Below are 71,681 nucleotides of genomic sequence, written 5' to 3' on the forward strand. Positions count from 1 at the left end.
GCCAGCCAATCGCAGGCCACAAACAAACAAACAACCATTCGCACTCGCATTCACACCTACGGGCAGTTTAGAGTCTCCAATTAATGCATGTTTTTGGGATGTGGGAGGAAACCGGAGTGCCCGGTGAAAACCCACACAGGCACGGGTAGAACATGCAAACTCCACACAGGCGGGACCGGGGATTGAACCCGGCTCCTCACAACTGTGGAGCTGACGCTCTAACCAGTCGTCCACCGTGCCGCCTAGTTTTTCAGTTATCTTAAGAAATAATGTTTTTTACAATTTTCTTTCAGTTTGTGCAAATAGTACATTTGAAAATTCATGGATAATATAATTATATTTTAGCATTAGAACTCTCACATGATGTCCAAGTATTTGCTGCCATCACACGCAACAGAAGTTCAACCTGCCAAATCTTTCGAGCCAACTTTTTCCCCCAGAAAATTTTTGTTGCATTCCAAACTCTAACCTGTAACTGTACTGATTACAACTCTTTTGTCATAACGGGAGACTAACATTCCTGTTGACAATAACATGGGAAAAAAATCTCAAGAACTCTCTGCTATACTAGACACATTTGACCTCTCTCAACATATTAAGAGTCCAACCCACACTCAAGGTCACATCTTAGACCTGGTCATCTCTAAGAATGTTGAAATTCTATCAATTGACATTAAGGATATGGCTATTTCTGATCATTTTTGTGTATTCTTTGAATTACAGATTCTTCCAAAAATTAAGAAAAGGTACATAAATGAGAGCACCGCCACTAAGTTTATGGCGACCATTGCTGTGCCACAAACTGTTAATGTTGATAAACTTTTGGATAATTTCATCTGTAAAATCTCAAATGTCATGAATCCTGCCACTCCTATTAATACTAAGACAATCTTGAGGCGACCTAAAACACCGTGGAGGAGCACAATGATGGTAAAAACCTCTAAATCAAAGTGTAGGAAAGCAGAACATAAGTGGAGAAAAACTAAACTCCAAATTGACTATGACAAAGTCTTTGTAATTTTAACCAAGCGTTAGTCAGGGCTACACAGCAACACTTTTCTGAAATCATCAGTAAGAACTTCAACAATACTCGCACTCTGTTTGCTGTGGTTGATAAGCTCACAAACCCCCCACCCCCCCACCCCCCTTAATCAAATAGCTCCAGAACTCCTAACAGCAGATAAATGCAATGAATTTGCTTATTTCAGTGGAAAAATACAATCCATCAGGTTAAATATTAGCACAAATCAGCAAAATGAGAAAATGATACTACATCTGAAACCAAATGGGGAAAAACACTATTACATGTCAGAATTAGATACAATTGACCAAAAAACTGCAGAGAAAAAGGTTCAGCAGCTGAAACCATCAACGAGCTGTCTTGACTCAATACCATCTGACTTTTTCAAAGCTATTGCGAAGTCTGTGCTAGCTGATTTGCAGCAAATAATCAATTGCTCACTTCAGTCAGGCGAATTTCCTAAAGCTCTTAAAGTAGCTGTCATTAAGCCTCTGCTAAAAAAAAAAAAAATAGAGCGCTGGACGCTTCCATGTTAGCAAGCTATAGACACAACTCAAATCTCCCCTTCATAGCCAAGATTGTTGAGAAAGTTATTTTTAATCAACTCAGCAATTTCTTGTACTTAAATTGACTTTTTGACAAATTGAAATCAGGGTTCCTAAACTCATCACAGTACAGAATCTGCTCTTATCAACGTGCTAACTAATATAAGGTTGAATACTGACTCGGGAAAGGTGTCAATTCTGGTCCTGTTGGACCTCACTGGTGAACAGGTTGGAAACGTGGGTAGGACTAAATGGAACAGTCCTTAAATGGTTCAGGTCCTACCTGGAGGAAAGGAGTTATTTTGTAACCATTGCAAGTGTTCAATCTCATCGAATGGAAATGACATATGGGGTCCCTCAAGGGTCAGTTCTTGGACCCCTCCTGTTCAGCCTGTAGATGCTACCCTTGGGTCAAATTCATCAGAACTTTAATCTTGACTATCATATCTATGCAGATGACACACAGTTATATCTAGCAGTGTCTCCAGATGACGGCAGTTCTAATGAGGTGTTGTGTCACTGTCTGAAACAGATAAATATCTGGATGAGCCACCATTTTCTTCAATTAAACCACAACAAAACTGAGATAATTGTTTTTGCCAATAAAGAAAAGGGAATTGCTGTTAGTAAATACCTGGAGTCACTCTCTTTAAAAACCAAGACCAAGTCCGAAACCTTGGTGTTCTGATAGATTCCGACCTGACTTTCAATAGTCATATCAAATCAATTTCTAAAACTGCCTTATACCTTCTGAAGAACATATCCAAAGTTAAGGCTTGCATCGGACAAGCAGACCAGGAGAAGCTCATCCATGCTTTTATCTCAAGTAGACTTGACTATTGGAATGGTCTTCTGACTGGACTCCCTAAAAAGAGCATTAAATAGCTGCAGCTTGGGTTCTGACCAGAACAAAGAGGTCAGAGCATATCACTCATATCAATTCTAAAGTCTTTACACTGGCTTCCAGTCAGCTTTAGAATAGATTTTAAAGTTCTGCTACTGGTCTATAAATCACTAAACGGTTTTATACATGAATGAAATGCTAGTGGAATATAAACCCAGTAGGGCTCTGAGATCGACAGACTCAGGTCAAATAGTGGAGCACAAAGTCCAAAGCAATCATGGTGAAGCAGCATTTAGCTATTATGCTGCACACAAATGGAATAAGTTGCCAACAGAAGTGACGTCAGCCCCAAGTGTGCAATTTTTTAAGTCCAGGTTAAAAACGCTTCTTTTTTCCCATGCTTTTTAGAGCATTTCCACTTTTAAATGATATTTCTTGCACTGTATGCTGTTTTAATTGTATTTTTAGTTTTTTTTCTCTCTCATTGTTTTAAATGTTTATAAGCTGTATTTCATACATAAATGTTGTTTGTGCTGTGCCTCCTCTCTCTCTCCTCTTACTCCTCGACCACCTTACTCTTACTCTGCCTCTGTCTCTCTGATTGTCTCTATCAATAGTGAAACCAACAACCGGTGCTCACTGAACCGGCTTATATTGGTCTCTCCACATCATTACCCACAAGTGTGATACGTTTTGAGTTACTGTGTTTATTTTGAGACACCTGTGCTTTGAATTTCACTTTTGCTACCTGTGCTCACCATTATGCATAGTGTAAAATGTGTTTACTTGGTGAAAAAAAAAATTTGCAACTTAGATCTAACTTACTAGGTGAAAAGGGCTTAAGGTTCTACTAAAAGGGTGACCAATTATATAAGTGGGTTCAGCGCACTGAGCATTTGGTTCAGACAATACGGTTCTGTGTTTTAGCAACTGAGAAATACTGTAACATTTCTCATTAAATAACACAAAAAACAACAAAAATCAGGGATATATATATATATATATATATATATAGGTGTTCAGTTGGCCTTGGTGGGGGCAGCATGGTAGTGTGTGGTTAGCACATTTTACTCACAGCTTTGAGGTTTGTGGTTCGAAACCTTCCTGTGTGGAGTTTGAATGTTCTCTTGTGCCTGCATGGGTTTTCTCCTGGGTACTTGGCTTCTTCCCAGATTCCAAAAACTTGACAAAAACAAGACTCAAACAAGTCCATAGCTGTGAATGTGAATTTGAATGGTTGTTTATCTTCTTTGTATACGTGCCCTGCAATTGGCTGGCTCAAAGTCAGCTGACACAGGCTCCATCTCACCTGCGAACCTAATGAGGACAAGCGCTGTAAAAAATGGATGGATGAATGGGCCTTGGCACGGTCTTTTTGTCATAGTGCATTAACATCGTGCCTCCCAAGATGTCAATTCTAATTGTCCCCCCACCACTATTTTCTCCTTCTCCTAAATCTTCCATGTTTTAAAATTTGATGTTGAATGTTGCCTATGAGCGTAGATATGCTAATTGTTCTCAACCTGTGTATCTTCTCTTTTGTATGCGAGCGGCTAGGCAGCGAGAGCAGGCATTGCCCATAAATTGCTTTGGAAAGGACAGAGGGAGAGAGAGAGAGAATGAGAGCGGGCACCAGGGCAGATGCACATGCAAGAGGTTTGTCTCCCCCCTGCTGTCTCTTTTGTAGTGTGCACAGATAAAAATCTGATCAACGTGAGCAAGGACCGCCAGCACCTCGCAGTTAGCTTCTCCTTGGAGCCAGCGAATCCAGTTGTGCTGCAGGATTACGGTCGAGTAACTGGGGGCTTTGAGGGGAGGAAAAAAAGAGGAGGTGCTCTGGTGAGCTGGTGGGCTTCCTCTGCCTTACAGACACATTTTATTGACTTGCTAATTGGATGAGGCACTCGGAGGAGAGGATGCAGTGACCGAGAGGAGCTGTTCTCTGGAGGACCGATCCAGACACAAGGAAGCATTTCAGAATTTCTTCCATTTTTGGGGTACATAACAACAAAAAGGGTTTTCCCCCAGCAGCCGTCATGCTGTGAGTACCTGCTTTTATGCATGACATTGTCAAATGGAGGCTCCAGCTGCAAGACGCATCGTGACAAGTGAATGAGTTCCATTTTTTTCCCAGCAGGCTCCCTTTCACCTATTTCTATTTCCCTCTTGGATCGATCAGCTTTTCCTCGTCAACGCCATCTGATGTCCTGTTTGATACTAATTGATCGCCAAAGGAATCCTTCATTTTTTGCATAAGGACCAGTGTAACTGATGTGCGACAGAATGACGGTATGAGCACAATTCAAGAAAAAAAAAGCTGCAGAAATGTGAAATTTTTATCATTTCATGTATCAGTGCAGCGATAGCTAAATTGAATTCATAATTCCGTCTTCGAATCCCATGTCGTCTTCTATCCATCTGTGCGTCTACCTGTCAGATTTGTACAGAAGAGTTCAGGATATAAAGCAAGGAAGGGCTCATGAATGAATATGAGGTAGAAACAAGTAGTAGCAGTGCGCATGGATGGGGATTATTTAAGGCAAAAAAAGTAGTCTAGACTGGGTAAGGCCTTTAAATATATTCTAAAATTGTGTGATGATCGTAGAATCTCTTCTTTGTTCCAGTTCACTCCTGCTCCCATGACTGAGGTTTGCATGCGGGGCCTGGTCGGAGAAAAGGTGCCACTGTGCTGAGGTGTTCTGTCCCAATGAGCCAAGCAGACAACCCACAGAGACGAACCACCTACCTCATCTCCCTCACTCTGGTGAAGGTTGAGGCTTTGGCAGAGGATGTAGCCGGGAACCAAGCGGAGCAGGAGGGGGAAGGGAGCCCAAAGGAGAGGGAGGAGGTGAGACATGCCTCCAAAGAGGGGGAAGGATGTGTTGGCCCACAAGTGTCGGACAAAGCAAACACACAAGTGGAAGAACAAGGGGAGCAGGTGCGTGTCAAGTATGACAGCCCGATTGAGAAATGGGGGAAAGCTGAGAGGAGAGACCAAAAAGACCTTGTCCCAGTCGCTAAAAGCAAGGAGACTTCTGTTGTCCACCCCCCGTTGAGGCAAATGGTGAAGGTGTACAGCGGAAGCAGCTTTGAGGCCACCGTACGCAGAGAGGGGCCTCGCAACGACGCCTCGCGGCCCAAGACGGAGCTCTACCGAGAGCCTCCTAGGCTCTTCCTAAAGGGGGAAAACGGAGCTGAGCTCAACAACCGCTCGCGTTGCAGCCTCCCGTTTTCGGTGCCGCCTCAGGTCAGCCAGCGCCCCGAAGTCCTGATGAGGTCGCATACAGGAGCTAACTCCGCATGCTGGAGGGAAGCCAGAGAAGCCAACACCAGCTTGTATCACTCTGCTAAGACTCTGGAGCGGAGGGAAAACCGTATCGGGGACCAGTCCCCCTTAATGGCAACTTCAACTCTGGGGCCTTATAGGGCGTCTTGGGCCGACAGCGACGGCAGAGGAACGCTCATTCGTCCTGCAGCTCCGCTCAGTGGAGGCTATTCTGGAATAATGAACAGGGAGACCTCTCAAGAGGACAGATTTAAGGTTTCCTTGGGTACACCTGTTACCTGCGACGTGAACAGACCTCAAAGAAAAGCCACCAGTCGCACCCTAGATAACAGTGACCTGCATTGCCTATCTGAGGACAGCAGGAGAGGGAAAGAGGGCCAAGGAGGAACAATCCAGAGAGCCCCCGCCCGTGACCGCAAGATGCTCAAGTTCATTAGTGGGATTTTCTCCAAAAGTGCAGCTGTGCCCCCAAATGTCAGCACTGCATCCGTCCTCTATCCCGCTGTGGAGAGGGGCTCCAGCGAGGAGGAGGGTAAGTTCGTCATTGATTCATCTCTCTGAGAGCATGACAGAGATCTATGGTGGGCTCTCTATACTTTTAAGATCCACGTTAACCTTCTAATTGGCCCACTATTTCACGCAGTTTGGCTTTCTTCCACAGTCAATGACACAATGGTGCTACAGAGACATGATTCCATTTCCTCAGTAAAACTGTGATAGCAGAAACACATATTGATCACCTCTCACCTCTCTAAATGTAAATAAGGAAGCAGTCATTCCATTTAAAGTGATTACATACAGTATTACCAACTCCTTCTCGATTCTCAGTAATGCTCCGACTGTTAAGCTCATTTTTTAAATACTGGCATACCCCGTTATAAATAGTATAGCTGATTAAAATCTTTAGATTATGCTAGACGTTACAATGCTGCAAAAGATTGCCAGATAAGATCAGAGATATGAAGAATTTCTAAATATAAAAAACATGGAAAATGGCAAACATGTTTCATTAATAACTCTTATGCAAAGCATAGTCTGAAAGCATAGTTTTTTGCCACTGTTTTGTCATTTATAGTTGGAAGATACCCAACATATGAAAACTATAACTTAAAATCTGACCAGGCGCTGAATCTTTTTCTGGCTATACACTTTCCTGATACCAGTTAGCATTCACAGAAAAATGTTAATAATGAAATGGTTGTGATTTAAGATGGGGTTGCTTAGTCTGATGCTGAATGTCTATCATGTTTAAACACTTGCCTGTTACCCTTTCGTATATTTGCACAGTGGCAAAAATACACTACAGCTGCACTTAAAATGCACTCATTCATATCTTCAATTCGATGGAGGGTTACATAGTGGATTTAAAAGGTTTACACACCCCTGTTCAAATGCCAGTCTTTTATTCAAACTCATGTTAAATGAAAGTCAGCACACACCTGCAACCATTTAAAGGTCCTCTGGTTAACACCAAATACATTTCAGCTCTTCTAGTAGGCTTTTTCCCCCCTTCTTATTATCCCCACTTTGACGAAGGCCCCAGTTCCAGCTCAAGAAAAAGAGCCCCAAAGCAGGATGCTGCCACCACCAGGCTTGACTGTTAGTATGGTGTTGTTTTTTTGATGAGCAGTGTTGCGTTGACACCAAACATACCTTTCGGAGTTATGGGCAAAAAGCTCAACCTTGGTTTCAAAGTTTTTGCAAGACGACAGTTGAAATGTTTCAAAGCATGTCGGAAAATGTGTTATGGTCCAATGAAACCAAGGTTGAACTTTTTGATTATAATTCTAAAAGGTGTGTTTGGCGCAAACACAACACAAAAGAACACCATACCTACAGTCAAGCATGGTGATAGCAGCATCATGCTTGGGGCAGCTGTTTTTCTCCAGCTGGAACTAGGGCTTTAGTCAAGGTGGAGGGAATTATGACCACTTTGAAATATCAGTGTTAGCTCAAAATCCTCAGGGTTCTGCTAGAAAGCAAAGTAAATTCAGGAAAACGTAGTCGAACACCTCAAATACATTTGGGGTTCATCAGAGGCGCTTTAAATGGTGGCAGGTGTGTAATGACTGATCAGTTTGAGTGTGCTCAGTTAATTCTGAACACAGCCATGTCCCCACTTGTAAGAGTTTGTGCACATCAGCATTAAAATTATCTAATTTTTACTTCCCCTCTCAAAAAGAATGTTTTTTTTTCAGGGCTTGTCAACTGACTGAAGGGTTGGCAATTCGACTGGCCACTGTTGAAGTGTCCTTGGGCACGACACTGAACCCTAAATTGCCTCCAGGTCGGCATTGTAAATGTGAAATGCTTCTCAATTGCCTTACCTGTTTAAACCAAGGAAATAATTATTATTTTACAGTTTATAGATAACATTGAAAAGGTTTAAATAATATAATATCTAAAAATATATTTATATATAAAAATATATGTCACAAAACCTGGCATTTAACCAGGGGTATTTTGACATTTATATGCCACTGTAGCATGGAAAATAGGAAAACATAATTTGAAAAATATTTCAGGCAAGAGGTGATTTGTTTAGCAAATTGTTCCTATAACATAGAGTTGTTAACATCTCTCCTTATAATGCCAATGTTTTTATTTTATTTTCTTTAAATGGCATTCATTATTAATGTCCTCCTGGTAGTGATTAACTCTGACATTTAAAAAATCTCAGCATAAGACAATGTGTCAAGCTTGTTAAATTAATTATCGTTGAATAACTCCTGGGGCCTCAAGTGCAACTTTTTAAACAAACACTGCTTCACATAGGATTGAAAACAAACAGGAAAATGGTTCTAGTCAAAAACAAACAGCGACATAAAATATTGATATTTTCAATTGGAATAACTTGCACCGTTTTATCAAGCCTTAAGCTGGAGGACGTTGTCTATGACGGTGATTGTGGGATCGAAGGAAGCGCTGAATAATTTGTCAGGAGTAAGGGGACATGAATAATTAAGGTCGGGGAGACACAGAGCTGTGTTCATGCACTTCCTGCTCTGTGTGGCCTGGTCATCAGCATTCACTGTGACGACATGTTGACTCTTAGTGAGTAACATCGTCTATGCTTAACCTGTAATCTTTAGCATATTGTATATATTGTTGTAAATAACACAAAATGGTATAAACTCTAGTTTACACACAGTGACACATACACACACAGTCTTGTGCTGTGCGGGCAGAGGTGGACACAACCTCTTTATGCCTCTCACATGTCGCCGCATCCGAGAGAGACCATTCATTGTATAGAGGCTTCTGGAAAAAGGAGTTGCCATGGCAACAGCCAGCTGTGAGAATTGTTATTTGGTTGGTGGTGTGACGCTGATGGAGGGGAGTGTGGGAATTGCCCAAAGATGGTGGATTAGGGCAAGCGGTGGGAGGGGGACAGTCGTCAAATGGATTTAAACGTAGAACGTTTCCCCAGTGTGGCAGACGACACAGTGGGTGCATTTTGCACATCACAAAAAGACCTTCTGCTCGTGTGTGGGTGTGCATGCATGTGCGTGTGTGTGGGTGTGTGTGCGTGTGCGTGTGCATGTGCATGTGCGTGTGTGTGTGTGTGTGTGTGTGTGTGTGTGTGTGTGTGTGCAAACAGACTGAGTCATGCAGGCTGACAATGGTTTCCATGGCCACATAAATGTTCATCCATCCCTTAAGCAGAATCATCCAGGGTGCTTTAACATTATATAGTGAAAAACCTATTAAAGTGCTTGGTCTTTGCCATTTTTTACTGCCCTTATAACTGTACTTTTATTCTCAGGGTATTGAATCGATCACAACTGGACTGTTCTTATTGTCTTAGAAGAGGTTTCTCCTCTCATCCGAAGCAGGCTTCATCAGTTCATGCGACAAGGTGGCTTACAACACCACCTATCCCCCACTTACAATACCGTCCTTTCAGCAATTCTAAAGAAACTAAATAAGTCTGCTTCCAACAAATAACGCAAAAACACAGCCTCCATGGCCGTTAGGCAGCTCCACTACCACTTTACAACTGAATGTGATATTAATGAGGGTGTTTCCACATAGCGACTTTTGTGGATGGACATTGGTCTCTCTGCCAAGCATCTTAACTTTCCTTTTTTTGCATTCCAAAAGAATGATACCATCCGTGGTTTTGGGATGTGTCTCGAACTTGGAGCATAAATAGTTTTCGTTTCTCCACACCAATTCAGGCTAGTGAGTCCTTACTAAGCCTTGTTGCATAAACTGTTGCATGAACTAACTTGAGTGTCCCATCTTACGAGTGAAGTTCAGACACAGCGCCGCTGGAGTGAAGTGAAAAAGAAAATGTCACGATTAAGTTACTGTACTGTAATCCCCTCACATACAGTATGGGCAAGGAGAGCCACAATCACTGATGCACTTGTAGACATGTATTGAACAGGACAGTCAAACACATATACAAAATGAGAACCCTCGTAGGGAGCTGCTGTATTCCACAACTCACACCCTGATGCTCACACTGAAACATCACCAGCCAGCTTGATTCCAGGCCTAGAGGCACACTTTCAAATTAAAAAATACGACAGTATGTATAATTACACTATATTTTTTTTACATTACCTTTTATTTTTGTTATATTTTTGTCCACTAAAATGCTATTTTTCCTTGTTTAAACGTAGAAAAAAATGTCTGTGTGTTTCCTGGGGGCTGGAACATATTCATGGAGTTTCAGTTCATTTCAATGGAGAAAATGTATTTGATATACAAGTAAAATGAATGACAAATGAAACTAATAATTAAAAGTACCACCGTATATATATTTTAATCCTGCTAAGCTTACAAAGCTACAAGTCAAAATGAGTCACTTTTTAGTTCCTACTGAAAGAGAACGCCTATATCTTTGTTTAACAAGGGCCAATAGTAAAAGGATTTAAATCAAATGTTGAGACAGAACTGTGAGGCAGACGCTCTAACCAGTTGGCCGCCGGGACAATTTTCTTCTGTTTTATTTTTGTTGTTAAAAATGTGAATGTGGGAGTATTGAGGTTTGTTTTGTAATGAATTTCCTTGTTTGGGTTTGTCTTTTTGTGTCTTAATGGACACAACAGTGTAGCATGCACCAGAACAACCTTAATAACTTGAATATGGCATTTAGAGAGTGCATATTGGAGGATGGGGAGTCGGGGAGGCTGTTTCACGTTCACTGAGAGGAAGCTTACTGGCTCACGCTTCGAGAACCTCTGTGATAGATGACAGCTCGAAACTCAAGGACAAGTCAGAAATCAACTCCACAGAAATAAAAGACATTCCGTCGTCATGATGTCTCTCTCATGAGAAGCCAAGGAGCCAAGACCAAAAAGACTTTTAAAACGTGGCTTCAGTTTCTTGCCCACCAAACCACTAACTGCGATATTACATTAAAGGCAGTATTTTACATGTATTTATTAACCAAATTCTCCTTTTGGGTTTAGCGACATGCACCAGCAGTCAGGAATGGACCATCACTCAAACTGTACAAGAACTTCACCTGGTAAGATTGTCTTCTTTCATAATCAGAGCTTTGATATTAAAATACATTCTTAGTGCCTTCATTCATGTGTGTGTTTCAGGCTGTGCTGGGAGGGCTATGCAGTGGGAAGTCTGCACTGGTCCATAGACACTTGACAGGAAGTTACCTGTCGCTGGAGAATGCAGAGGGTAGGTTTCACCTTTAATTAGCTACACATTTATTCATGACAGACTGACTCATATGCTCGCTGGCCACAACATTAGGTACACAACCACAATAATACCATCCATCCACGTATTTTTTATAGCGCTTATCTTCATTGGGGTCGTAGGTGAGCCAGAGCCTATCCCAGTAGACCCTGAGCAAGCGGTATTGAAAATAGATGTATGGAGTGGATTGCACAATTATACCTAATGTTGTGGCTGGTTAGTGTAAAACTCATTTTTTGATTTTCATTTTCATTTAATTTTGGTGGACTTCCATTCTTGCATGTCTCATCTAGTATGAGAATTAAATATACACAGTTAACATTTATGTGGTTTCCTTGTTTTCTATAGTAAGTCTTAATCATTATTTGCATTATCCAGGGCGTCAGTACATTAAGGATGTCTTGATTGATGGACAGAGCCACTTGTTGATCATCAGAGAAGAAACTGAACTCCCAGGAGCCCAGGTGTGTTGGGAACCGACTTTAGCTTGGATATACTGTATATAAGTCAGTCCTTCTCTTGTGTATTGTGAGCGTCTGTTCCTTGTCTGCCTCGTTTCAGTTTGCAAGCTGGCTAGACGCAGTTATACTGGTCTTCAGTTTGGAAAACGAGGCCAGTTTCCAGGAAGTGTACAAGATCTACCACCAGCTTGCTGTGCACCGGCCTGTCACTGAGATACCTTTCGTAGTCGTGGGCACACAGGGTGAGACGGTCATGAACGTAGCGTTTTGGAGTCTTGTTCTATTGGGAGGCATTGGTAAGCCAGTTATTACATTTTAGGTTGCACCAGCTATAATCAATTAAAGGTTAAAGAGGTCCAGTCCAGAAAAATTTCTTCAAGTCAAGGTCCTGAACATTATAATGTATTAAATGCATTATAATTCAGTCACAACTACCGTAATTTCTCGTGTATAACACGCATTTCCCCCCCCCCCCCCGAAAAAGTCAATAGTGCGCATTATACATAGGTATAGGGGCAAATGGAAAAAGCTTTCACATTTTATAAATGTATGCCGCCATCTAGTGGTTAAAAAAAAGGTGTAACCTACACTTTCATTCCAATATGACAGGGCTACGCCTGCAAAATATGTACAGTTGTGCTCAGTTTACATACCCTGGCACAATTTGTGAAATACTGTTTTTTTTTTTTTTTAATATGACTGATGACTGAAAAACAACCATCATTAATTTTTTTGTGGTTATGTTTTGTTTAATGATAATGCTTTTCTGAAATGCTTGACCGTTTAATTTGAATTCCGTTTAAATAAAATAAAATGTGTTTCGCCTGGTCCTTCATGTTGTCTTTAAAGAATTGTACCCATCTTACAAATTCTTCCTGGGTAATCAAACATATGAGCACAACTGTGTGTTTTCTAATATACTAAATAAAAGTAGGGCTGTGAATTTCAAAATAAGAGCAAGTAAATTAAAAAAAAAAGGATTAAGTGTTCAAACCAAGTGCTTAACTTCAAAATAATTATTTGGAAAAAAAAAACCTAACAAAATACAGATAATACTTCATGTTTTGATCATATGGGTAGAAGCAAAATTATGCATTGTAAAAATGCATTATACACAGGTAGAAGGGTTTTCCAGAATTCTGAGGTCAACTTTGAGTCGTGCGTATTATATATGGGTGCGCATTATACACGAGAAATTACGGTATTTATATTTCTTTTTTTTTATGTAGGCACGTACAGTCAAATAACATTTAAAAGTATTTATTGTTAATTTTTAACAAAAAAAATTTGAGTTAAAATGTGTCTTTTAAATTAAGTGATTTTAAACTTAATTGAGGACCTGAAAATTTAAACATTCAGATTTGCAAAATTTGTAAACAATTGGAACTAATATTAGCAACTAAACAGCTTTTAGGAACAAAACAGCTTTTAATCCTTTTACCTGATTTTCTGTTTACCCTATACCTACTTCATCGCTTATCTAGCTCACACACACCCACTCCCTCCACTCGCAAATCTGCTCTGAATAAACGATTTGACTATCTGAGTCGTGCCACGTAGGAGGTAATAAAATGCATGCATTGGGTCTTTGTATTTTCTGTGTGCATTCATTTTCGACCACAAAGACCAGAAAAGCTCCAAGAAAGTTGTGTAGGTTTAAATTTAAATGCCCCAAAAAATTCCTTGGTTAAGTTATAAGCATTTGTCAAAATAAAAGTGAACCATTTCTGATCTGCTAAAACCTTACATAACCACCTAACACCGTAGAAGTGCTTCAGAATCAAATCCCCACGAGCAACCTTTTGTGGCAGGGTGAAGGAAATGCTCCCATCTATAGAGGAAACCTTGAACAGAAGCAAGTCTCTTTATGGAGTGACCCTCTGCCTCGAGCGCTTTGAGTGAGACAAAGACACAGCAAATAGAAGCAGTGGATGTGAATACAACTGCTGTTTCCTCATTTTCCATTGAGGGGGGTAGGCCAGTGAGGTCTTTAAGATGCGATAGTTTAGAGTTCTAAAGGAGATATGTTTGGAGTGGACTCCCTACTTTCCAGCAGGGATTTAGTATTTGTGTCTTCTCCAGATAAGATCAGCAACAGCAACCCCAGGGTCATCGATGACGCTCGGGCCAGGCAGCTCTGCTCGGATGTGCGCCGTTGCACCTACTACGAAACATGCGCCACGTATGGACTCAACGTTAACAGGGTTTTTACTGATGGTATGTCACAGCCACAACAACTACTAATGTATGACCAAATACGGGAAACCTGTCTTTTTTTGGTGAAAATTTGTTTGTCATTATTTTGTTCCAGCGGCTCAGAAGATCATGGCGGCCAAGAAGCAAGCCGCTTTACTGGCTTCCTGTAAATCTCTTCCCAACTCTCCTAGTCACTCTGGAGGCTCCACCCCAGTCTCTGGTGTCTTTACAGGACAGGTAAACCATCGAAAAAAATATGTCACATTACTTTGACTGTGGTCACTGATGGTGTAGTGGTACACTCACCTGACTTTGGTGCGGGCAGCGTGGGTTCAGTTCCCACTCAGTGGCCGTGTGAATGTGAGTGCGACTGGTCTATACAGTGTGTGCCCTGCGACTGACTGGTGACCAGTTCAGGGTGTAGTTTGCCTTTCGCCTAAAGTCAGCTGGGATAGGCTCCAGCGACCTTGATGGGATAAGTGGTGTTGAGAATGGATGGATGCATTACTTTGACTGTTGTCTACTGGGTTTAATGCCAGTGTCAGTTTGCTTTGAGTGTTCATTTGCATTGTGAAAGGAGAATAAACAACAAGTCTGTGTTTGAATGTTAAAAAGAAATGCACATTTACACCACCATTTGACCTCTTAACATGTTTCTATTGACACACTAAGACACTAATGTTAACTTCGTTTACCATATTTCCTCAAATAGTCACCTCCTATCAATAAATGTGACACTCTCAATGGGTGCATTGTCTGCTTGAAACATATAAGCACCTCTCCCCAAATAAACACCCTCTTGTTTCCCCTCAAGAAAAAACAAACTGGTAATCACTGTAACTCAGCATAGACGCTATTGTCTACATGCAATTGACACCCGCGCATTTGAACTCAGTGCCTAACTCCATTGCTAACCAAAACAGCAGCACTTACTGAGGCATATAGACAGCCTCCCATATGAATTAGTAATACAAGAGTCCATATCGCATACTCTTCAATATAGAATTGCAACTGGGGCAAAATGGAGAGCACTAATCAACTGCTTCCATGGTGCTGTTCATTCAGTCTCAACTAGTTTGCTGTCGAGACAAAGGCAACATGACCAAATAAGGCCAACAGCCATGCATACCTCCTATCAGCAGTATTCCTCATAGTATGACAGGAGTTCAGAACATTCTCTCATCCTCAAAAACTTTTTTTTACATTGATTGATTAATCATTCGTTTTCCCTACAGTCAAATGCCCATTCTTCTCATAATTATATGATGTATTTTTCTTTTAACTTTCAAACAAAAGCCACCCAATAAAATTAAAGTACAGGAAATAATTACACTCATTGAAAAGTAATGTGGCTCATATCACCCTCCAATAAAAAATGTTATTTGTGTTAATTGCGTTTTTTTGCGGTGATGGGAAATATTTAATATGATTTCACACGTGTTGCTGTTAACTACTGCATGGACTCAAGGAAGACCTCTCTCTCTCTCTCTCTCTCTCTCTCTCTCTCTCTCTCTCTCTCTCTCTCTATCTCTCTCTCTTTCTTTTTTTCTCTCTCTCTCTCTCGCTTTCTCTTTCTTTCGTTTGCAGGCCAGTAATGGGGGTCAGAGTAGCGATTACTCCTCTTCACTTCCCTCCACCCCCGTGATTAGCCATAAAGAGATTGGCAGGTCGGCAAGAGGGGAGAAACAGGACAGTGGCACTCCTGGCTCAGTCCGCAGTGCCACCCGCAGACGCACCGCACGCTTTTCGGTAAATATATGCCAAGCACAAGGATGTAAATATGTTTAACCAGAGGTGGTTTACTCCGTTACATTTACTCAAGTAATTTTTTCCATAAACTGGACTTGTCAGAGTACTTTAAATGCACCATACTTTTTACTTTTACTTGAGTATTTATGTGAAGAAGGAACAATACTTTTACTCCGTTACAATGATCGACATGCCGTTCGCTACTTTTATTTATTCATTCTTGCGTGTGCGCGTCTATTTTTAGACTCCATCTTCAACTTCCGCATAGGGTGCCTGTTGCGCCAATCAAACGGGATCACTAATGTCATTTGACTCCAATTCACCAATCAGAGTACACAAGACAGTCACATGACCGCGCACATAGTTTTCGCGGGCCAATCAAAATGACTTATTCTGGGTTAAAAAAAAGCCACGCGACTGCTTATTTTACAGACTCAAACAACAGCTTTATCATGGAGACTTGGATATTTCAGCCCACTTCTAACTTAAGGAAACACCTTGCGATAAGTTGCAGATGTTTGTATTGTTGTTTTGGGAGTGGAAATGGCAACATTAGCCCTATCCTATGGTGTCGCACACGCACACACAATCACTATATCTGTTCGGCAAACAGCTTATTCATGAAGTCATTTAAGCGAATAAGGGCAATAATGTTTCTGTAAGGCCCAATGTATGTGTTGTTGGTTTTTGGGCAGTTAAAAATTTAAAAGGTGGCAGGTGTGTGTCGACTCCCATATATTATTATTTTTTTAAATTTGATTTGATGTTTATGCTCTGATTTTAAAAAACTAATATATATATATATATATATATATATATATAGGCGGCACGGTGGCCGACTGGTTAGAGCGTCAGCCTCACAGTTCTGAGGACCCGGGTTCAACCCGGTCCCGCCTGTGTGGAGTTTGCATGTTCTACCCGTGCCTGTGTGGGTTTTCACCGGGCACTCCGGTTTCCTCCCACATCCCAAAAACATGCATTAATTGGAGACTCTAAATTGCCCGTAGGTGTGAATGTGAGTGCGAATGATTGTTTGTTTCTCTGTGCCCTGCGATTGGCTGGCAACCAGTTCAGGGTGTACCCCGCCTTCTGCCCGATGACAGCTGGGATAGGCTCCAGCACGCCCGCGACCCTAGTGAGGAGAAGCGGCTCAGAAAATGGATGGATGGATATATATATATATATCTATATCAGACGTTACTCACAAGTTACTCTTTACTTGAGTAGTTTTCCATTGAGTACTTTCTTACTCAAGTAAATATTTGGATGACTACTTTTTACTTTTACTTGAGTCATATTATTATAAAGTACTCTTATATCTGTACTCTTACTTGAGTACAATATTTGGCTGCTCTATCCACCTCTGTGTTTAACCAATTGAAAAATTACGTCGTAAAACAGCGACACTGGCTTTATCTATGATTAAATACGAGGCTTTACACGATCAGGATTTTTGGAGCCAATCACCAATCAGCGAGTTTAAAAAAACGATAACCGATCACCGATCTGATCACAAGATGGAGCAATGTGTCTATTTAAATGACATATTCATTTACTGTATATACTTGTTTACTTAATTGCTCAAAAAATTATATTTACAATAAATAATGTGTCTTTGTTCATCTATTTATGCCAGTGAGGCATAGTGACAGACAAAACAAAAGAATGGTCTTCTATTAGAAGGCACGAAGTTAATACAGTAATTAATGTCTCCACCTTTTGTGACATTTTTGTTTGCTGGTGTGCTGTGAGATTTTTCACTTGTAAAATATGTTCCTTGGCTCCATAAAGGTTGGAAAACACTGATCTAGTCACATCGTGTATTCTAATCAGTCAGGTCAAACCAACATTACAACATGACAGAAATAATGTGTGCTAACTTACTGTAATTAAATTACTTCACCCACACCAAAACTAGAGAGCATGATTTGATAGAACGCCGGTACAACCGTTAGTGCTAGCAGTAGCTTGCTAGGCTACATAACGTTTTGTTGCCTGCTTGCGAGCCGTATCGTATTAAAAGTACGTGAACATACCTCAACCAAGTCTTAGAAGAACATCTTTTCCTGTCCTGAGCACCGGTGACCACCAACACAAGTTTTTCCCCATTTTGTTCTTATAATACAGTCGGAGCAATCCACTCTTGTTGTCCTCGCCATGGTAATGAGTGTATCCAGTCGCATTTGAGTTGACAAGATAAAGACCAATGATCGTAAAAAACGGGTTACGGTGGTATCGGAATACAAGATTTTATTTCAGTAGTATGGCATAGTGCTATCGTGAAAGAGCAAATTTGTCTTATCCAGGCATTACGTGTTGTCTGTCTCAGACATGTTGTCTGTCCCACACCGCCGATATGTTTTTTTTTTTTCGGCGAATTATGACATTAAAGCCGATCAGCCCATCAGCATAAAATGCTAAATATCGGCGGATACCGATAAGGCCGATCAGACCGGTGTAACGTCTATTAAATACATTAGCTGAGTCACGCTCAACCACAAAGGTTCCATTTAATTGGCCTGTACGGAGTATGCATGTTCTAATCCCTTTGTTTCTCTGGGGGAGGGGGGGGGGGGGGGGGGGGGGGCTCCCTTCAATTAAAAGCGTTTAGCAAGTTAAGTCTAATTTGCCAGCTGGTGTAACTATAATGGAGGTATCATTTCTGTAATGTGTCAGCCATGCAAATGACTTATGACCTGCTCATTATGTAGCTTGCTTCTCTCCCACTGCCAGCATCCTTCCCTTTCCAGTCGATTTTATTTAGGAGGATGTGCAAAAACAGATGACATTGTAGTCATCATTTCTTGTGGCACAAGAACTTCAGCCATTGTAGGGCAGTAGTATTTGCTTGCTGAAGGTCTTGATTGGAACAGTGTGGACCCAATTTGGATTCTTGAAGTATATGGTTCATTGCTTGTGGTTCTCGACATGGACTTTCAGGGATAGTTTGAGTGTGTGTGTGTGTGCTCGTGTGTGTGTGTGTGTGTGTGTGTGTGTGTGTGTGTGTGTGTGTGTGTGTGTGTGTGTGAATAAGTTTACAACCAAAACAACCCAAAAATAAATTAGGAACAAGTAAAATAGTAATATAAAAAAAATAAATAAATAAACAATTAATATTTGCCATTTAAAAAATAGAAAACAAATTGTGTTATATTTAGATTATTTTAATACTAATTTTGCTAATCCTAATTGACCTAAAACTGGAAATCTTTTGTCTGATTTCATGTCAGACAGTCCGAGAAAAAATTACCACAGGCTGTTCCTGCTGTGTATGACTTGGCCTGTTAGGGGCAGTGTGGTGCGATGCATGCATAGAGCTACATGTTTGCAGGAAACTAAAATAAGAATAGAAGAAAAATGTTGCAAGAAAACACTAATTTAATCTGTTTTTCACGGATTAGGACCCATATATGCCTGTGAGTATTTTTATATTACCCGTGTTTATGTAGAGTGTCTTTAGAGTATAAATATTTGTTTTTTGAAGGTAAATCCACCTGTGATCTAATGCTAATTCTAGCTACCCCGTCAAAGGGCTTTTCCGTTGTCTGTTAGCATTAAGCTGGTGATTTCTAAAACGATTATGTGTGTCTTCCATTTAAATATACAATGTGTGTAATTCTGTTTGTTGGGTGTTTAGTTGTACAGTAAACTACACGCAGGGTGGGCAGAGACGTTTTTTTGTGTGTGTGAGTCACGCACGCACACACAAACGTCTGCGTGTCTCTTTAAGTCACTTATATTATACCTGTACTAAAAGTACAGCGAAAAGTCATCTAAAACAAAGCCATTACTGTGCCATTTGGCAAAATATTTGTACCTTTGGATTATTTTGCCACGTTGTGACATTTAAAATGTTAGAAAATCAATAAAACCGATCTTTTTCACCTGAACTCCATCAGTTGAAAATCACGAGATTGACACCAATTTCGATCACGTGATCGGATCGGGACATCTCTAATTTAAACTATATTAGCGATGGGACTGCTTCTTTAACTGATCGGATTTAATATTTGCTTCACACGGCCAGCTAGCTGGTACACAACAACGTCACCATTTTCCTGTCCTCTGATCAAAACTTGGTGCAGCCAAGTTCGACCAGCAAAACGCGTCGGTAGTGATCTGCACGCATTAATACATTTAATAATCAGCTTCTCTAGTGTGTATGATGTATTTTATTTAAATGTATGTTTTTATGGTATTTAACAAATATTGATACTGAACTGTTTCAGATGATGTACGGGGCACAGTTGCATTCTTTTGTATTTGTGGGTTTTATAATTCCGACGTGATAGTCTATAATTAAAATGTGGATTGTTGGCCCCACTGAAGACCCAGGTATCTGCCACTGCCTAACTTTGACCACTTCACTTTGAGTTATCTCCATGATTTGCACATGGCTGACCACTTATAAATGTAAAATAATATTTATAATTTTGTGTAATTTCCGCCATAATTAATTTGTTTCACTCTGTTTAATGTCTCTAACATCTCTAGCTTGGTATAATTTCTTATGCTGTCTTTAAGCGAATCGTTAGTTGTGAGATGGTCTATTTCATTGCCATTGCTAGCGTACCTTTATCGCCCTAACAGAAGGTTGCATGGCCTGCCCGTCGTTAGCTGTGAGACAGAGTGTTTCAGTGTCATAGACCAGCTGGGAATGATACGGTGGTGAGCCGGGAGCAGAGGAAGCAGCGAATGAGGATTGTGAGGCCTGCACATACTCCACAGGAGTTGAGAATGTTTTCTTTCTCGAGGTGGTGAAAAGAAGAACAAAATTAGTCCTGAACGGGACGTTTCACAGTTCACGAGAAACTCAAGTGCAGAACTCCTGGGGGTCCGTACATTAAATCCCCCCTTTAAATAACAACTGTCAAATACCCTTTTACGTCTAGCATATGCATATTAATCATCCGTATATGTTTGAGCTGTGAAAATATATCCCCTTAAAGCCTCCGGTGGATGGAATATATCCCACCGATTAGCCGCGAGGCTTTTCCACTCCACGATGAGAGAAGCTAGCCACTAGCTCGCACGCCGCCAAACAAAAATCCGGACTCCGCGGCGGGCTTGTTCAATATGTCACCGCCTTGCTTGGTGTTGTGTCAGTGTGTGGGTCCACAACACAGAGACATTTTAGGAAAAGTTAACCATTTATTACACACAGCGAGTGGTCTACGTAATGCAGCCTGTGGCGAACACCACATGACAGACAAACATTTGAGCACATACGTCCTGCTAGTTATAAACCCCAGAGTGCTTTGCATTTCAACATATGTTGAATAACACAGGCACGGTGGACGACTGGTTAGCACATCTGCCTCACAGTTCTGAGGACCCGGGTTCCAATCCAGCCTCGCCTGTGTGGAGTTTGCATGTTCTCCCCCGTGCCTGTGTGGGTTTTCTCTGGGTTTTCTCCCATATCCCAAAAACATGCATGGTAGCTTGATTGAAGGCTCTAAATTGCCCCTTAGGTGTGAATGTGTGCGCGAATGGTTGTTTGTTTATATGCGCCCTGCGATTGCCTGGCGACCATTTCAGGGTGTACCCCGCCTCTTGTCCGAAGATAGCTGGGATAGGCTACAACCCGCCCGCCCTAGTGAGGATAAGCTGTACGGAAAATGAATGAATAACAAAAAATGTACAATACTTGAGAATTTAAATAACACTGAAATTTTCTGTAAAATCTCTGATCGAGGGAAGATGCATTTTTAGGGTGGTGGGCATAATGTAACTACTGACGGAACAAAGGCTATCAGTTGTTATATAGTGGGGAAGGGGTGGCGCCCAAGTGTGTCACTATGCACCGTTTTAGCCACCACCACCACCCCCCCCCCCCCAAAAAAAAAGAAAGAAAATTGTAAAAACTGCAATTGTTAAAAACAGAGAAAATAAAAAATAAAAAATGGATTTGATCTTTGACAATTAGGAATTTAAAATTGTTACTAATAAAAATTGCCTGAAGGTACCATGGTGCTGGTTTGACACTGGAATAGATTGATGCAGTTTCATTTATTTCCTATAGGACATAACATTTTTGAAAGCCAAAGAATTGGAGATCAACCAACATTCCATTGCATATTGAGATTCCAATGTGCAATAGTTTCAGCATCACCACACTCTTGCCCCCCTATAAAGCACCTTCTTTGTCCCCTTCTGTTTCCTTCAGGGTCGAAGAGGCAGCGACTCAGCCAGGCGAAGTGCAGACAGCAAAGGAGATGTGGGAAGTGGGCGCTTCATTCCCATCAAACAGGTAAGACAAAGATGCAGAATCCAAATTTCTAGTCCATCCAATGAACGTCAGCAGAGGACATCACACCAGGACTACTTTCAAATGACACATAAGTCGGTGTCATTGTGTGAATGCCATCCCCCATATTGGCTAGACAAATACATTGTGGGTGTTTTTGGCCGCCACCTGCCACCAAGCTGCCTAACCGTGTGAGAGGAACACAAGATATTAACTGTGCATTTTCACTTTTTTTTTTCTGTGACCTCTACCAGGGTTTTTTGCTCAAGCGCAGCGGGAACACACTCAACAAAGAGTGGAAGAAGAAATACGTCACACTCTCCAGTGATGGCATACTGTCATACCACTCCAATGTTAATGTGAGTGTGTGTTTTGACAGAGCGCTTTCAAGGGTTTACCATGCTGCGACATCACTGTCAGCTGGTGGTTGGTGGTAATGAAGGCTGTTTGACTTGGCAGGATTACATGCTGAATACCCCCGGGAAAGAAATGGACCTGTTGCGAGTGACGGTGAAGGTGCCAGGCAAACGTCCCCCACGTGCTGTACCTACTGGCGGCCCTCCAGTCGGGCTCAACGGGAGGGTCAAAGATGGGCAGGGACCAGAGGGTGTCAGCCTGGGTGAGAAAAAAATATACTGCTCTGGGTTGCATACCTTGATTGATATTAAATGTCTGGAAAATATATTGAAATTAATCAACATTGCCAACACCAAATCCTCTTTATGTTGCTTTATGTTGCTCCACCAAGGCATAACAATCCTCATTTGGATAAATGCCAAATCTTTGGCATTCAGAGATATCCAACTCTTGCATATTACAACATTTTGGCAAATCCTATTTTGTTTATAGAGAAATTAAAGAAAATTATGAAAACTCCATCACATTTCTTGTCCTCATTAGGGCTGTGTGTGAGCTGGAGCCCATCCAGCATACTTTGGGCGAGAGGCTGGGTACACTGGACTGGTCCTCAGTCAATCACAGGGCACATATAGACAAACAAACGTTCATACCAGATTAGAGTCTTCAGTTAATCTATCATGCATGTTTTCAGAATGTTCAAGGAAGCCACAGTACCTGGAAAAACCCCACTCAAGCATGGGGGAGAACATGCAAACTCCTCAAAGGAGGGCGTGAGCCAAGATTTGAACCCAGAACCTCTTGACTTTGAGGCGGACATTCTAACCACTCGTCACCGTGCTGACATAATGATGAAAAAGTATTTAAAATCTGATTCACACTATAGGAGTCTTAATTGGAGTCTTTTACCAAATCACACCAAATTATGGAAATCAGTTAAGTAGTCTAATGCATATCGGTAATCCTGCTAACAAACAAATTAATGGCCATGAAAACATCCTATGGTGAGCAATTTATTAGCAAACAAAAACACATTGAATCAGGTGGGGGATGAATAGAATGTAGCAGTATTTGTCCAACCATTGCAAAATTCAGTTTTTTACAGCAGCAAGGGAATAGAAGCAGCAGCAGGAGCACAGATATCTATTGCATATTTACAACATAAATAGTAGCAGTGAAGTGGCAAATACTTGGCACCTGAACATGAATAAATAAATAAATAAATAAATATTATCCACTTGTGAATGGAACACAATCGAATGAAAATGTGGCAACCTTGGAGTGGCAACTGGACACGGATAAATGAATGATATTGACACTGCCGGATAGGTGGACGACTGGTTAGCACATCTGCCTCACAGTTCTGGGGACCGGGGTTCAAATCCCGGCCCCGCCTGTGTGGATTTTGCATGTTCTCCCCGTGCCTGGGTGGGTTTTCTCCGGACACTGTGGTTTCCTCCCACATCCCAAAAACATGCATGGTAGCTTGATTGAAAACTCTTGCCCGTAGGTGTGAATGTGAGTGCAAATGGTTGTTTGTTTCTATGTGCCCTGTGATTGGCTGGCGACCGGTTCGGGGTGTACCAAGCCTGAAGATAGCAGGGATAGGCTCCAGCAGCCCGCGACCCTAGTGAGGATAAGCGGTAAAGAAAATGGATGGATGGATGGATATTGACATGGAGCACTGTGTTCTGTTCTTCACGATGTAGTCTAACAGCAGCACGAACGATAGATGAATCTATGAAATCCCAAACTTTTATTGTGTTAACATTATGAGAAATTTGGGCTTTTTTATTTTTTACTCATACATTGACTCGATGCTTGTCGTAGTTCCTGTCAGTGCCAGCAGCCTCCTGCAAGTGGACGACATGGAGGGTCTGGGAGGCGGTCTCTTCCTGAGGAGTAACAGAGGCGTGCAGCGATGTTCCTCCAACGTCTCCAACCACGCTCAAAGTGTCGGTGAGGGAAAGAACCGAAATTCTTCAAAGTTTATATAAAATTGTGAGATGATCAAGTGTATGGGAATGTGTCAGCAGACTGTGCAGTTGAGGGCGTGTCCAGCTCCTCGTCCACCAAAGACGTTGGCTCCACGTCCCCGGTGGAGGACAGGAAGAAGCATCGCAGAAAGAAGAGCATGAACCAGAAAGGGGACGCCACCATTGGCCAAGCAGACGGTGATGAGCCTCTCCATATTCTAAAACTCACAAATGAATGACTTATAATTACTTCTGACCTATTCGTTAATTTAACAAAAAAAGTTATTACTGGCATTTTACACGAAATAAACCAGATACATTGCAGAATTCGTCAGCTGTTAATGAGTTCAACTGTTTTTCTTCTTTCCAGCCAAGCGCAAAATGTGGAAACTTAAAAGCTTTGGGAGCTTAAGAAACGTGAGCAAAACAGGTAATGTATAGTTACTGTATGTCCTCTTATGTCGCATCTTCTGCACTCTTGTAGTATTGCATGTGACATCCTACTGTTGTTGTGTCACAAAATATATTGCATCATATGAAGCAAGGCTACATTGCTCCTCAATATTACAAACAGACAACTGTTGTGCTTGTCCTCGCTCAAAACAGTGTTCAGTCTATCTATGCTGTCATTGACCTACATTTCAGTCAGAACTCTTGGTTGAACCGATTAGTCAATTAGTCAATGAGTTGACTTTAGTACTTCGAAATGACGTTTAATGCTTGAAGTCTACTAATCGCCAATCACTTTTTTGGCATCTCATCTTACAATCAGCCAATTTGCATTACACTTTCGACTCGTCCATCTTCCCTCGTCGCCGGACTATAACGCTCTGTGGAGCAGTGAAAAGTGCGGCCAACAAAATGTCCCAGTCGTCATACATCTGCCAGAGTTTGAAAAATAACATGGTCGTGGGAGAGCCTAGCGGTTAGCCTCGCTAGCTTCAGCTAGTCCAATCACTGCTAGTTTTAAAATATTCATGCCACCTCGGGACTGGTGGCAAGGAAGGAGGGCAAGACGACTGACGTCAGTGTACTATAGGGCTGTAAGGATGCTATAAACAAAATGAGACCCGTAGAAAGTCTATTCTCAAATACATTAAAAGCAGAAGTGAAATAGAAATAGTTCAACAGAGAAATATGAAATTTTTGGGAGACGGGATATGATGTGCCATCTTACAACTTCCTCATTGAATAGAAACCATTAATATTTACAACAACTACATCCGGTGTAATGGTGAGATGTATTTTTAACCATTGTTTTTTATTCGTTTGTTCCATCAAAATATGTCTTTACGTGAAACTTGTCCATGGCACAAAAAAGGTTGGGGGCTGCTGTACTGTGCTTAAAAAAATAAAAATAAAAAATAAATAAAAATCTATGACGTCATTGATGAAACGACTTGGAAACTTTCATCACATTATAGTCGACTACAAAATATTTTTAGTAGTTCATGTCACGGCATCATTGGACGACGACGTCGATAACAATACAGTGCCACTGATTGCTTGTGATGCCACTCAGTGTGTGGACCGTGTACATGTTGAAGTGCGTAACCATGCAAATAAATTTATTGAAGTTTTATTTCAACGATGCAATAGGCTACAAAACCAGAAAAGAAAAACATTAAATCTACAATATAAATATACTGAAACACCATGTAATGCTCGTCTGAATGATTTTGTTATATGCTGTATGTTGAATAACACATTATTTGGTCATTGTTTGGTTAAATGTCGTACTTTATAATCCCACAGTTGCTTTGGTGAAAATGACACAAAAATAATGTAGAAGTCTACAACACATTACAATTCTAAGTTAGTAATATTGTAAGATAATTAGCAATGTTTAACATAAAACGTTTTAGTGCATAGTAACAATTATGCAGGAAAATTCCTAATAAATAGGGCAAAATAAGCTGCGATTGAGAGTTTGTATGGTTGTGTGTGTATGACAGATGAAGAAAACACTGACTTCCTCATTGTGTCGAGTTCTGGCCAGACGTGGCATTTTGAAGCCCAGAGTGTGGAGGAGAGAGACTCCTGGGTGCAGGTCATCGAGAGCCAGATCCTGGCCAGTCTGCAGCTGTGTGAGAGTAGTAAGAACAAGGTCAGACACGCACATACACACTCATGCAAATTCATAGTATTTGAAAAGTCCTGCGCCTTGTATTCATTTCTGTCTGTCTGCACCGAAAAAATATAATTAAACATCTCATTCTTGATTTATGACCCTACAACACGGTCATGATGGCTTTTGTCAAAAAGATAAAGAAAGTTTAATTGATTTTCTACTGGTGAAGCCAGCATGTCGTGATTTCAAGCGTACGCACTCAATATTGTCTTGTGCTCATATTCGCACTGCTGCAAGGACACATCCTTGGATGAGTGCTTAAAAATGTAATTTCCTCCAATATCACGAGTTTATGCAATGATGCAGTTCTTTTTTTATGGAAACAATTTACGGGTCAAACCCTTTTAATATCTCTAGTCATTTTATACATTTTCTTCACATGCAGACAGTTACAGTCATTGCTCTACATAAAGAACAGTATAGCTAACATCATACACTTTATTTTTCACAGGCTCGCAAGAACAGCCAGAGCGACGCCATGGTTCTGCAGGCTATTCGCAATGCAAAAGGGAACAACTTCTGCGTCGACTGCGATGCTCCCAGTTAGTGACATCTTTCTCTATTTGAACCTTTTGTGTCTGTCGACCATGTCATATCTGACTGCTTAAAGCTATTCATGTATCAATCATCTATTGCATTCATTTAAAAATGAAAAACGCTCAACAGAACAATAGAACAAAGTCGTTCATTAGTTATAGAGTAATGTCTCACATTCTTGCACACTCAACTGATCACAGCAGGGGGAAAAAACTCTCAGGATGAGACAATGCATTACAGAAATCAGTGTTAAAATCTTGATTACAAGCTGCAAAAAACACTTTGATCTCATGTTAATTGTTCCACTGCATCAAATTGGGTCACCATGATGTGGGAGGAAGGAGACTTTTCTCTATCTTCTTCCTCAGTGACTATAGTCTTCTTTCGAGAACAAATTTGATAACATCAAATTACCGAATCATAAAAATAATTGATATGGACAATATTAGTAAGGTATAAATGTAACTTTTAACATCTTTTTTTATTGTGGTTATAATTTGCAGTGGTGCACTACATCATATTGAAAGCTGTTGTTAAAATTACCTTCGCCTATTTAATTAGTAGATGACGTGCAAAATATTGAAAGTTGAACACCACTGCAAACTAAAATAATAATCATATTGTTAAATTAATACATCTGTGATGGTGTTGATAAAAATTGAGCCTTATCATCCTCGTAAAGACAGTATCTCGGATACAGCTTTTGTATTGGATTTCATTTGACTGTTTAGCTGTGTACCCTAGGAAGTAGCTATTAAGTGTTGATTAAAGATTGATTGTGATTGTTTTTTGGGTGTTTTTTTTTTCCTTTCAAAGATCCTACGTGGGCCAGTTTGAACCTTGGCGCCCTCATATGCATCGAGTGTTCAGGGATCCACAGGAACTTGGGGACTCACGTTTCGCGCGTTCGCTCTCTGGATCTGGACGATCTGCCACGAGAGCTCACATTGGTTCTCAGTGCCATTGGCAACCATATGGTTAACTGTATATGGGAGGCTCGCACCATGGGCCACCGTAAACCCCCGCCTGATGCTACCCGGTAATGACAGTGAAAATACTATTTGTATTTATATGTTTATTTGTTTAGTGGCTATGGCCATCACAAAAAGATTGGCCAAACCAGATGTGTTACTTTAAGTGTTTTAGCACGAGTGCTATTTGACAACTTTTGTCCACAGGAGGCTTTTAGATGGTACATAAATTACAAGAAGGTAAAATACAAAAAGGAAGATAGAATACAAACAAATTAACTGGGCCATATTTCAAATCAATCTCATAGCAGGTAGTTTAAATATTAAGCATCTATATTTTCATGCAAGCAGCTTTGTCAAGACTTGAGCCATCTTTTGGTCACTGCCAAATATATTAGTATCAGTCTCCAGTCTCAACTCGTTGGGAAGCAAATTCCAGGGTCTGGCTCCTTTAGGGGAGAAACTGGACTGCAGAAGAAGTGTTAGAACTTGGTGAGAAGAGCAGCAGAATGAAATAAAGATGTGTTTAACCGTCGCAGTCAATGGCAGGCCATGCATTTGGTACCTGGGCCTTTAGTGGCGACTTAACCCGACTTAATCTACCACTATCACAAGGCAATTATAGAAACCATCAATACTAGACAAAAATGTAATATACCTGTAACTGCACACAATTGTGCCACATGAATCTTCTGGAGCAGTACAGAATCAATATTTATCTAATAATGTGACAAAAATGTCAGAAAAATGAAATACATCATACTCACCAGAGTTGCTGATTATTAAATGTCCTAAAGTGTAACGATCACTATACACTCGTTTTGCTAATCGAACATGGCTGAAACAAGTTTTACTCTGACCAGCCAATCAGTGGGCGGAAAAATGCTAACATTATTGTTGGACAATTGCTGGCTCAATGAGGTGAATTTGAAATGTGATTGGTTAAAGACACTGTCCCATTGCTGATATAGTTTTTTGTAGTTACTGTACATCGACCTGCACGATTCTGAAGGCCCTGGGCAGCTTAGGATGACATGGCAGTTCGTAGAGGCTCAAATCTGATTGGACAAAAACAATCTAACATCCACATGCACTGGAAGCAGTGCAGCCAAGAGAAATACTACAAAATGAAGAGGTCTTAGAGTCTTAGTCTGTTGTAGATAAATTGATACAATTTCATGAAACACGTATTAGAATTTAGGTTGTAAGTGTAGGTTAGTGCTTCTGTTTGTGTTTAGGACAGCAGAGTAGACATCGCTGTCCCTGACGGTCCACCACTTTATTTTCTTTTTCAGAGAGGAACGAGAGTCATGGATTCGGGCCAAATATGAGCAGAAACTCTTTGTGGCGCCATTGCCTCCTCCCACTCCCAATGAGAGTCCAGACATCACACTGTCCGGTCGTCTTCTTCTGGCGGCGATGGAGCACAACCTCCCCAAACTGCTGCTCTTCTTGGCCCACTGCACTAAGGAGGACATCAACGGCCCCGCCAGCATGTCGCTCTCCTCCCGGTCCCTCCTGGCACTGCGGCTGCCCGGTTCAGCCCTTCATGCTGCCTGTCAGCAGGCCGACGTGGTGATGACACAGCTTCTTGTTTGGGTCAGTTTATTTCCCTCTTTGTTTATCCCATTGTGGCTTTGCTGACCGGGATGTACACTCTCTGACCACCACATTATGAAATTTATAAGAGTTTTATGAAAAGTTCTGCCTTGGCAAAGATAATAATGCTCAGCTTTGATTGACACTGTCAGAGAGTTATTCAGTGTACAGTGTTATGGTTGCAGTTTGCAATGGAGTTTTTCCATATATATATATTTTTTGCCTTTAGTTACATGAGAGTGACAATTATCATCAGTGATTATATCTTGCTGATATACTGTATACTGTGTTAACGTGTCTTTTCTTCATCTGTTTAATTTTTGGTATATTTGTTAGGTTTTTGAATGGCTAAAAGAGACAGTGGGGCTTTAGTGAAGCAAATGCACTCTTTTTTGTGCATTAAAAAAAAAACTTGAAGGGATACGTTGCGATTGTCTACAATTGTTTCTGGTTATCTTTGTAAAGGCGGAATTTATGATAAAGCTCTTGTACTGGATCTAATTAGACTGTGCATCTGTACAGAATCAAGTGTCTGGGGAATTAATGGAGTAAATAATAATAATAATAATAATAATTAATAATAATATAATTTTTGTTGCGAAGGCTAGCATGAATTTCAGCCACAGAGACTCTCCACGCTTCGGTACATATGAAATTATGAATATATTAAGTATTATTGTAAAACAATATTTACACCTTGCAACAACAATAACAACCCCCAGGAGACACACCCACCAGACACATAAATAGGAGGACTCCACGCCCCAAAAAATAGAACTGAAGAAGTCTTTTGGGTTAAAGGTGAAAAGTCTTCAACAACCAAATAGAGTCCAGTTAGTTGTCCGTAGGCAGGCTGATAGTAAACATCACCTAATAATAATTTTTTTTTAAAACTAAAAAGAAAAAGTGTGAAACACCCAAGGCGTTCCAGTTATGTGTAAGAAGGTGTAAGTGATGTCACATACCATACAAGTATATTTCCTTAAAATGTGAATCATATTGTTTTATCTCTCCTTGTCATCAGTATGGATGTGACGTTCGGTACAGGGATGCTCAGGGGCAAACAGCACTGACCCTGGCTCGCATGGCGGGCAGCCAGGAGTGCGCCGACATCCTGCTGCAGTACGGATGTCCCAATGAAGGCGCCTCTTCCTTTGCCACAACTGCCGGATTCACATCCGCAGCCAACCCAGCCATCCCCGTTGCCATGACTCCGAACATGCCGGTCGCCACAACCCTCAAGATCTCGCACAGGGGTGGCGGCGCGAGCTTCAGCTACAGTACGTCAAGAAAAGCTGTGTCATAAGACTGGAGGGAATTTTTTTTTAAAGGATTGTTGTCAGATTGAGGCCTGCACATTCAGAATGAAGGAGCATGTGGCCAGATGTTGCACTCGTCCTGTGCCACAAGCGCTACTGCGCTGGTGAGAAAGAGAGAGAGAGAGAGAGAGAGAGAGAGAGCGAGAGAGAGAGAGAGTTCAACTGGCAAACTGGCACATGCAACAAAAGTCAAGAAAGTTTGTTGGGGGGGGGGGGGGGGGGGAAATCTCAAGTCCAAATGTAAAGAACTGCAATAAGCTAATAAATTGGTCTGTATGTATCAGTTTGAAATGCCATCACTTTACTGGTATTTTCAAGAGAGTGTTTATATTGTGTTGCATTCAATGCAGCCAAACAGACAGACAGTTCGTTTTAAAGTTGCGCTACAAAGGCTGCTTTTGTTTTGAACAAAATCTAGAGATATGATGATAGAATTCTATAAATCTAAAAAAAAAAGGAAAAAAAAAGTTCAGAGTTCTTAATTTCCAGAATTGTTATTGTACTTTTTGTACAGGTGGTTCTGAGTACAAAAGTGGCTGGAGAAGAGATTTACAGTTTCTTGCTTTGGTGTTCCTTTGATAATTAAATCTTGAAAGCTCAAGACTAAAATTTATATGTAATGTTTGTATCACTGTGCGCGACATAAACACTGTACATGATTTGTGCATTGTAGATCTCTTGAAAGTGAATGACTCCAAGCTGCAGGCCACCGTGGTGATGTGCATATGAACAAAGAAAATGCCTTCATTTCAACTGAATGTATTTAAAACCATCACGTCATCAGGAAGAGGTGCAGCCTTAATGGATGTTACCTGACTCTCCTCCTATGACTAATAGAGATTAAAACTATTGTTAAATAGATTGTTTTCACATGTACGTATATATACAACTGAGCATTGGAATGAATGTTGGCAAGTGGCTGATAATCAGTGTGAGGAAAAGAGGAATTTTGCCCAGATGGAGATTTAAAGAGTAGCATAAAAAGAAGTCACCCATCCGTACTCGATGTAATTTTGTGTTCATCTAATGAAAATTGCTGAGTATACATGTCTGTGCTGTAAAGAGTCTCTATTCATTTGTATTTTTTTAATTCATGCAATGATTCATAAAGCATTCATTATCAATACACAAAACCATTTTCCAGCTGTTTTCATTGCATCAAAAAGCAAACAACTATTGTTTCATGTCCGCAAGATTCAGTTCAGGTCTATTTATGTCCACCAAGATGACAGGAACATGTTACAGCTCAGCAATAATCAGCCAACAGAAATCACGTCTCACTCGTCATCTCACTGTCAGATTGTCTGCTCCTTGGCCTTGGCCTACATCTTTCTAGGTCAGATCCGTGGACTCTCTTTTATAATGGAGCTTCGACACTGCCTGCTGTAGACGCAACAAACTGAACCGGATGATTTATGATAGAAAGGATAGTCAGTTTTTAAAAACAAGATACGGATAGGGTGGCATCACAGCACATATGTTAGATCTCACTAGCATTTACAGGAGTTGATATGGTAACAACAAAAATACAACCCTATGGGGGCACACGCCAGTGCAAACTGTAGGCCGGTCCCAAGCCCGGATAAATGCAAAGGGTTGCATCAGGAAGGGAATCCGGCTTAAAACTTTGCCAAACAAATATGAGCGTTCATCTAAAGAATTCCATACCGGATCGGTCGTTGCCCGGGTTAACAACGTCCGCCACCGGCGCCGTCAACCTGCAGGGTGCCGGTAGAAATTCAGCTACCGTGGGTCGAAGTCGAAGAAGAAGAGGTGGAAAGCGGGTTCTTCGGCAGAAAGAGAGGAGGAAAGCACAGAGCCTAGAACTGAATGTGGGGACTTTGAATGTTGGGACTATGACAGGAAGATCTTGGGAGTTGATTGACATGATGATTAGGAGAAAGGTTGATATATTGTGTGTCCAGGAGACCAGGTGGAAAGGCAGTAAGGCTAGAAGTTTAGGGGCAGGGTTTATATTATTTTACCATGGTGTAGATGGGAAGAGAAATGGAGTCGAGTTTATTTTAAAAGAAGAGTTGGCTAAGAATCTCTTGGAGGTGAAAAGAGTATCAGATCGAGTGATGAGGCTGAAACTTGAAATTGATGGTGTTATGTATAATGTGATTAGTGGCTATACCCCACAGGTAGGATGTGACCTACAGGTGAAAGAGAAATTCTGGAAGGAGCTAGACGAAGTAGTTCTGAGCATCCCAGACAGAGAGAGAGTCGTGATTGGTGCAGATTGTAATGGACATGTTGGCGAAGGAAATAGGGGTGATGAAGAAGTGATGGGTAAGTACGGCATCCAGGAAAGGAACTTGGAGGCACAGATGGTGGTAGACTTTGCAAAAAGGATGCAAATGGTTGTAGTGAGCACTTTTTTCCAGAAGAGGCAGGAACATAGGGTGACCTAAAAGAGCGGAGGTAGAAGCACGCAGGTGGATTACATCTTGTGCAGACAATGTAATCTGAAGGAGGTTACCGACTGTAAGGTAGTGGTAGGGCAGAGTGTGGCTAGACAGCATAGGATGGTGGTGTGTAAGATGACTCTGGTGGCGGGGAGGAAGATTAGGAAGACAAAGGCAGAGCAGAGAACCATGTGGTGGAAGCTGAGACAGGACGAGTGTTCTGCAGCTTTTCGGGAAGAGGTGAGACAGGCTCTCGGTGGACAGGAGGAGCTTCCAGAAGACTGGACCACTGCAACCAAGGTGATCAGAGAGGCAGGCAGGTGAGTACTTGTTGTATCTTCTGGCAGGAAAGGAGAGGAGACTTGGTGGTGGAACCTCACAGTACAGGAAGTCCTACAAGGAAAAAGGTTAGCTAAGAAGAAGTGGGACACTGAGAGGACTGAGGAGAGGCGAAAGGAATACATTGAGATGCGACATAGGGCAAATGTAGAGGTGGCAAAGGCCAAACAAGAGGCATATGATGACATGTATGCCAGGTTGGACACTAAAGAAGGAGAAAAGGATCTATACAGGTTGGCATGACAGAGGGATAGAGATAGGAAGGATGTGCAGCAGGTTAGGGTGATTAAGGATAGAGACGGAAATATGTTGACTGGTGCCAGTAGTGTGCTAGATAGATGGAAAAAATACTTTGAGGAGTTGATGAATGAGGAAAATGAGAGAGAAGGGAGAGTAAAAGAGGCAAGTGTGGTGGACCAGGAAGTGGCAATGATTAGTAACGGGGAAGTTAGAAAGGCATTAAAGAGGATGAAAAATGGAAAGGCAGTTGGTCCTGATGACATTCCTGTGGAGGTATGGAAGCATCTAGGAGAGGTGGCTGTGGAGTTTTTGACCATCTTGCTCAGTAGAATTCTAGCGCGTGACAAGATGCCTGAAGAATGGAGGAAAAGTGTCCTGCTGCCCATTTTTAAGAACAAGGGTAATGTGCAGAGCTAAAATCCTAAATACAGACAATAAAAATGCTCTGAATTCATGCTCACATTTCACTTTTCAACTCTCTACTTTGAGTGAAGCAAGGCAACACTTGTAGAAAGGTTTAAATAAACCAACATTTTAAATATTGTATGCTCTTCTTGAGGTTTCTGTCAAATAATGATCTGTGCCAAGTTGCAATGTCTCTAAAGCATCAGGGCAAGAGTAAACAGCTTGTGTACACCAGAAGCAGACTGGAAATTAGGATAAAATACAACACTGGGAACAGATTTTAGTTCTGTGCTCTGGCTGAGCCATTCCAAAACGTTCATCAGCTGCAGCCATTCTTTTGTTGATTTGGATGTAAGCTTTAGGTTGTTTTCATGCTTGAATTATATTTCTAGCAGATACCTGATTGGTTTGGGGCTGATATAGTGTGCTACTTGGAACGGTTAAAGAACCAGTTCCAGCGGAAAAAATAAATAAAAAATGCCCTAAACCGTGATAATGCCACCACAGGGCCTCATTGTGTTTGTCACACCCATCTGGTAAAGAGTGTGTTGCTTCTGGGCATCATTCTGAAAGGTATGTTCACGCAGTTTTACCTGAATAAAATGTCTGAAAATTGAAGCGACCGTAAATATACGTGGCAAATGATATTTTCAGATACTCAACCCTACTGTATGATACAGGGCTGAAAACCCTTGACCATGAACATTGTTTCCAGCAGTGTCGGACATATCTTGCAGTAGACCTAAAAAAAGAAAAAAGTGCCCCCCTCAATAGTGGGACTCGTGTCCCCTGCTGTGGGTGTGGAAGTTTTTCTGGCCTTCCCTGCTGATGGGTTTTGGAAGTGTCCATAAATTAAATTATTTAAATTGTCAGGAACCCCTCAGAAGCTGGATTTCATACAATGTTTGTGCACTCAGTGCTCCATTTTGGATTTGGAAGGTTTCCTGACACTACTGGGAGATACAGTACGAGAACTTACATCGTGACCACTGGAAAAAAAATTAGAAAAATTGATTACCCTCAAAAATGGGGAATGATATAATTTTTGGGGTATACTGTACATAGGTCCTTGCTGTGAGTTTGGAAGATTTTCTGCTCCTCCTGACTGACAGAAAGTTGTAGCACTGTGATTCATGACTGTTTAGGGCAGCTTGACCTTGTCAGAGCAGAACATGATTTTGCAAAAGCAATGAATGTGAAAAAAATTCATAAAAATCATCCACAAAAGTGGGACTTTATGTTGTTTTTGTTTCTAGCTAGGGCTCATGCATATATCTATAAATACCTGTTTTTACAGAAATGATGACGACTATTTTATTCCCCCGCCAACTTAATGACCACTAGGAGTTTTTAGTCCCAGTTTGACCCAAATTTAAAGGGGACATATGGAAATGTTACTTTTATATGGCTTGTATACAAATAGGTGGGTCTCTTGAGTGCCTAACCAGTATTTTATTTTATTTTTTTTGTGAGAGGCATATTTCTGAAAATGTATGAGAAACCTATTCTGAATTTTGCCAAACTGTGGCGATGTGTCTGCAGCATGTGCTACATACAAGGATATGCATTCTAGTTATGAAAGTGTAATTCATGAGCTTGGTGATGAAGTGCCACCTCCACAAATGGAAATCTAATTCAAGATGAATGATTTTAAATGCAGCAGATGAGGGGCGTGGGGTAAGAAGTCGCTCATCTGCATGCGACAGGACTGCCCCCTAAAAACTGACTGACTTCAAAGAGGCTGGCTCGAGCACACCTTAGTGACGATAAGCGGTGCGGAAAATGGATATTCTAAAATATGGTCCCCAATACAGTTCTATAGTACCATACATAAGAGCTATATTTATTTTGATCAGCATGTCATTGAAAATGTAATAAATATAAATATAAAATGTTGATTTAATAATCATTCTCAATAAAATCTTGATGTTGATTGAAGCACATTAGCTAATGCCTCGGGTAAAGGGCAAGACAGTTACTTGTCTTGGATGATCGGTCTCCGCCCGGTCCCTGGTCTGACAGTCGATCCTGAGATCCCACTTCTGACACCAAGTTTGTTTTGGAATTGAATCAGGGAACAATCTTGCCTTTTGTCATTTTAATGAAATCTTTGCAAAGAGAGAGACAGACCAGAGAGGAACCTGCAGTTGCTTCGTGCTTCTCCCCGTCTCTGAAGAACACGGAAGAAGAAACCCACAGAACAAACTAAAACTAAAATGGGAGGGAGTGAAGGAAGAAAGGCCTATTCACACAGTTATCTTGTCCATGAGAGAACGGGGAGGCGGATAGAGACACTGAGAAGGGAGGAAAAACCAATTAAGCTACTAGGTACATTTGAAAAAGTCACACAAGAACAAAGAACTATTGAAGTCATAAAAATCACAGAAACTATGGGATAATATAATAAAAGACTATGTAGACCATATTTTGTTTCCTGATTTAATTTAAAAACTCTAACTACAAATAGTCCAAAGTGTTTTCAAAAAGAAAATATAGACAACATTCTTTGTGTGTGCTGCATTTTGAAAACATTTGAACAGCAGATTTAAGGATTAAGTTTCAATTAATTTTGGAAAATCGAATTTAAGACCTTTTTAAGGATTGCATTCTCCATCCTGTATGGGTGAAAACATAATGGCTCTTTGTTCTGCTAGGCAAATATCTTAGTGATGAACTCCCTGAAACGCGTGGCATACTGCTCTGGATGAACTGTCGAGATTTCTGCTCCTGCCTGTAAGCACACCCACGCACACACACACACAGTTTGTCAGTATGAATAAATAGTGTCAGTTGCTTTACATGACACCGATGCTCACCCCGCGTTTGACAGCCTTGGCAGCATGAGCCGCTTTCTTCTTGGTGTCGTACTGCGTAAGCACATCAATCAGACCCATGAAATACACTTCCCTCCGCGGTGCGCCTACATGGGAGTGAGGGAGGCTCAACGCTTCAGCCTTTGGTGATTGCTTTTGATCTGCACATATGAGCCTGCAGACCCAGGCCCAGTGTAACATGGTTTTAAGGTGAGCAAAGAGCGCCCTCAGGACTCACCTAAAGCGCTCTCGATAGCGTACACATCCACGTAAGGGTCGAACTCCCCAGGGCCCATGGGCTTGAAGGAGTTCATGTAGCCAGCTATGCCTTCAGGTGAGGTGGAGCCTGGAACCACAGATTGGCTGCTTTCATCTTGCTCTTCTTCGCCATCAGACAACTCCATCTCCAGTTCCTTTTCCTCCCTCTCAGCCCTCTCCACATCATGGATACCCAGCAGGAGGCTGTAGTCCATAATCCTCATACGCACCAGGAACTGCAGAAAGAGGGCACTCAAGCACAAATTGCACTGTGTTGTCATATGGGCCAAGCCTCAAACTCCAAAAGGTTCCATCCATCCAGTCATTCTCATCAGCGCTTATCCTGTTCAGGGTCACGGGGGTGCTAGAGTCTATCCCAGCTGACTTTGGGCAAAAGGCAGAGTACACCCTGAACTGCTCGCCAGTAAGTAGCAGGGAACATAGACAAGGACAACCATTCAGACTCACATTCACACTGTCACTGGGAACTGAACCCACACTGCCTGCACCAAGTCAGGTGAATGTACCAGTACAGCATTAGTGGTGGTGGGCAAAAGGTTCTAGGTTTGAATCTTAGCTTGCGACTTTCTGTGTGGAGAATATTTCAAACACATGCATGTTTGGTTAAACATTTTTTTTAATTATTATTTAAACATTTTTTTAAATTATTCTTTTTCTTTCTTTTTTTTTTTGGGGGGGGGGGGGGCGGTGTCTACAGTAGTACCTCAAATTAGGAGTGACCCGACTTCTGAATTTTTCAAGGTACAAGCATCACCCTGACAATTTTTCTGCCTTGAGATGTGATAAATAAAAATAAAAAGAGATAAAAGCACTACAAGGTGGCAGAGAACTTCACAACAAGCAGCATATATTGAACAATTCTTTAAACAACAACAACAAAATAAAAGCTTGAAGCTGTTTAGTACTGCCACTCCCAGTTAAAGTTTACTGGAAAACTGAACATCAAACAAAGAAAATTTCACCTTGTGGATTTAACCAAAGCATATCTTGTCTAACAAAAGTCAATTAGCTTAATGTTACCAAACAATGAGAAACACCATAGATGGGCTAATAACACTTATATCAATACTGTGGTAGTTATAAACCTTTAAGCAACTTCAATTTGAACACAAATGATAACATGTATTCTTTATCCTCTGTGAAAAACAACTAATATATGTACCTTAGTTGTGACAGTCTTCTATATTTCATCATCAAATATACGTGAAGTATGTCTGTATATATTACACTGCCCCTGGTGGCCAAGGCATGCACAGGAGAAGGAGCATCCATCCATCCCTCCATTACCTTTACCGCTTCTCCTCACTAGGGTCGCGGGCTGCTGGAGCCTATCCCAGCTATCTTCGGGCGGGAGGCGGGGTACACCCTGAACCGGTCACCAGCCAATCGCAGGGCACATAGAAACAAACAACCATTCGCACTCACAATCACACCTACGGACAATTTAGAGTCTCCAATCAACCTCCCACGCATGTTTTTGGGATGTGGGAGGAAACCGGAGTGCCCGGAGAAAACCCAACCAGTCACGGGGAGAACATGCAAACTCCACACAGGTGGGTCCGGGGATTGAACTCGGGTCCCCAGAACTGTGAGGCGGATGTGCTAACCAGTCAACCACCGTGCCGGCAGCAGAAGGAGCAGAAACATGGAATTATGACTCACAAACTATTCATTCAAACTATTTCTTCAATTATGTGATTACTGTATGTTTTCACAATGTACACTACTGTAGAGTGCTATTTCCCTTCTTAAAAAAAATATGTTACCAAAATTTTTGTCAGTGTTTTTGGAGGGCTGGAACAGATTAATGGCATTTCCATTCATTTCAATGGGCGAAGATGATTTGAGATTTGGGTGTCACAGAACGAATTAACCTCGTAATTTAAAGCACAATTACATGTGGCCTGCAATTGTCTGCCGACAAGTCCGGGGTCCACCTCACTCGTGACCCTAATGAGGAAATGCGCTATAGAGAATGGATGCTTGATCCTTTGACCTACAAAAAGCTGTGGTACCATAGAATTAATACATCAAGTGTTTTTTGTAAGATCATAAAAGTTGCAGACAAACAATCCACAGACAATTTGCAAGGTAAAAAAAAAAAGGTTTCTTACCTCAAGATCTCTGTTAAGTTTGTCCGTGACGTTCTCCTTCTCCTGGTCACACACGTAAATCTTTTGCATGTTGTTCATGAAGTCTATGTCCTTATAGGTGGGAAGCTCCTTGACCTGGAAAGCACACAACAAGGAGATGTTCATAACATTCAGCACTAATTTAAAAGCCATATTCTGATATAATAAGAAAGAGTTGCATAATAATGCCCCTGATGTTTATATTAAAAGCAAGACAATTGAAAATATTTTCATGAGACAACCAACTTTATCAGACCTTTACTACAGGCACATTTACTTGCTGTTTATTTGTGGGTCTTTCTGCCTTCACTTATGTCTTCAGTACAGTGAAAAGCATGCTCTATGGTGTTGTGATTGGAGCATGGACCTGACCATTGAACAATATTCAATTTCTTTGCCTTCAAAATGTCTACTTAGTAGCATGTTTATTGTTATTATCCATCTGCACTGTCAAACACCATCCTTTCAGTTTTGTAGCATTAGGCTAAATGAGAGCATAGACTAAACACCTCATAATTGACACACATAATCAGTAAACAGCTTTGAACCCATTCCTTTATCAGTTATCCATGCCCATGCAACACAGCTTTCACTATGTTTGACAAATGGTGTTGTATGCTTTGGATCATTATCTGGATACTTTTTTTAAACAACCTCATACTTTCAATTTTTAAAAAAAAGTTCACTTCACTTCATACTCACATCCAATAGTGCAGTCTGTTGTATTCAAAAGCAAGCTCACTGTAATCATAATGCTGCCATTACTAATACTACAGGATAAAACGAGTTGATCATGTATGCATGGATTTTAATGAGTTCTCACTGTGCTGACACATCCTTTCATGTGAGCTCACCTTCTCTTTAAAAGTTGCTTCTCGAGACACCAGGGAGCCCTGAGGAAAGGAAAGACCAGACAACATTTCTCATCTGAGTGGAGCTCAATAAGAGTGGAGACAAGACTCATATGTGACTTCATTGAGCTGTTAGCACATCACGGACTTAAAATTAATGATGTGCCATGTCTTGTAAAATATTATAGCAGATCTTGACACCTTGTATCAGCAGCCATAAATTTAGGCAAGTTATATTTGTACAATGATCATAAACCTGAAGTTGCGACCAATAAATATTTAATGGAACGTGTGAATGATAACGTTGACAATGATAATCGATCCCCATACACTACCACTTAAAGTCACTTTACCTTGAGGTCATACTTCCTGTGTACTTGTAGTCTGTGACTGAACATGTTCCTCATGACCAACATGTAGGTGTCCTCACTCTCCACTGTGACTCTGTACATGGCCAGGAACTGAGGGAGCAGTGTAGAACCGTGACAGGTGACAACATGCTGGATGAGAAGAAAGGAGCAGTGTAATGTATTTTTCTTTCAGGTACTGTGTATTAACATTACTTTTATTCATTTATTGGCGGGGAGAAATTGGTTATGAACACAACTATAAACGAAGGTAGGGGCGGTTGCACCTTGAGGCCCTCGTGAAGTGCAAAGTGCAAATGTCGCCCCAACAAAAACAGAAGTAGGGCTGGCACTATTGAATATTTTTAAAATTGATTATTCAAGTAATAACAAAAAATATACAGTCTATTTTTTCCCCTTGGGGTCAGCCTCCTCATGTTCTATAGTAACTGTACTCATATTGAGTGTGTGTGGCTTTAAAAGGCGGGGCCTGGCCAAGGTGAGTTACATGGGAGTCAGCAAATGAGAGTGAAGAGTTGGCTGTTGCTGGCTCAGGTTAACGGCTAGCTGTCAACTGGCTCACCGTTAGCCTGTCTGCCTGTTGAGTGCCTAGCTGTCATTTGTGGCTATGCAGGTAGTGTTTGAATGTGCTTATTTTGTTACCATTTGTGATTGAAGTTGCCCTGGCGACTGTGTCGACCCTTGACGACTTGTGGGAGGTTTACAATACGTTCTAACTAGCAGTGGTAGGCTAAATTAAATTAGCTAACAATGTTTACTTTACTGTAGTTGTGGAGTTGTGTAAGCCAGTTCTACTTTGCAATAGACACATAATTGTGTTATCTTCTTTTTTAAGTGTGAAATGATCCCAAATTTTGGACATTCTCTGTCTTTTACACACTCTTTCCTCCTGGCTTGCACTTATTGCTATGCTAGTCTGCAGTAACATTAGCCCGTGTGGAAAAATGATCACTGTGAAGCTTCGAGGCGGAGATTTTGCCTCGACCTGTTTTGTAATCGAATTATTCAAGTTATTTGAATTATCACAGCACTAGTTTCAGACAGTGTAGTGTGCCAGATCTTCACCCAGCCTAGCTGCCAAGTCATGGGTGGAAAAACTCGATGCAAGGGCAGTATTATGTAAATTAGCTGAATTGTGATGTCACAATTCATAACAGCTATCTCATAAATATTTTTTTTTGTAATAGGAAGCTTTCATAAGATCTACCTGGTTGTTTAATTTCACACTTGATGGGCGGGCAAGCACTCCAGAGGCCAAAATACAGTATTTGCATACTTGCAATTAAAAAGTACATTTCCATTATATTTGCCCTTTAAACATTACCAAATATGATTCTACAACATGAAAGGACCACATTTTGCTTGTAGTTAAAAGAATGTTTTAAGTGCGTGTGTCACCTGGTGATACTCAGAAAGGATGTTGTGCATTTCCGCCACCTCCTCACTGGAGATTTCTTTGACCACCAAAGTGCGGTCATATGACGCAAGCAGCAGGCCCTCACATGTTCCCTCTCCGTCTTTGAGCGGCGGACTGCGAGCCAGAGACACCTGTTGATGAAAACGTTTCTTTTGTACATACTGCATTTTGTACGCTCTTTAACATGCAAATCGTTTTCACTGAAATGCAAATTGCTACAAACAGGACAATTGGAAAATATATGGCACAATTGTGTATTTCCTGCAATGTTTCATCAGTAATGAGAACCCAGCGTGAATCACATCGTGTTAAGCTCAAATGTGTTGTAAGGTGCACAGAAATGCAAATTTCACACAAACACATGCAAATTTAGAGTCGGTGCTGAAAAAAAATGCAGATAATCCTGCATGATATCAGACCTGTGTGCTTGGGCCATACCTTCTTTTTTTTAACAGTACCTGGTAATCCTGGTCCTCAATGCCAAAGCGCTCACGTAGGTTCCTGAAAACTTGCGGACAATACTCTTTGAATTTAAATTGTCCTGGGAGATTCTCTCTGAGAAAAAACCCACACAGAAAAAAAAAATGTCTTTACGAACAGACCCAGAATCTATTTAAATGTCTATTTAAAATGAGAATGCTGAACACAGCAACATTAGTACACCTACCCAATCTAAGATGCCTTCCCAAAGATAATAATGCTCAGTTTTTATTGACAATTAAATGATGTCATACTGAGAGCTGTTTCTAATATTCTGGTTCACTTTTTAAAATGAGTGATCGTAGCAATCCTCTTGCAGGTGTACCTAATCAACCATCCCCACAAGAAAAGCAGAAGACATACAGTTGAAGAAAAAATATATTTGTGTAGCAATACTGAAATAAAACAACTTAGTTTTCATACAAATAAATAAACGTGGGTGTCGACGTGCAGGGGAAGTTGGAATGGTGTAACAAGGCATTGGAGGACATTTGTAAAGTTCTGAAAAAATATTTTATTTAAATAGGTCAGTTATAAAAAACTATTTCATAAATATTAAGATAAGACACATTTTGCAGGGAAAGTTAAATATTAAAGTTGCTTCAATCAAATCAAGACTCTCTGAAACTACCTACACCCACCTTGCAAAAATGCTAATGGTTTATTCCACACAGCTCATTTGTTGCAACATACAAAGTGCTCTGGGTATACACACGGGAAGAAGGAAATGAGAGACAGGAGATGTAAAGAAAGCTCAAAGTTGGCAGCTAAATGCTTACAAAGTTTTTTTGTTTCACAGAAAGGATAGATCAGCCCAAATGTTAAAGCATATTATGACTGATAAAATGCCATGGTTTTAATCAGACCTCCATATCCAAGCTACCCACAATCAATCGCCCTCAAAAGAAAGAAACAGACTTATTAATTGCTATTTGAAACTATTAACCTATTCATTATAAAACATGCTTATTTGTTATTATTGATGATATTGATTTTGATTATAATTAAAAAATGGAGTTAATGGTATATGTTTCCTGCTGCTAGGATACTTACGCCCATAACTAGATCTTTAAAAGATATTATACAGTAGCCTTAGCAATTTTTGAGGTCCCTGAATTTGGTGCTACACCCCTGCTAATAAATCCATGTTTACTTTTATTATTTAGGTAAAAATTCATAGAGAGATTTAGAACAAATCTCTCTGTAGTAACATCCATCCATCCATCCATCCATTTTCTGAGCCGCTTCTCCTCACTAGGGTCGCGGGCGTGCTGGAGCCTATCCCAGCTGTCTTCGAGCAGGAGGCGGGGTACACCCTGAACTGGTTGCCAGCCAATCGCAGGGCACATAGGAACAAACAACCATTCGCACTCACATTCATGCCTACAGGCAATTTAGAGTCTCCAATTGAGGCATGTTTTTGGGATGTGGGAGGAAACCGGAGTGCCCGGAGAAAACCCACGCAGGCACGGGGAGAACATGCAAACTCCACACAGGCGGGGCCTGGGATTGAACCCGGGTCCTCAGAACTGTGAGGCTGACGCTCTAACCATTCGGCCACCGTGCCGCCCTGTAGTAACATCACATGACAAAACACAGTTTATTGTTTTTCCCGAGACTGTTACACAACCTGGATTCCTGACTGGATTAAGGGATTATTTAAAGCTACTCATTTTTCCAGACTTGAGTTGTGTCATACTTCTCTGAAGGATTGAGAAACTATTTTCTTTATATTTTTAAAAGATGTTGAAAACTTATTTAAAGTAATGTCTCGTTTGTTGCGGGGGTAAGGTTCCGGACCACCCCTGCAATAGATGAAATCCCCCAAGTAGCAACCACCTATATATAGTTTTTAATTATTTTTACATATTTTAAAGCTGCATTAACCTCTCCAGACTCTTATTAATCTTCCCACCACTCCTATTAATCTCTACCGTACTCTTATTAACACTTTCTTTGCTTTTCAACACCTTTTAAGATCATAAACATACAGTAATACACAGTATTATAGACTATGTACATTTTATTCTTTGTAATATCTTTTAATGTTAATTTTTTTTCTTTACAGTTTTAATGGATTCGGCTTGGAAGCGTTTCTTTTACCGCAAAAATAATTACAGCATACACTCAAAATCCCGCAATATGGCAAATTATGCACAACATTAAATAAGAATTTCAAAAATCCGCAATACACAGAATCCGAAATAAGTGAACCATGATATAGTGAGGGAATAATGTCTGTCCGAATCGCAGAAATTATGTCAACGGGACTGTTTTACCAGTGAAATGCATTATGATATATCATTGGAAAACAACATTGTGTCATGCCATTTTGCCACAATGCAGTATCCTTGGAGAGAAGGGCAAAATAAACGATTCATCTGTTGAATGTTGGGAATTGATTGCAGATTAATGGTGTATGAAATAATTTAGGCAAACCGGGAGAGACAGTGTTGACTCATTGTCAACTGATTTGAAGTCTATATGAACAAGAAGGGAAATTGTGCTACATCCAAATTATGGCAAACTACTACTTCCAGCATTTTTCTACTCCGAGTGTGAGGAACCAACAGCCCACATGGGCCATATACAGTGCAAGAGAGCATTAGATCCACTCCTCAGAGGAACTGTCATAAAAAGCCCAAAACATTTAACCCATAAACGCTCATAATAATATACGTTTGCTCTATTACTACTTCTGACTTTTTTCATCAATTTAGTGTGGCCCTTTATTTAAAAAAAATAAAAAATGGCCCCTGAATGGATACATTTCTCCTCACCCCTGTTCTATAATGTATTATGATAATGATTTGATGTCTAACGATGAGATGGATGTATTTTTTTCAAAATGGCAAGTTTGTATTGTACAGAACACACATACACACTGCTAATACATGTCCCAGAATGCATTGCAGTAGCTAGTGTGTTGACAGTTCAGTCACTCGTTAGCGCTTGTGTAGCTCATTTTAATCATGTTGAAGTGATACCGTTAGTTTTATTATGCAAATCATTGGTTAACAATTCAGGTTTAGTAAAACATGTTACCACATTGACATTATTAGCTTATTAGTAGAGTACAGCCAGTACCGTGACCTCTGAGGGTCAAAATAAATTTGGTGTAGCGCTTCATTGTAAAAGTTGAACTCGAAATGAGTTAGTGGACTATCACTTATACAGTCAAATCACATTTACATGGTAGCAGAATGAGAGAAGGAATAGTGAACAAAAACATGCAATATAGAGTTACGAGATACTGTACAATTTGTTTGTTTTTAATTGCTTAAGTGTTGTCCAGCCTGACAAAATGTTTACAGTGGATAGGGTGTTAAGGACCAGGCCCGACTGCGAATAGTGAAAATCTACGAATAATTGAAGCCCTTTTTTTTTTCTTGTAACCCCCCAAAATTGATGAAAAAGCGGGGATATGTCACCAATAAACGTTTTCCACTAAAAACGGGGTGGTTTAAAAAATAAAAAATTGAAAAAGAATCTGAAAAAAAATGGAGTATATAAGTATCCACTGCATTTTTAAAAAGCTGTGATTTCCCATCCTTCCATTTTCTATAGTGCTTGTCCTCATAAGGGTCACAGGGTAGCTGCAGCCTATGTTTCGGGCAACAAAGTCCACTTTTCCTCTATCCATTTTCTGTTGCCGCTGAGCTGACATCTCTCCCAGCTGAGTTTGGGGAAGCACTGGGTACAACCTGGACTGGTGGCCAGTCAATCACGGGTATAGTACCCAGAAAAAAAACACGTAAGCACAGGGAAAACATGCAAATTCCAGGTTGGAGCCGAGATTCGAACCCTGAACGTCAGAACTGTGAGGTAGACATGCTAACCATTAGACCACTATGCTCCCAAAGTCAGTAATTATTCATTCGGAATGATTTTTTATATAATAAAATAGATCACTGACAAATTCAGTTCAATTATGTAGTTTGCATTTAACTGAATAGAGGTTTGGAAAAAAATGTCCAATATGTTTTCATGCCGTAAATTCCACTTTAAATTTTTTGAAGTGTCAGACTCATTTGACTTTCTTTTTATCAAGACATTTGTGTTATTAATAATGTACTAATTGCGAGGTGCAGGATGATTAATATTCTGATTGGGGGCTGAGCACTCCTAAAGATCACACCGTCTATTGTTCCCCCGATTTAATGATGTTAGTGAAGTGATGCATGAGGAGTGTTAGTGTTAGGACGAAAGCAGAAACATGAAGAGGAGGACAGTACTGTACTTGTTGAAGAGGTGGTGGTTGACTTTGACCTTGGTACTGGCTCGGAAGTCATCTGGAAGCAACATGACAGGCACGGGCACCTGGCTCAGGTCGTTGATCTGCACACATTCATTTAGTCAGTGGTGGGAAGTAACAAAGTACAAATGCTAAGTAGATTTTTCAGCTATCTGTACAGTACTTACGGATCTATATTTTACCATTTTTATTTGTTACTTTTAACCAGATGTCTGTCTACTCTTTACTTTTTCAAAATAGGCTTGTTACCTTTTTCAACTGCCGCAGACACGACATAAAAAAAAGATGTAACTAGAGAAAGGGGGAGTCATTGGCCTTATTTAATGCTGCAGTGCATAGCTTCTGTCGCCCCTTAAGGCTGAAATTCTGCTTTACCACAACAGAGCCGTCGCTTTGATATGACGTAGGCTATGGCTAGCCACCGCCTTCCCACCGTGTCTTTCTAGAACGTTTTTATTCTGTTCTGAAGGACAACCCCTGGGGGGAAAAAGATGAATTCTCTGGAAGTTTCTGTCTGCTACAGAAACCCAAAATAATGTCTACCTCGCTTTTTACAAATGGGAGACATGGGGCCACACTGCTGCTAAGTAAAATGCATCATTTCATCATTTCGTTTCAGGTATGTCATTTTCAGTGCGTCAGCAAGCCTGGGCATGCGAATATCGCCGGTTGACACAAAATATCAAAGATGAAATACTGAAAACTAGAGCAAGATGTTAGAGGAGCTATTGTGTCATCTCGTCTAGTAGTAGCTTGGGTGAAAATGAAAAAAAAGTTAGACACTGCAGCTTGAAGAGAATTGTTCATGTTGTCTGCGCTAAGAATTATTTGAGGCGAATAAATGATCTTGTGCCAGCCTAAAACCAACTGCTTCTGGTGGTCTAATCTGAGAAGACACATGCAAGCAAAGTGTATTTCTTTTGAGTTATCACTCGCTAATTACGCATTTTTTGGTACGTGCTTCACAATACAAGCAAAGCTGTGGGAACACATTGTTTTGGCCAGCCATCGCTAGCTAGCTTTCGTTTTTTTTTTTTTTTACATCCTTTCAATAAGGACACTACGTACTGTAAGTTAGTAAAAGAGGAAAACTATTTTGTGTGTAGAGGTATTTTTTTCCCATTGCGCCAAGGTGCCCAAACTATGTTGTACTGTGATTGACAATGTTTTCCACATGCTGCACACATATACAGTACAACGTCGATAAAATGGACCCTGATATAAAGGATGTCGGATAATTGTGTCCAAAAATAGTTTCCATTTGTCACTTAAAATGCTGTTGACAAAGTCTGTTAGTTCCAGAACTGGGCGCTGTTGTTTAGTGGCACTGTGGCGCAATGCAGGCAGAGAACGGGACTGACGTATTTCTGGGTCACAGATATGCAATAATACAAAATCCTCCCGTGCCTATCTAGCGGCCATGTCGATTGTTTGTCATTGACGTGGCGGCCGTGTGACGATGGTTACAGCTATTGTCTACTGTACATAGAGCAGAGAGAGAGCGGCATGGCTGCGACGTTAACTCTGCGGAGTACAAAACGCAAGTCTTTGGAGTCTGGAACATGCTATTTTTGGTACAGTAGCAGTTTTTTTGTCAAGCCGTTCACATTTGGCAACAGATTTGGAACTAGGAAGCTCACTAATTCCTCACGGCTCATGAAAACGACTCGCCAATGATGAGTACTGTATGTCAACAATGTCACCATGACCAAGCACACCGGCGTGGTAAGTTTGGATAAATGGTGAAACTTTCAAACATTTTCTAGCGTTTTTAAAAAATATATATTTCTTTACAATAACTGGACTGTACTGGATGTTTTAGGCCAAGACTAAAACCCTACAAAACAATAATTTTGTACTGTACAGTAATATGGGTGCATATAGCCTCAAAACATTTTAAAAAATGTAACGGACAATCAGCTGTATCGGACCCCCCACTCCTATTAGTCCGTTCCATCAAGGTTTCACTGTATATGTATGTGTAATGCAACAAACATTTGTTATTATGTATTTACATTTCATCATGTTTTGTTATGACTTTATTATTTGTGTAAAAACCCAAATAATTGGTTAAATATTTGGTTAATGATTTTAATCCACTTTTTTTTTTGGAGGAAACATCCGAGGGTGCTGGTGATGCACTCATTCAAAATAAAGAAAATGAGGTAAGCGAAACGTAATCAAATGTAAATTCGTTTTTTTTTTGAAGTAGCCAAATTGAAATAGGTCCACTTTCAACAGGCTAACTTGCAAATGTAATTAACTACATTCTCTACAACACTCCCTGGAGCCTCCTTCTACTTTAGTACAGAAAGTGAGTCCTTAAACCACTTCTGCTGCACGCACACAAACAAGCATTTCTCAGTCACATACCCACCGAGTGATTGACTCCCCACATGAGCACACTCGACACGGGCTCCCCGGCGCGGAACACCTCCACTTTCTGCTGCACGAAGTGCTTCATCTTGGTCTTCCTCTTGTGTGGGACGCGTGCTGCGCTCGGAGAGGACATTGGAGCACTTTGGCGCCACGCAAAACTTTTAGGACTCTGTGGGTGCGCAGTGGTCACCTCGCGACGTCGTTGTGTCTTTGGAAAAGTGGGATGGATGATGATGATGATGATGATGATGATGAGGCTGCGGTTGGATCAACTTTCTGCTGCAGGTTGGTGGCGCTGTGACGCAACAGCCACCTGGTCCAAACTTTTCAAACCGTTTTTTTAGTCACCACATGAGACGGTTTTGTGGCTGACATGCTCGATATTTAAGTACTAATAAAGTTAATGAATTTTCCTTTAAACACATCCATAGATCTCCATCTGCTATTTACAAAAAAAACTTCCAGATATATCAAAACAAGATTTAATAAGGGTTCCTATTTGATTCCTATTTATTGTGGCGTTGCCCTGTTGTAAAAATTATTCTGAATTGGTTTCTGGTACCGCCTACTGTTGTTAACTTTGTTTTAATATGCAGAAATGTATCGATTGGTCTCTCGAAAATTATGCTTAGACACACACATAGATAATCGTATTTCTTTAATCAACAAGTTACATATATATACATTGTCTTCTGACATAGATAATACATTAATTATCAAAAGCCAAAACATTTAGAACTGTGATCCTCTTATTTCATGTAACTCCCAGTATTGCTGACTTCTTCTATTATATGGGCCTTTTCTTTCATTAAAAAATTTACTTTCCTTAATAAAAAAATATATATGCTCCTATAATTTGATGTCAAAGGTGCAGAACCACTCAAATCTATAGACCCTTCACTCAAATAAACAAATAATAAAGAAAAGTCAATGCAGTGTATAGTTTTCCCTGCCCTTTCTGACACATTTTTTAAATCTATTTTTAAATCTATACCTATGTTTTTCCTTTTGTTTGAATGCAAAACAAAAATACATTAGAAAAATATATTTCATTTTATTCATTTTACAAAACAACCGCAGATTTCTTGAGAATATTTCACTTCAGTTTGTCATCTACCATGTGTGCATAATAACTGACCGCAGTGCTTGTATTTGAAGGCATAAATTAAGTGATTGTGGTCACTTAATTTCTAGATGCACTCAGAAAAAAAAAAAAAAGTCCTTTAATTTTGTCAGACCAGGACTACACACAGGACTCAGAGATCACTAGTGAGAGCAGGTTTTATTGTAAACACCGATTACATCTGGACAGACTGACAAAACGATCAGCTCCAAAATTACTAGAGATGTCTGGAAGGAGAACCTGGCTCTGCAAGAAAGAGCGCTCTATACTCACAGTGAACAAAAAACATTCTGGCACGAGACAAGGAAGATTATTTAAGCACACGGAAGGTAATGGGGAACAGGTGGAGACAATCAGGAATCAGGGCTGACACACAGGTGACACATGAGGAAGAGCAAGTGCTCTAAAATGAGAGAGGACAGTTAGACTTTCAAAATAAAATAGGAAATGACAAGACAAAAAAAACACAACAACAACAAAGACCAGACAAACCTCACCACGGTGTGACAGATTTGATTTAATTCAGACATATACATTGGTTGCACACGATTCAAATGTGGTAAACTGGCCTATATTATTTATTATTTGCAAGGAGAAGAGAGAAAAATGACATCATCACATGAACCGATGCACATGATGAAATTAAAGGCCCAGGTAAATTCGTCCTGTAAATTTGACTCACCACAGAGAAGAGTATTGCTAACAAGCCAAACAAATTGGAATTTTAGTGTGAAATCAGGGTTCAAAATGGTCATTTTTTTCAGCTTCCAGACGCTGTGGGCATGCCGCTGAATGCTCTGAAAACCCACATCCAAACTGCACGCAGGGAGGCCAGATTGAAACCCCCAACCTGAGTACTGTGAGGCAGTTGTGCTAACCATTCGGAAACAGTGCCGGAGATTTGGTTGCATTGTACTAATCCAAATCTTTATTGAAGAAACTATTGTTCGCTGAAAACAAGATTAAAGCTTTCTTGTGTCATTTTTATGTGATAAATCATACAAAAAAATGATCCATATACATGTACATTGATTATGTCACACAATACCTAACACAACATGCATGTTCAAAGTGCCATCACTACATTTTTTTTTCCATAACTTTAATAGACCCATGACGTTCAATTAGGGAAATAAAGTCTCTAAATAAGACTTGCATAACATTTTACAATGAAATGTTGTAAAAATATGGAATGTCAAAAAAACACTTAACAATAATAGAGTAATATTTTGCACAAGGATGTATAGTGTCTTACCAATGTCTCTTCTCAAATAGGGATGCATTCAGATTGTATTGTTATACCTCAAAGTACAAGCTTAACTAATGGCTAGGTTATGTTCCCCAAATGTTTAGTATAGTATTATATCAACATTATTGTACTAATGTATAAGGTCATGTTACAAGAGTACAAAAGATTTTTAACTTTGAGGGTACCAACCCATTGTCAAGCTATACAGGTATATTCCTAATGATACAATCAAACTTTTTTTGCTTGTTGTTATTTAATAAGGTAAAAATAAAAGTAAAATATCCCCATTTAATTCAGCTTCCACACTATATGTTGTTATTTTTATTGTGACTACTAATTAGCATTGGGTAATACTTAAATTATTATTAATTATTCTATGGCCATAAATATTGGTGTTAAAAACATAAATAAGATGACAAGTAGATACTATATACAATAGGTACATTGTTACAATAGCAATGGTGTAAAAAATACTGATCTTGTATAAAAAATGTTTTGGAAAATGATATGTACTGACAAAAATAATAATAATAATAATAATAATAATACAATAATAATTGTTAAATGACAAACAGACTGTTTAACATGGAACAATTGGCAGAATATGCAAACACACACCACAAACTTTATTAGGTACACCTACACCATCTAATACAAGAGCTGTATCCCAAAAAATGCGTCTTTGCAAATAATGCGCAGTTTCAGTAAGAGTAATATATCTCCCAAGTGATTACTTCTGTGGTCGTGTTGAAACTATTTAGGGTAATTTTGGGTGAACTCCTCAAAATTTACTAGAAACTTTCCAGAGGAATTTTAGTAAACACACACACACACACAAAACTCTACATTTTAAGTCAAACTGTTCCACACAATTGCATTTTTAAGTTTAAAACAACAATATTGCATTGATCCACTAGTAATTTAATATGTTGTTGTGTTGGACAAACAAAATACAATTGTGCAGAACTGCGTGACATAAAAATATGAAGTAAAGTCAGGTTGTTGGTTTTCGAATGAAGGAATTTGGGAAATATTTAGATGGAAACGTTTTATGGGAATTAATAGGGAGTTATGGCACTGAACTGGAGATATTGGTGTCATTTTGACCAGTTGCAACATAAAAGTAAAAAAAAAAAAAAAAGTTAACTTTTGATACAACTCTTGTATTGGATCTTATTAGTTTATGCAGGCGTAACTAATGTGTCAGGTGTTAGCCAGTGCAGACATTATGGCGTCTGATTAGAACAGTTCACTAGGTGTTCGCTAGAGGGCACCAATGGTCAAAGTTACACCTTAAACAGCTTGCGGCTCATGGAATGAGAAGAGAGGCACAGGGTTGGAATTCCTAAAATGTCTGTGAGGAAATCCTTTATCTTCGTCCTATGTTGGCCGCCAAGCGTTTTTCTCCTTTCTTTAATCCGACATTTGACACTCTTTTTCAACAAGTCAAGCCTTTGTGTTTATGTGACGTCACTGGCATGCCGCTCACATCCACACACCAGCACCGACCGCGTTGTTTACCTCGAGAGGACCAACACTGTACACAAATAAATAACATACTGTAGCCCAAATGTCGGTATGCAAACATTCATTTTAATTATTTTTTCTTACAAGACCATCTATCTAGCTCTATCGGATTTTCCTGCACAATGCGCAAGTGTGGTGTGCGTCCATTTTAATGTTCCGGGGAGAAACGCAAACGCACATTTAACCTTTTCCGCCCAGTTTTTCTTTTGTCTCTCCTCGATTACTGGTACCATAATAGTAATGTTTATTTCGTTTTAAACTACAGTTTTAGTTAAGATACGCGGTAATATATTATTTATACCAAGCCAATGTACTGTATGTATGACAAAATTCTAAGTAAATCAAATATATTATTATTCTATTATAAAAAAGTTGAAAATATACTGTCCATATACATATATATATATATATATAGAGAGAGAGAGAGAGAGAGAGAGAGAGAGAGAGAACTTTTCGTTGGACATCAATGATTTGTACGAATCAGTTGTACTATATCTAGCTCTCTATCAATCTAGTCTTGGGTTAAAGTTACAGTACTTTACAACTCACCTGCTTCTTTCTAAAGAAGCCACGTTTATCACAGTTGGGCATGTAGATATCATGATGGGACTTGAATAAATGGCTATCAAGGCCTCTGATTAGTGTGGTTAGCAGCTTTCGACATGGGGCCTGTGAGAGGAGAGGATTTTTAAAGTATGACTAATCATTAACTGTCTCTATAGTGTATAATTATTATAAAAGAAGATGGTTACCTCCTCCGGATTCTCGGTAGGTGCGGGATCTAAGGACAGACAAAATATCACAAGTGACTATTCAATGTGTTTACACCTACTACCAGTCATTTCAAAACATGTCCAATGAGCAAACTGTAATGGAAAGTGGTGTTATTTTGTTTTATAATGGGTTTATCCAATAGCATTAAAAGCATTGGCTCCGAACAAAAACCCACCCATTAGACAGAGAGACTTTAATACAAAAACTTAGTTGTTGCGGCACTACGAGTTGCAGATGCATGCACATCCATCAACATCGCCTTGCAGGCACCAAGCCAAAAATGTTACCTGCTGTCTGGCTCTTTTCCGTCCAACTGATGACGCTAACGTTGCTGCAGACGCCCCTGCCCTCCAGCAGGGTGTGGAGGGGCCGCGGGTCATTTGGCACGGGTGCACAACGCAGACCGCTGGCACAGCTCAGTGTGTAGACCCCACATGGTTCTCCAATGGTAAGAGCGGTGATATTTAAATCTCCCGGCGTGTGCATTTGGGAAGGCTTTCCTTTGCAGCCGGGACATCCTCTGGACGGTGTAGTTAGTGGCCTTTGGCTCGAAAGAAGTGGCTGCAGGAAAAGCAGCCCCAGCACATTCACGCACAGAAGCATCTCACACTTGAAAGTTGTCCAGGGCCTTGATTTGTTGACGCTTGTTTTCTCCGAGGACCTCGGAAGCCTCTGTTTATTTCCACTGAGCTTCGAAAGGTGGATAGCAATTTGCTCAAGCCAAGAAATGGTGATAATGAGGCTGACAGATAGCACTGGCAGCAGCTTTTAAAGGGCCAAACCAAAGAGGAAAGGTATGGGAGGGTGCGTGATGAAGAATGCTAGTTTTCCCTCTCATTTCCACAGAGCTGAGCACACCCTATTTCTCCTCTTGTTACACAAACACACGCACACACACTAATACCATTTGCTGTCTGTCATCTTGAAGGATAGTCATGTTTTCTATTCCAACATAAATCAGCAGTGGCACAGTTGCTAATCCTCTGCTTTTTTGCCAGTTAAGGTTTAATCTATCTGAATTGACAAATTAGAGCACTGCAACCCCCCAAAAATATTCTGTATTTATGCAGTAGAGTTAGATTGCTCTAGTCTCAGTATTGTCATTTGCGCAGTTGAATTTTGTTGGTCATTTTTTTGACCTCAAAAACAAACAAAAAAGACCTATATTATACCTATATTATTTGCTTTTAAAAGTAAAATATACAGTCCCCTCCAAAGGTATTGGAACGTCAAGGTCAATTTCTTTGTTTTTGTTGTATACTGAAGACATTTGGGTTTCAGATCAAAAGATGAATATGAGACAGAAGTTCAGAATTCCAGCTTTTATTTCATTGCATTTACATCTAGATGTGTTAAACAACTCAGGACAGAGCATCTTTTGTTTGAACCCACCCAATTTTCAAGTGAGCAAAAGTTTTGGAACATGGGACTGATGGCTATTTAAGTTGCTCTGGTGTTGCCTTTTAGATTGATTGCTTAAACATTAGATCATGCTTGTTTTTGGCTTTGTTTCACCTTTGAAAACTGCATTTGCTGATAAGCAAACATGAAGACCAGAGAGCTGTCTATAGGAGAAAAGAGTCCATTTTGAAGCTGAGAGAAGAGGGAAAATCGATCAGAGCTATTGCACAAACATTGGGCGTAGCAATAAGACAATTTGGAATGTTCTGAAAAAGAAAGAAACTACTGGTGTACTGAGCAACAGACATCGATTGAACAGGTTGGCCAAGGGTATCAACAGCAGTTGATGACAGAAACATTGTGAGAGCTGTGAAGAAACACCCAAAGACAACAGTTAGTGACATCACTGCCAACCTCCACAGGTCAGGAGTGAAGGTATCACAATCCACTGTTGGAAGAAGACTTAGGGAGAACCAATATACAGGTCATACCACAAGATGCAAACCAGTCATCAGCAAAAAGAATGGGAAGGCCAGATTGGATTTTGCAAAGAAATACAGAGATGAGCCACAAACGTTTTGGAACAAAGTTTTATGGACTGATGAGACTAAGATTAACCTCTACCAAAGCGATGGAAAGACCAAGGTATGGAGAAACAAATGATCTGCTTGTGATCCAAAACTTGTAACTTGTGTTGGTAGCAGCAGAATGAATTCTGAAGTTTACAAAACCATTTGGTATGGCAATTTACAGAAAAATGCATCCAAACTAATTGGGAGAAGCTTCATCATCCAACAAGAAACTGATCCAATACACACTGCCAGCACAAGACTTCATCAGGGGGGAAAAGTGGAAGGTCTTAGACTGGCCAAGTCAATCACCGGACCTTTACCCAATAGAGCACAGGTGTCAAACTCAAGGCCCAGGGGCCAAATCTGGCCCTCCAAGTCATTTCATGTGCCCCGCGAAAGCAAATCATCTGTGTCAACTTCCATGATTATTGCTCAAATTCTCATAAAATAATAACAATAAATAGTAGCGTTGAGACATTGCAAGCATTTTCTGTTTATGGTATCTTGAACAATAGTTGAACTATTATCCTTGACTTCTGATTTCAAAACTAGGTATCCATCAATTTGTATGTAATAATGAGGTGACTAAACATTTATATGGATTCACAGTCAACAGCCCTTTGAGGGAAACCGTGACTACAATGTCGCCCGTGGCAAAAATGACAGAGAGAGAGTCGTGATTGGTGCAGATTGTAATGGACATGCTGGTGAAGGAAATAGGCGTGACGAAGAAGTGATGGGTAACTACGGCATCCAGGAAAGAAGCTTGGAGGGACAGATGATGGTAGACTTTGCAAAAAGGATGCAAATGACTGTAGTGAACACTTTTTTCCAGAAGAGGCAGGAACATAGGGTGAACGACAAGAGCGGAGGTAGAAGCACGCAGGTGGATTACATCTTGTGCAGACGATATAATCTGGTCAGGAAGTGAAGAAACGAATCCATGCAGGTTGGAATGGGTGGAGCAAGGTGTCAGGTGTGTTATGTGACAGAAGAGTCTCTGCTAGGATGAAGGGCAAAGTTTAGAAAACAGTGGTGAGGCCAGCCATGGTGTGCGGATTAGACACAGTGGCACTGAAGAGACAACAGGAAGCAGAGCTGGAGGTGGCGGAAAATGAAGATGTTGAGGTTCGCTCTCGGAGTGACCAGGTTGGATAAAATTAGAAATGACCTCATCAGGGGGACAGCCAAGGTTCGATGTTTTGGAGACAAAGTTAGAGAGAGCAGACTTCGATGGTTTGGACACGTCCAGAGGAGAAATAGTGAGTATATTGGTAGAAGGATGATGAGGATGGAGGTGCCAGGCAAGAGAGCTAGAGGAAGACCAAAGAGAAGGTTGATGGATGTCGTGAGGGAAGACATGAGGGCAGTTGGTGTTCGAGAGGAGGATGCAGGAGATAGGCTTACATGGAAAAGGATGACGCGCTGTGGCGACCCCTAAAGGGACAAGCCGAAAGGAAAAGAAGAAGAAGATGTACATACCATGAATTAGAAGCCGCAATTCTGAACTTTTGTCTCATATTCATCTTTTGATCTGAAACCCAAATGTCTTCAGTATACAACAAAAAACAAAGGAGTTGACCTTGCCCTTCCAATACCTTTGGCGGGGACTGTATTGGCTTTATTTTGCAGTCCACATTGAAATTGTGCTATACAATACACAAAAGGTCCCTAAAGGTCCTATGTCATCTACCAAAAGCTTCACACGTCATGTAGACTGCGCAAAAAGGGAATAAAACTCTGGACCTTCGGTATACCAAATGCCAATGTCTTCACACCATATACGGGTGTATATTTGAATTAGAAAACAATGTTAGTATTAGTGATAGTAAGTATTTTTATTGTATTTTATGTTTTGTGATCGATCTCATGTACTCTGTTACAGCTGCGTTTGTTTTAATGTACTCTATAAATAAATCCAAAAAGTAGCTCTCACTTTCAAAAGGTTGGTCACCCCTGCAATATATATATTATATAATATTATACTGCTTCAAATATAAAAAAAAAAAAAAAAGTACGATATATATTGTTTATACCGCTATACAATGTTACAAAGCTACAAAATAATTACATATTTCCTTATATTATCCTTATAAACGCATCTGAAGTTCAGGCGGAGTCACTCTTGTGCACGTAAAAAATACTCACGTGCACGTTTTATGAATCCGCTGATCTGATTGGCTGCAGAGGCGGAACTTCCGGCAGCACCGGTTGGACAGTGGACACAGAGTGAGAGTTCAGCAGCTCCCCAAAATCGGGAGAAAGTCCAAAGAACATCGAAATAAGGTTTGTCAAAGAGTAAGAAAGTAGTACACGAAAGCGGGAATTCAGTTACTTTGAGTTCAAGGTGACTTATCGATGGGAACTTGTCAGTGAGTTTCATCACTCAGCACGAAAGTGTAGCAGCTAGCCGGTCAACTGTGTCCGAATGTAGTTTGAGGAATCTTATACGTTTGATGAATCTTATGCGTTTGATGATCGCGTAAACCAAATGGTCGGAATTGTAGGTTTGTTTCGTTGTGGACATATTCCAATGGTTAATAGCCACTAATATATTATAAGACGTTGTTAAATGGTTACTTAAGTGTTGTCAATTGGTTACAATCTCACCATGCGTATGTGACGCATTTGATTGCATTCAAATAGTAAATATTCGATTCTAATACATGTCTGAGTTTAAAATAAAACAGTAGTAGAAATATTTTATTTACTCTTTAGTATTCTGACTACATAACTAGAATACAGTTCTATAAAAAAAAAAAAGTTTGATCGAGCCCACATTTCTGGGGTTGTCCTTGAAACCTAGCCCAGTTTGTTTTTGTTGAACTATGATAACCCTTTATTGTAGTATATACTAAAATCTTCTTCTAAAGTGCTTACCTTTTTTTATCTGCTACCCAAACCTTTTTAATTGGTTTCTTAAGTGTAGTTTCATCATCTGATTGAGCAGTCAGAGCTTTTATGTGCCATCATATCCATGTCTAATTATTTAACCAAGAATGTTTTTTTATTTTTTATTTTTTTTGGGGGGGGCGGGGGGGGGGGTTATTGGTCCCATTTAGAGCTACGTTTATTAAATGATCTGGCATTTTTAATTTTATTTTTTGCAAATCAAAATATATAATACATCATGTGCTATTCCACTTGTCACTGGTGATTGTAGTTCACTCACCTAAACGTCCTGTGCAAGGCAGTGTGGGTTCAATTCCCACTCAGTGACAGTGTGCATGGTTGTCTACCTCTATATGTGCCCTGTGATTGACTGGCGACCGGTCCAGGGAGTAGTCCGTCTTTTGCCCTATGTCAGCTGAGATAGGCTCCAGCTTCCCACAACCCTTAACAAGCAAGATGAGTGGTATAGAAATTGGATGGTGCAATGGGGTGCTTCACGTTGTCTGTCTTGATCATCTACATCTGAATGAACCGATTCATTTTTTTGGGTTTCAGATTGTGATGATTCTCACAAATGGACGACATCAACCTCCATTATCGCTTTTTGAACTGGAGAAGGCGAATACGAGAAATTCGTGAAGTACGACCAGTGCGCTACCGAGAGCGCCTGAAAAGAATGCTGAGGGATGGTGATGTGCTGAGGTAACGTCAACGAGAGTGTACCTCTGCACCGATTCCTTTCACTGTAAAAGAGAGCCACTTTTAGCTTGTGCCATCATGCATTTGTTATATTACACACATCGAACTGTTCAGTGACATTGTCTTTTTTTCTTCTGTTTGCAGGTACCATGGGAATTCAGATGAAGTTGGCTGTTTTGTGGCGGCGAGGCCATTGTCAAAGAGAAGTCGGTATTTTGAGGTAAGAAAGTAGTACAGTATAATGTGACAAAATGCTAATAAAATTCAGTTGTAAAATAAAATAAACAAATTAATATGGTTGCATACTTTCCCCTCTTGTATATGTTACCTGTTACAAAGCTACACACAGTAAGGCTTCACCACAATTAAGTTGAATTCTAAATACAATCAGTAGAGCCGGGGTGTCAAACTCATTTTTGTCGCAGGCCACATTGTAGATACGGTTTTCCTCAGAGGGCCATTATGATTGTAAAACCATATAAATTTTTAATCGCCTCATCATATTATTACACTTAGACAACAAATTGCTGGATAATGAGTTTTGAAATTAGAAGTCAAGGATAATGGTTTGTTCAACTATTGTTCAAGTAACTGTTAAAGGGGTTTGGAGGCAAAACATGCTTACAATAGTTCATTACTATTTATTACATATGAATATTATACAAAAAAATGGAACAGATTTTACCAAGAATCATGGAAGTTGACACACATGATTTGCTTTTGTGGGCCACATAAAATGATGTGGCAGGCCGGATCTGGCCCCCGGGCCTTGAGTTTGACACCTGTGCAGTAGAGTGACCTGAAGAGCGCTGTACCCAAGAAATTGCCCTTTGAGTGCTTTTACAAGGCAGTCTAGATGTGGCACACTCTTATCCAGAAAGACAGAATGCTGTACAGTAATGGAATTAAAAATGTGCTAAGAAGGCTTCAATATTCAAGATCGCAGTGGAACCTGTGAGCGCAAACACTTTTTTTATTATTATTATTATTATTATTATTATGGCTTGTACAGCGCTTTGAAACTTGTTTTACGATCATAATAAATAATACAAAATAAAATTTCTATAGCAAATTGCCATAGAAATAATAATTATTATTATTATCCACTTTAGGATGACCTGATTTGTTCATATATATGAGAAAAAACTCATTGTAGAAATAATTAAAACGTATGTATCATAAAACATTTGAATGGGACAGGCAGTTTTTTAAGTTACATTTAAATGTCCATAACAGTCATACAAGTGTGAAGGATTTAACCAATGTATAATAAAACTGAATACAACTACAATAAACTACTTACTACTACGACACACTTTGTGTTTTTAAACACAAGTTACCAACCGTATATTAAAACTTGAAAAATGATGTGCATTTGTTAAAAAACGAAGAAAAAAAAGCCAAGCATCCTTACACTTTTTTCGATAGTCACTGATTTGTAGTCATGCATGTCGACAGTGGTTCAACCTCTTTGAGCAACTTTAGAGGAAGAAACTATTGGTTGAAGTACCAAGTTGCACTGTTGTAAAATTGGGTTTAATTGCATATGAGGTCAACCTCACTGTTTTAGGCCATGTCCACATGGGAACGGAGCTAATCTATTGCTTAAATAAAAATGTTTACAAAGTTTCCCGTACGCACAGAATCGTTTCAAGAACTGGGTGTGTTCACACACAGGCGCTGAAACGCTGTACTATATATGCCAGCCCTAAGGTGGTGCTGTAAAACCGCCACAGGAAGTCACCAAAAGCAAACATTTTAAAATAATACATTTAGGAGCAGTAAATACGATAACGTAATACTATAAAACCATAATCTCTTTGCTCATCGTTATCATACTACCAGAATCTGATACTGGTCCATGCCTACGTGCAATGTAAACATACTCAGAACAATGGTGAAGAATTCGAAAGGAGACATTTGTGTGAACTGACAACAAGGTAGAACTTCTGCTTTGGAACAAAAGCCCCGATCACTGTCAAAGTAAAGATCATCCGACACGGTGATCCACAATTGTTATTGTTGATGTTGGCCGTGTTTGGGGATGATCCTGCAAAAACTGGGACTACCGCATCATTGTCTTGGGAAAGATGCTTATGTGTTAAACACAAGGGCCGCGTTTTCAAATTGATTCACTCTGGGACCCGGTTTAAAAAAATGATCATATTAATAATATATATAATATTCCATGTGGACGAGGTCTTAGTTTTCTTTGCAATTAATCCATGTTTCTGTTTTTTTGCCGGTTGAAATTTTTAGGTATGTTTAGAGGAGGTCTCTTTGAAATAGTTGTTGACAGAACAATGCATAAAAATGTACAGTCACAATATATTGCTCACATTATCACCGTATTGCCAAATCTAATTTATTTTATCCATCTACCCATCCCTTTTCTGAGCCGCTTCTCCTCACTAGGGTCGCGGGCGCGCTCGAGGCTATCCCAGCTATCATCGGGCAGGAGGCAGGGTACACCCTGAACTGGTTGCCAGCCAATCGCAGGGCACATACAAACAAACAACCATTCGCACTCACATTCATTTATTTATGATAAATGTACAAATTTTGTCCTCAACGCGTGTATGAACAAAGAAACAAGAAAATACTTTTCAGCACATGAAGTATATTTTTGTTGAGTTGGATGGGTGAGCCTGTTGTTGACGCTCAGGATTGCACTTAAGTGCACTCCATACCAAATATACTGTCAACTTTTATTATAACGTCTAAGTTTCTTGATGCTTAATGTTTGCCAAGCTCTTGGTGGCAGGTTATTGTACAATAATATGAAGTCATAATTATGGGATCTTGACAACACTCCCCTCTGTAGGTATGTAATGGGGTGTGTTTAGAGCGCTCTTCTGACAAATGACAAAAAAATTGGCTGCATTTGCGGTGGTGTGTTAGGCCCATAATTAGCGTCTCTGGGGTGTGTTCAGCAAAAAGAGCTTACTGTTTGTATCGCTGCTGGCCCGCAGGCTCATCCATCTGCGATGGAAGACGACAAAACCGCCTTGATTTCAAGTCTGGGTCATGGAAGTGCTGTCAGTGAATCAGTCAGGGAAGTTGAGGATATAGCTGGAATAGCCCCCGGTGGGAGATGTAACACCACATAGACACCTTTTATGGTGTTCCACAAACCCTTCACATTTTCCCCTCTACAACCACACAAGAGACCTCATTGAATGATGCACTGTTGTTAACAATGACCTGTCCGGAATTGTCTTTTACTTTTCCGTGGAAGGGTGCGGGTTCCATACCGTCAGTTTTTCCCCCCTCCCTAGTCTGTACATCCCCTATATAGAACAGATTATTTAATGGAAATCATCTGCAAATTGTGTAGATTTGAAACACGTGAACTTGTAAGTTTGTAACATCAGAACATGAACATGAGCGTGGATGTTGCCATAGCAGTAGTTTGATCAATACAGGACAAAATTTCTTCCAAGAAACAAAGAACATTGTTTCCCAATATCAACTTACCTCAGCCTTTCTTGCCATGTCGGAATCTTAGTTGTTGGCCTCAAAAATTTTACGAGGCAGGGTGTTAGCGCCGACTACATCATATGTTTTGTTGATCTGAACATTAATCAAATCATCTTCCAAGTATCTTTTCCTCCAAAACATTTTATTATCTGTTTCCCAGATGGATTTGTGAAGCAAAAAAAATATATTATCATATTATTTGAAAATGTCTTCATCTTGCCTCTTGGTTAAATGTTAAGCAAGGTCAGTTTCAGTTTATACGGTATATTGTGGAGATACAGTCTCTCTATAGATACAGTGGATATAAAAAAAAAAAGCCGGGTTTTTGTGATAAAGATAAATCATTTCAAAACGTTTTCCATCATTAATGTGACCTTTAAAAAATATTTTCATCCATAATGCATTCCCACGCATTTGGAAGATTTTGTTCTGGTCTGATGATTGAACTTTTTGGCATAATTCCAAAAAGTATGTTTTTGCACAAACACAAGACCACTCATCACCAAAAGAACCTTACAGTGAAGCATGGTGGTGGCAGCGTCAGGCTTTGGGGCTGTTTTTCTTCAGCTGGAATCAGGATTGTAGATAAGGTGGAGGGAATGATGAGCAGTTTGAAATAGCAGTCACTGGCAGTACAAAACCTTCATGCTTCTGCCACAAAGCAAATTCATGCCAGAAAAACTCTAATAAAACATCTAAACTTCATATGGGGTTCATCAAAGGCACTTTAAGTGGTGGCACGTGTGTGTTGACTCCCATTACAATGAGTTGGAATGTGATTGGTCAATTTTGAACGCAGCCGCATCCTTGTTATAAGAGGGTGTTCAATCACATTATCTTAGTTGTTTATTTTTGATTACATTTTGTTGAGTTGTACAGGTTATGAAGTAGATGTGGCTCCTTCCTAGGCCTGTCAAGGTAATTCTATATAGACCTATTGTTCGATACATAAAATGGACACCATTTATCAAGTCGTCGTGTATTCAGCACAGTAGTTAGGAGTGTTTTTGTTTTATTTAAAAAAAAACTTTGATTAAAAACAACTTCATCACAATTCGAGCTCCATTGGGATCCGTGCATAAACGATGACGTCACTGCGCATTTACGTTGAGATGAAGCATGCACAGACCGAGCGCTTCCAGGCTCTATTCCAAATGACGGCATACAGAGTGAAAATTTACTTCTGATCGGTTTGCCAAAAGGAATATTCCACCCCTGTGACACCGAATGAAATTCCAGTTGGATTCGGCCTGCTTATTCCGATTGAGGTGTTGAGGAGCATGTTCATTAGGTGTGGGCTTCTAAAGTGATTGTGATAATACAAATAATAATAATAATTATAACTCTATGTACTGTAAACCAGGCTGGTCTTGCAGGTCTTCTTGATTTCAGACCCACGTGGATACATATCACAGAGCAAAGAAAAACAATTTAATAGAGAAACACGAAAGGAAATTATAACAACAACAATACTGATTTAAAAGCAAAAAATAAATAATCAAAAATAAGGGCTGGCCTTATTTTTCATGATTTCAGAGGCATTAAAAAAACAATATTATCCTTTACCATGATAGTTTTGGGGACAATATATCGTCTTAAAAAATTATTGTGACAGGCCTACTCGTTCCAAAAACTGTTGTCACGTTGTGGACTTCTTTAGACAGAAAACTAATTGAGACTGAATTAAAAGTGCCCCTGCTGGTTGCAGCCAAGTCATCCCTAGTCCCTGTACCTTGAGTTTTCTCTCGTCTCACATTGTAACTGTAGAAATGCCCCCACTTTCCAACTAGGAGAAAGACTGCCATTTAAGAGTTAAATAATAGGTTGTCCTTTTCCAAGTTGTAATTGTTTTAGGAGTCTCCTTAATTGTTTTACTTGCTCAATACAGGCCGGTGATGTGATCCCGCTGAAGCACTTTACCATTGTTCTTTTTATGACCACAGAATATGTCTTCTGACATGGCTGTTTATCAAGTTGAGAAGCTCCTCATTGTGTCAGTTTGGCCTTGATAATATGAAGCATGAAAGATTCCGACTGGATCCAGATGGTAATTTTTGGCCACGTTGTCTATGACAAATTCAGCTCATGGAGTACGTGCTTCTACCTACATGAAGCATGGCAGTTGATTGCTGGCGAATGTGGCCGGTGTGCTACTGTGCACACAGTTGGAACTTATTTCCTTGTTGTTTTGGCGCGTTTGTATTTAAAGGCGCATTCGTGTCGCTCAGCCAAATAATGGGCTACAGTGGAACCTCCAAAGTCAAACACAATCTGTTGTTATGCTGTTTGACTTCCAAGTTTAATCCAGACTGAAACTGTCGCCATTTTAAAACCTGGAAAGGCCATTTTTAAGAAACATTTTAACATCATGCATGTTAACATGTCATATAAGAATAAATGTTTACCATTATATAATAAAACAAATACAACTAAAAGTAAAACTACTCACCATTTGAAGACACCTGACAAACACATACTGGAAAGGAACCAGGAAACAATTTTGGGGGCGGTTCAATGCTCGTCATTATGTTAGTAAAATGAGTGTCTTTGATACCTTAATATGAGTGCTCACAATGTATTGCGCAGCCAGACCTTTTCTTATGTCACAGTAAGTTTTATATCCAGTTGGTTGTTGGATAACCTTTTCCTTTGTCATCCTAGAATCCTTGTGTAGTGGTAAAAATCAAAATACTAATTTTATTTCTGAAATATTTGGCTGTATGTCGTATTGACCATTCAACTTTGGAGGTTACACCATACATGATTTATTGGACTAGATGCTAACCTGCAGGCGCAGACGAAAACATGTTCAAACTTGCCGAGCACAGTCTACCGTGTAGTAACACAGAAACCACACCTTTTAACCTTTCCACTTGCATGTGCTTCTTTTTTATGACTCACCATGTGGGAGGCACATTGGAGGAGGGAAGGAAGAGGCCATCTGCGTCAGTGGGGTTGGGGGCCTAATCAGTGACGCGGCCTCCTCGTTGATCTGATTTCAATATTTATGGGCCATCTGACAGTTTTTGAAAAAAAAAAATCCCTTCTCAATAACAAGGCATCTTTGAGAGATGTGTTGAAGTCATGGGAAATAACTTGGTTTCCTCTTCTGCTTGCCCTTTGTCTGCCAGCAGTGCTCTGACTTGTGGGCTTCCATGTAGGGCTTCCCAGGAATCACGTCACACAGTCGGTATTCAGCTGCGATAACAACGGCTCAGACCAGTGCCTAGCTTTACTCTGACTCAGTAGTTTCAATATGAGTTGGACATCCCACAAGATGGGGAAAAAAAAACCTAATAGAATATGTATTGTATGAGGGCAATTTAGGTCTTTCCACTGGTACTCTGTTTACTGATCATTTCATTCAATCTCATCATAAGGTGCCTTTCAGACATCCTCATTTCACCAAAATAAGTTAACAATTTTCACTGACCTTCATATTCATTGTATTAAGTAGATGATTCTGGTGTTAGAAACGCACATTTGTCAGGCTCCCAAACTTTTTTTTATTATAGATTAACTGCAAGTAGATAATGGACATGCAAACAGCACATATATGTGAACTTGTTGACAGAATGGCCATTTTTGGCTAATATTTATCACTTACCGTACTTACCTTCACTAAGCAACTGGATTCACAAGTATTCAGACCCTTTGCTGTGACACTCATAGATTTACATTGGTTACGGAAAGTATTCAGACCCCCTTAAATCTTTCGCTCTTTGTTATATTTCACCCATTTTCTAAAATAATTTAAGTAAATTTGTTTCCTCATTAACGTAAACACAGCACCCCACATTGACAGAAAAAAACTGAATTGTTGAAATTTTTGCTGATTTATTAAAAAAGAAAAACTGAAATATCACACAGCCATAAAGTATTCAGACCCTTTTCTGTGACATCATATATTTAACTTGGGGTTCAAACAAATTCAACCGATGCCCAACCCTAAATATGATAAAAATTATGAAATGTGTAAAATGTAAATATTTAATCTGCAACCAAAGAGGAAAAGGACCATCCAGATTGTTATTAGCGCAAAGTTCAAAAGCCAGCATCTGTGATGTTATGGAGGTGTGTTAGTTCCCATGGCATGGGTAACTTGCACATCTGCAAAGGCACCATTAATGCTGAAAGGTACATACAGGTTTTGGGGCAACATATCCTGCCATCCAACCAAGGTCTTGTTCAGGGATGTCCCTGCTTATGTCAGCAAGACAATGCCAAGTCACATTCTGCACACAATGTGGCTTGGTAGCGAAATAGTTCGAGTACTTGACTGGCCTGTCCATTTCTCTCAGAACAGTTCTCACACTTCCCCGAAATGTACATATCTGTTGTCTTCTTCCTCTGACGTTCTGTGAGGATCTGCCATTAGTCACGAAAAAGCATGATGGTGATGATGATGTAAGGAAACGTACATACTGACTCATAAAATTACTTGTATCTGCTTCATGCGTTTTGTTGATTTGCCTCAGAACCAACGGAATTTACACGGTGCCTTTTTACTAATGTGTAATATTCTGACTCATCTGTTACTGTGGCTTCTTTTAGGTCACAATCGTTGATACGGGAGTGAGGGGGATGATTGCTGTTGGTTTAGTGCCTCAGCTCTACAAGCTGGACCATCAGCCGGGCTGGCTCCCAAATTCCGTGGCTTTCCATGCAGATGATGGCAAGTACGTGTGACAATTTTTTTTTTTTTCGAAGTATGCACATCATGACTTGTAGTCATGTTAAGGAGCTAATAACATCGCAGTTGCCTGCAGCTCACTTGGCACATTCATTTAACGTCGTCTTGCATTTAGGGAACATTGACCTATAAATGTACACTACTGTCATTGTGCAACATTTTCGTACACATTTGGTTTTATATGGGTTGTGAATTAATGTGATTTCAATACTTGGCTGTCACACTTCCCCTTAAAAAGTCCCACAGTGGTGGGAATGGAGAAGATTCAACAGCACAATCGCCTCACTGGCTCTGTCACATAAGTTGTATCAACATACAGCAACATTTAAAAAAAAAAAAAAAAAATGTTACAAAGTAACAATAAACTGCCCCTGTTGAAATACTAAGTAATAGTATAAATTCTTATGTCTGGTAATCTGTATCTCCATCTTTATATTTGGTCTGCCCTCAGCTGTGTTTTTATGGTTGATTTCTGAAAATAGTGGTGTCATGTGATCACTGAGAGATGTATAAAGTCTTATTTTTTGGCAGGCTCTACAACGGCAACACTGTAGGACAACAATTTGGTCCTAAATGCTGCAGAGGGGACCGAATTGGCTGTGGAATATCCCTGGACTCTGATGATGGACAGTTGACTGTGTTTTTTACCAAGAATGGTAAAGAAGTAAGTACTCTTTGAAGATCACTTGTTGTACTTTGTTGACTTCCAGTTGCCTTATGTTGAGTCAACTATTATGAGATTGTGAATATGTGTCCAGGTTGGCAGCTTGGACATGCCAGCAGCTGAAGCTCTCTACCCTGCGGTAGGAATGCACTCGCTGGGGGAGGAAGTACTGCTGGACCTGCATGCTGAGTGGGGAATGGAGGAGGATGACGGACTGATGATAGTAGACAGCCATGAAGATGACTGGGGCCGCCTCCATGATATTAGAGTGTCTGGCACCGTAAGTACTGACGAACGCGGAGAGGAGGATTTGAAAAAGAGGTCTTCCTGTTGGTATGGCTGAGGCTATAGCTCAGTCTTAGCCAGTAGGTCACAGTTTGAATCCCACTGCGGAGCAAAACATGAACTACATTTACGCAACACTGTCAAGGTATTTGAGCAATGTACTGAACCCCTAAACTGCTTAGGCCAGAGGTCTCAAACTCATTTTTGTCACGGGCCAGATTGTAGTTATGGTTTCCTTTAGAGGGCCGTTATGACTGTGGAACCATATGTATAATCGCCTCATCATATCAGTACATATACAGTGTAACCTCGGTTTTCGTATGCCATAGTTTTTGCCATTTTTTTTTTTCTCCGAAATTTTGTCCCAGTTTTTCTACATCAGCTTGGTTTCCATACAGTTGAAAATGGTCCAAACACAAAATGCATCCGCCTGCCCACATCACTCCTAGCTTTAATAGTTTAAAATGTGTTATTAAAAGTGAAGACAATTAGAAATTTTGGTCCAGAAGAATATGAAGTAGATGCACATGATTCGCTTCCGCGGGCCACATGGATTAGAAGGGTCGCTCTCGCCGTCACTGACGTCATAGGCTGTTTCGTACTGCTTGAACGCTGGCAGCTAGATCTATTCCACACATCCACCATCCACATACAGATGTAATTGTAAATATTACCCCGTGGCGGACTAATATGCGGCCTGAGGTTCCACCTGTGCGCTCGAAGTCACAGGAGTTGACGAGACCAGAAAAAAACTTACGCTGCTTCTGCTGTTAATAAGTACTTTTACTCCCTTACAATGATCTAAATGTCACTCGCTACTTTTATTTATCAATTATTGCTTATTTCTGAACTATTTTGTGCGCGAGACTACGACTTCGACTTCCGCATCGGGCGCTGTTTGCGTCATCCAATTTAAGCGCTAGTGACGTTTAAGTCTAGTGCACCATGTGTATGTGTTCACTGTGATGGGTAAAATGCAGAGAACAAATTTCGTGTGCATGCTTGCATGTTCATGACAATAAAAGGTGATTCTTCTTCTCAATTATCTAATTAGTTTACTGATGTGAATGTTAAATGTATTAAGCAACGGAGCGCCGTTAAGGACTATGTCACAACACAGAATGAAATGACTTCAAATTCAGAAATGGGCAATAAAAACAGAAAAGTATTATACTTCATATTTTCCTGGAGGATGCATTTGGGATTAGCCTTTGAAGTTAGTAATAGTGAAAAATGAAGTGAAAAGGACAATGATTTTAGTTCATTTCATTCTTTTCCAGAATGAAAGTGCTTAAAGAGGAGGATACTATTCATGTGCCACAGCTTGAAGCAGGCATCAGGTGCAGGTTGGAGATTGGCCTGGCTCAAGTTTGAGGCCAGAACAAAAAAAGCAATGAAATGAGGCAAATTTAACTTTAATCTTAAATTTGTACATCAACATGTACTTGAGCGGTGTAAATAAGCTTTTCTGCATGATGATTTTTTAAAATATATTTTTGTGCCTTATTGTACTCTTTAGAGTCTTCCAGATTGCTTAATTTGTTAAAATAAAAAAAATTCTCTGCGGGGGCTCGGGGCACCCCCCCCCAGACCCTCCCTAAAATGTATTTTTTTTGGGGAGGGGGGTCACATTTTTAATGCCTTTGGTGTTTGCATGTTTGAATATTGCATGAATAACTTTTAGGATGCATAAAATGATGGAAGGTGCTATTTACATTTCAATTGACATAGAAGTGCAAGTGTAGCTAATACAACAGTTGATGTTGGCTTAAAAGCAAACAAGTGGAGCGTTCACCGGCATCCTCAACTACTCTCCGCTTGGGTTGGACATCGAATTTAGAGGATCGATTGGAACCGGGACTAGCATTCAGATTCTCCCAAAATCGTTGACGTTGCACCACTTCTCCAATACATAAGTGAAATATTTTCAGGTGTGTCGCAAAGAATGAACACATTTCCTTTTAATTTGTCTGAAAATGCTTTATTTACTACAATTAATCTTTCAGTATATATACTTTTTGGGACATTTTTATTTGGTCGACTCGCATGCCATGAAATTTTGCTAATGTCAGTTTATGTGCCTTAGCTATATAAACGTTGGACACATTGATGTCATACATTAAACAGGTTAGTTACTATGAAATTAATTTCTGCACTTCAAATGAAAAGTTCCCACTTTTTAATCATAGCTGAGTCAGTAAAAGAGAAAATGCCAAATACAGAAGTGTTCACAATTTTTTTTTATGATAGAATCAAATTAGTATTCTGACGAGGTCATTGACCCTTTTACGATCCCCACCCATTTTGGAGACGTCCAGACTGGAGTGTTGGTGTCTGACTCAGACGCTGATCTGAGCTCAATTATAGGAGGCAAGAGGGAATCACAACTGAATAACCCTCAGGCACCAGCAAATAACCTGCAAGTCTGCAGCACCTTTTCTTCATGCGTGATTTCTACAAATTAGTCCCCTATCATTTTATTAACGTCTGCTCTGTTGTATATCAGCACATATTCATACCACATGCGAGCTGAATTCCTTTTGCACAGTCCTCAGGAGACCTGTTAGAAGAAAAAAAAACATAAAAGAAACTGTCTTCTCTCCTTCAGATAGCCTGAACATCTGCAGGTCTTGATTTTGAGGTGCTGCTTCTTTCTGTATATTAACAGTGCTCTGTATGTCAATTTGTAGAACAGCCACCTGCTTTTTTTAAAGCAATATTAATTAGTTTTGTCCTCAGGCATATCTCTTAGGATTATTAGCCAATCACAGGATACGTATAGACTAACAACTATTCACACAGACACATTCACACCTCTGGACAATTAAGTCTTCAGTGAACCTAACATGCGTCTTTTTAGAATGTACCTGGAGAAAACCCACAGCACAGGAGAATATGAACACTCCACAAAGGAGGAGCCAGCCACTACTCCACTGTGGCTCTGGATGAATAAATTAATTTAGATAATTAAATATAATATTACTTCGATGTCCATAACATTTTAAGCCATTGGTTTTCAACTGTTGTCATCCCGGGACCCACATTTT

At 40.1% G+C, this 71,681-nt stretch overlaps 4 protein-coding genes across 9 annotated transcripts in view; 2 read left to right on the top strand and 2 right to left on the bottom strand.

Moving 5' to 3' along the window:
• The first annotated feature begins 4,034 nt into the window (after positions 1-4,034).
• LOC133483624 (arf-GAP with GTPase, ANK repeat and PH domain-containing protein 1-like) lies at positions 4,035-31,126 on the top strand. Of its 2 annotated transcripts, XM_061785086.1 has the most exons (21): positions 4,035-4,451; positions 4,548-4,699; positions 5,035-6,228; positions 11,120-11,178; positions 11,258-11,345; positions 11,745-11,830; positions 11,928-12,069; positions 13,910-14,044; positions 14,139-14,260; positions 15,611-15,772; positions 21,939-22,022; positions 22,274-22,378; positions 22,479-22,638; positions 24,207-24,335; positions 24,413-24,550; positions 24,723-24,782; positions 26,308-26,459; positions 26,935-27,025; positions 27,837-28,059; positions 29,287-29,590; positions 30,615-31,126. In XM_061785086.1, exons 3-21 carry the CDS (start codon positions 5,118-5,120, stop codon positions 30,894-30,896), a joined length of 3,633 nt encoding a protein of 1,210 aa, XP_061641070.1. In that variant the 5' UTR covers positions 4,035-4,451; positions 4,548-4,699; positions 5,035-5,117; the 3' UTR covers positions 30,897-31,126. The 2 variants fall into 2 exon arrangements, with proteins under 2 accessions (XP_061641070.1, XP_061641069.1); XM_061785085.1 differs by having other exon boundaries at positions 4,035-4,699.
• A 5,152-nt stretch (positions 31,127-36,278) lies between these two features.
• LOC133484033 (phosphatidylinositol 5-phosphate 4-kinase type-2 gamma-like) lies at positions 36,279-49,569 on the bottom strand. 3 transcript variants are annotated; one of them, XM_061786085.1, is made up of 10 exons: positions 49,274-49,569; positions 46,882-46,979; positions 42,620-42,716; positions 42,143-42,292; positions 40,730-40,876; positions 40,380-40,418; positions 39,508-39,621; positions 37,353-37,608; positions 37,118-37,221; positions 36,279-37,032 (listed from the first exon to the last, which is right to left on the bottom strand). In XM_061786085.1, exons 1-10 carry the CDS (start codon positions 49,406-49,408, stop codon positions 36,952-36,954), a joined length of 1,221 nt encoding a protein of 406 aa, XP_061642069.1. In that variant the 5' UTR covers positions 49,409-49,569; the 3' UTR covers positions 36,279-36,951. The 3 variants fall into 3 exon arrangements, with proteins under 3 accessions (XP_061642069.1, XP_061642072.1, XP_061642070.1); XM_061786088.1 differs by lacking the exon at positions 49,274-49,569 and adding an exon at positions 47,064-47,191 and having other exon boundaries at positions 36,282-37,032; XM_061786086.1 differs by lacking the exon at positions 49,274-49,569 and adding an exon at positions 47,146-47,282 and having other exon boundaries at positions 36,283-37,032.
• A 1,331-nt stretch (positions 49,570-50,900) lies between these two features.
• LOC133484109 (insulin-like growth factor-binding protein 6) lies at positions 50,901-54,760 on the bottom strand. Its single transcript, XM_061786232.1, has 4 exons — positions 54,236-54,760; positions 53,927-53,955; positions 53,724-53,843; positions 50,901-53,184 (listed from the first exon to the last, which is right to left on the bottom strand). The coding sequence occupies exons 1-4, from the start codon at positions 54,549-54,551 to the stop codon at positions 53,086-53,088; spliced, it is 564 nt and encodes a 187-aa protein (XP_061642216.1). The 5' UTR covers positions 54,552-54,760; the 3' UTR covers positions 50,901-53,085.
• Positions 54,761-58,066: 3,306 nt separating this feature from the next.
• Positions 58,067-71,681, top strand: part of spryd3 (SPRY domain containing 3) — a 20,832-nt gene continuing 7,217 nt past the window's right edge. For all 3 annotated transcript variants that reach the window (XR_009790054.1, XR_009790055.1, XM_061784140.1), the window contains exons 1-6: positions 58,067-58,207; positions 59,369-59,515; positions 59,657-59,732; positions 67,547-67,671; positions 68,217-68,349; positions 68,444-68,629. Coding sequence is in view for 1 of the 3 variants with exons in the window: in XM_061784140.1 (XP_061640124.1) it covers positions 59,388-59,515; positions 59,657-59,732; positions 67,547-67,671; positions 68,217-68,349; positions 68,444-68,629 (648 nt within the window). In the remaining 2 variants the exon portion in view is untranslated. The remainder of the gene's footprint in view (positions 58,208-59,368; positions 59,516-59,656; positions 59,733-67,546; positions 67,672-68,216; positions 68,350-68,443; positions 68,630-71,681) is intronic.

The sequence above is a fragment of the Phyllopteryx taeniolatus genome, chromosome 9, assembly GCF_024500385.1.
Source record: "Phyllopteryx taeniolatus isolate TA_2022b chromosome 9, UOR_Ptae_1.2, whole genome shotgun sequence".
NCBI classification, from domain to species: Eukaryota; Metazoa; Chordata; class Actinopteri; order Syngnathiformes; family Syngnathidae; genus Phyllopteryx; species Phyllopteryx taeniolatus.

Bases quoted from the DNA above. Each gene is read 5' to 3' on its own strand.
- LOC133484033 (XM_061786085.1), bottom strand. From the start codon at position 49,408: ATGTCCTCTCCGAGCGCAGCACGCGTCCCACACAAGAGGAAGACCAAG. The intron at 37,609-39,507 runs GTAAGAAACCTT...CTCTTTCTGCAG, and splicing joins AACTTAACAGAGATCTTGAG to TTCCTGGTGCGTATGAGGAT. The intron at 37,222-37,352 runs GTGAGTCCTGAG...ACTCCCATGTAG, and splicing joins CGCTATCGAGAGCGCTTTAG to GCGCACCGCGGAGGGAAGTG.
- LOC133484109 (XM_061786232.1), bottom strand. From the start codon at position 54,551: ATGCTTCTGTGCGTGAATGTGCTGGGGCTGCTTTTCCTGCAGCCACTT. The intron at 53,844-53,926 runs GTAACCATCTTC...CTCCTCTCACAG, and splicing joins CTACCGAGAATCCGGAGGAG to GCCCCATGTCGAAAGCTGCT. The intron at 53,185-53,723 runs GTGAGTTGTAAA...ATTTGTGTACAG, and splicing joins GCTTCTTTAGAAAGAAGCAG to TGTTGGTCCTCTCGAGGTAA.
- LOC133483624 (XM_061785085.1), top strand. From the start codon at position 5,118: ATGAGCCAAGCAGACAACCCACAGAGACGAACCACCTACCTCATCTCC. The intron at 22,639-24,206 runs GTGAGAAAAAAA...TGCTTGTCGTAG, and splicing joins ACCAGAGGGTGTCAGCCTGG to TTCCTGTCAGTGCCAGCAGC. The intron at 29,591-30,614 runs GTCAGTTTATTT...CCTTGTCATCAG, and splicing joins TGACACAGCTTCTTGTTTGG to TATGGATGTGACGTTCGGTA.